General features: G+C 43.5%; 1 protein-coding gene and 1 long non-coding RNA gene across 7 annotated transcripts; one reads left to right on the forward strand and one right to left on the reverse strand.

Moving 5' to 3' along the window:
• The first annotated feature begins 208 nt into the window (after positions 1-208).
• IGFN1 (immunoglobulin like and fibronectin type III domain containing 1) lies at positions 209-47,011 on the forward strand. Of its 4 annotated transcripts, none has more exons than XM_088674439.1 (25): positions 215-558; positions 12,400-12,469; positions 13,064-13,186; positions 14,190-14,329; positions 15,651-15,750; positions 16,642-16,689; positions 16,846-16,891; positions 18,101-18,278; positions 19,048-19,164; positions 20,465-20,636; positions 22,800-23,072; positions 23,871-27,530; positions 27,570-28,493; positions 28,991-29,115; positions 29,403-29,544; positions 30,504-30,800; positions 32,286-32,585; positions 32,811-32,984; positions 34,679-34,807; positions 35,616-35,918; positions 37,677-37,765; positions 39,678-39,873; positions 40,954-41,253; positions 42,432-42,758; positions 43,867-47,011. In XM_088674439.1, exons 2-25 carry the CDS (start codon positions 12,451-12,453, stop codon positions 43,878-43,880), a joined length of 8,196 nt encoding a protein of 2,731 aa, XP_088530565.1. In that variant the 5' UTR covers positions 215-558; positions 12,400-12,450; the 3' UTR covers positions 43,881-47,011. The 4 variants fall into 4 exon arrangements, with proteins under 4 accessions (XP_088530566.1, XP_088530565.1, XP_034980145.3 ...); XM_088674441.1 differs by having other exon boundaries at positions 217-558; positions 23,871-27,239; XM_035124254.3 differs by having other exon boundaries at positions 23,871-28,493.
• LOC148685109 (uncharacterized) lies at positions 45,753-56,669 on the reverse strand. 3 transcript variants are annotated; one of them, XR_015951125.1, is made up of 3 exons: positions 56,398-56,669; positions 49,138-49,950; positions 45,753-47,242 (listed from the first exon to the last, which is right to left on the reverse strand). It is a non-coding gene; the product is annotated as an uncharacterized LOC148685109 (long non-coding RNA). The 3 variants fall into 3 exon arrangements; XR_015951124.1 differs by lacking the exon at positions 56,398-56,669 and adding an exon at positions 51,297-51,873; XR_015951123.1 differs by lacking the exon at positions 56,398-56,669 and having other exon boundaries at positions 49,138-51,873.
• Positions 56,670-60,681: the final 4,012 nt, after the last annotated feature.

A 60,681-nucleotide genomic window follows, 5' to 3' on the forward strand; every position in this document is an offset into this window, starting at 1 on the left:
TGGTTCAGATAAAATTGTGAGTGCTCACCACTTCTGAAAATGTGGACGTTTCGCCGCTGTATACAAACACTGTTGTGCCCCTCATGGAAATATTTAAAGGTTTTACCAGGGGGGGGGGAGCTTTGAAGGTTTCAGTTTGAAGAGGAAATCAGATCCGCCGAAAATTAACACTTCAGAATTGATTTATGAAATGCCAAAGAATTAGAGTTAATCTCAAATTTGTGCAGCGCCGTCTCTGGCATGTACTGGAATAGTATAGTGGCTACATCGCAGATGCCATAAGTTTCCAATAAAAAAAATCATTTGGATTTATTACAGGCTAACAGCTCTCTGACAAGCTTTCACCTTATGAAAGGGAGAGGGCAAGAGAGAGATTAAGAGAGCGAGAGTGGGAAAGCGAGACAGACTGAGGGAGAGGAGCAGAGGGCTCTCGATGACCTAATTCTAAGTTAGCTGTTCAGTTGCACGAGTATTGACTACAACATAGACCCTTGCGGGAAGCAGCAAAGAGGGAGCCGTGACAAGGGCGGAGAAGGCAGGGAATATCTGCACGGACAGGTGAGTCCCAAATTCCTGAAATTCAGGAGCATCTCGTATTAGATTGTACTTGCATGACACTCTTTAGCCGATACTCTTCATTTGACAGCTGGGGAAGCAGCCAGTGTGATACTTCTCGAAAGACTAGAAAGGAGAACATGAGTTCCAAAATAGCCTCTTTAAAGCTACTGAAACCACCACATGGTTATGAAGTGTTATGGGGTAACAGAGGTGTGCACAGAGGGATGAGGGAGCTCCCTTCTGGCTGGTTTCTTGGTATAATTTTTAATGTATTAGAAGCATTTGAGGCAGCTCTGTGGGTTCACCTAGGGTTCCCTCCTCCCCCCCTCAGGACTGCTGATTAAAGAGGAGTTTCTCTGAGAAAGTACAAACCAAGACATGGACTCTAATCGGCTGTATTCTTCTGATATGCAATTGTCCTTATCAAATATTGGCTCTTCATAGCTGAGGCTATAAAACTGGCCGGTGCAGCTACTTGAATTAAATTGAAAATAACATTTGGTCAGACATCGTAGCATGCCCAGCACTAACCCAAAATGCAAGATAAACTATAGGAGCTATTCTCTATTTATATGGAATTCTGAAAGATGGGTGGAATTCAATGCTCGGCCTACTCAGAGTAGACCCATTGAAATTAATGAACATGAGTAACTTAGGTCTATTAATTCCAACAGGCATACTCTGAGTAACGTTCTACCCATTATTTCAAGTGTAGAAGGCTAACAAGTTAAGGACAAGAAGCTGTAAATTGCAGATTTCTCTCCTCAAAAAAAAAAAAATGAACCATATTGCGAACATGGTGATAATCTTGCATGCAATTATACGCACTTAAATTCCGCTGAACTGAAGCAAATAAAAACCGAGTAGGCTTACAACTTGCTCAATAGTATTGATAAGACCACAACTACCCTCAGATTCCAGTGAATATGAAAAATCTTAATCTTCAAACCTGAATATTTTCTGCTATATTAACATAGATATTTTTAACAATGTGATTAATTGATTAACCCCTTGGGTGCCAAATGGCACCACACGCAAAACGTTTGGAACACCCGCTGTTAATTTTAGCTGGAGCGAGAAACCGTCTGATGAGACGCATCAACCATATAAGGCAATACGGAGTGGCGCCGCAGAGCATACTTTCTGTGCCTGTTAATATTCATGCATAGAAAAGCATTTTGACACATTCTAGCAAAGGAAAATGGGGTGATGCATCTAGCAAGGCTTCTGACTTCCTGCCTAGGTAGCAGGGCCAAGCAGCACTTCTGCCTCTGATGTTTTCTCCAGAACTGGGGTGCCAGGAGAGTAGAAGCTATAAGAGCAGGACGCTCAGGGAAGAAGTGTGAGTGTCAGATTTAAAAGCAAGCAATGCCTCATCTAAAACAGACGTCAAGTTGACAAACAGCACTGGACAGTCATTTAAATCAGTTTTAAGTGAGGGAATAGCAAAGATTCTGTACGTCAGGGGGAAGGAAGGGGCTAATTTATAGCTTGGAGGCTGCATGTCAATGCATTCTACATTTGAGGTTAGATTTTAATCCTTACCTCCCGCTGACTGGCACACAGGCAGACTCATATACCACTTAAGTGTGCAAAGACATCAGAATGACAGCCATTGCTTGCTGGAGGAAAGGTCTCGCCGTGTAAGAGGCATGCTACAATTTTAGAACTCTTCAAATATGCAGCTCATGTCTGACATAGAAGCTGCAAGTTGGCCACCTGTTTTTTAGAAGCGCTTCTGATCACCTGCGAACAGTCAGTGTCCAATGCATTCAAACTGTTATTTTAAAGACCCAACGGGGACCATCTAAATATGAAGGCCTAATTTAAAGCTATTACATTTGACAGACGTCCGTCTGTGAACTCATTCTCTTTGCGCAAACAATGTACAGAATGAATGCCGGTTTGTTATTCACAGCCCAATTTGGCCAATGGTGTTGGGGTCAGACCTATGGGGACATTTCATCTCAAAAGCTTATGCTTTAGAGAGTTATACATTAATTGGTAGCTTCCTTTACCTTCAATCTGGAAGTGGCTGGGGGTGGGGAGGGCTACCAAGTATTCTCACTTCAGTCAAAATGTGGCCACAAATTAGGTCCGGGCTTTCTGTTGCTGCCAGGAGTTGATTAACATGTACATTTCGGCAGTGGTAAAACCTGTGCATCAGGGCTGCACCATACGGTTGTCTTAAGGGAATGATTCCCATAAGAAAACTGAAAACATGCCATGTCAGAAGAAATGCTAGCTGTCCTCATATAAACATTTCCCCATATAAAAATTAAAGGGAGCATGGGAACATAAGAAGCTGTCTAACACTGAGTCAAACTGTTGGTCTGTTTGGCTCAGTGCTGTTTACACTGAGTGGCTGTGGTTCTCCTGGGTTTCAGGCAGGGGCCCCTGCCAGGCTTTCCTGGGGACACCCAGGACTGAACCTGGGACCTTCTTCATGCAAAGCAGAAGCTCTACCACCGAGCTACGGTCCTTCTCGCCGACTCCAGAACTAAAAGTATGAACAAGCGCTGTAGTATTGTGTTAATTCATTGCTTATACAGTGGTACCTCGGTTTACAAACACAATTGGTTCCGGAAGCCTGTACTTAACCTGAAGCGTACTTAACCTGAAGCGAACTTTCCCATTGAAAGTAATGGAAAGTGGATTAATCCATTCCAGACGGTCCGTGGAGTACTTAAACTGAAGTGTACTTAACCTGAAGCGAACTTTCCCATTGAAAGTAATGGAAAATGGATTAATCTGTTCCAGACGGGTCCACAGAGTATTCAACCTGAAGCGTGCTTAACCCGAGGTATGAGTGTAATTGGTTCCGGAAGTCCGTACTTAACCTGAAGCGTACTTAACCTGAAGCGAACTTTCCCATTAAAAGTAATGGAAAGTGGATTAATCCATTCCAGACGGGTCCGCGGAGTACTTAAACTGAAAGTACTCAAACAGAGGCATACTTAAACCGAGGTATGACTGTATTAATAAATGAAAAACCTTTGACCCATTATTCCTATGTAGATGTAAGGAATTAGATGTAATTGCTCAATTAAAAACTAGTTTAATTAATTGACTATGGCTATAGTCCTATGCATGCATGCTTGGGAATAGGTCATGCTGAATAAAATGGGGCTCGCTTTCAAGTACTGTAAGCATGCATTGGAGTGTGTTACAGGATGTCTGTAACCATATGATGGCCAAAGTGTGACTCAAAGGGCAGTATGTAACAATCCTTCTTGGATAATCACTACTCATGCTACTTTTAAAAGACAAATGTGCACTTTTCAGTGACGCCTCTTAAAGTACATGAACTGGTACGTTCTGCTGGTAGGCTATCACATAAATCTGTTTCATAAGAAGATACGCAACCTACAGATCTATTTTTGGTGTTTTCTGTCTCAGAGGTGTGGAATTATAATTAATCTATAGGCCTTCAGTTATTGTTGTGTTGCAACTCTGACCACTGGTCATCCTTACAAGAATTGATGGGAGCTGGAATCCAGCAACTTTTGGAGGTCCACAAGTTCTGCACCCCTGGTCTATCTGAAATCCACACAGTGCCATGCACAGATAACCATGAATCTTAAGGAACAATCCATGAGACAACACTTCTGTGTTTTAAAAGGAACTTGAGTAATAGTCATCAAACTGTACAGCCAAAGACCTTCACTGAAATTGAAGCATTTATATTCCTCAATCCCTTAGGGTTGATTCTCAGAAAAACTCACAGTGCAGAAACTGTTGCGACAAAGGTGGTTACATCCGAGCCAATGGCACATGCATGCAGAATTTTGAGTTCACCTACCAAGGGTGAATATATAGTCAATATATATATATATAGAATTCAGAGGGTCTTGCTGGCCCCCAGACATAACTGCATCTGTTCACAGCACTAATGATTGCAAGTCATAGTGAGCTGCCACTCCCACCCCCCAAAGAGAAACAGAGGGTAGTCATGGGAATCAATTTTAAATGACAATATACTCTCAGGGAAATGCCCATCTGCCCCTAAAAATGTCTAATATGAATCCTGTGCTCATTCAAATGATGTGTGTATTGCTGCAGTAAAAATGTAATGTATAGATTTTGTCGGAAGACTTTGCAAAGCTGGTTATGGTTTCGAAACTCTTTTAAGTCCCATTGATGGCCTCGCGAATGTTTTTAACGATCCTTTTTCCATTCTGAATAGTTTATGCTGAAATGTTCCAAGCTGTCATTTCCCATTAGAGCTCTATCGGGCATGGAGTTCGACATTTTTGACATTTTTGCCAAAGCACATGCCTATGAGCCAGTTGACTGAAAAAAGTTTAGACGTTTACCCTGACTTTTCTATTCTTTATATTCTTCAGACTAAGAGGGGACAAAGACCCTTTGAGATGTAGCATCATCAGTATAATATAATATAATATAATATAATATAATATAATATAATATAATATAATATAATAATATAATATAATATAATATAATATAATATAATAAAGTTTCTAAACAACCATCTCAAGACAATTTACATGTAAGATAATTAAAAAACATTAAATATACAAAAGCAGCAAACACCTTTTTTTAAAAAAGACTAAAACCCTAATGCAGTAGACACTTAATGTAAATACATATTTATCCAGCTAGGAAAGCCTATTGAAACAAAAATTACTCCAGATGTTTCCATAAGTTGCAGATAGTTGTTGCCTGTTGCATCTTGGCAGGAATGCTATTCCACAGAACAGGGGCAGCCACACTAAAAGCCCTGCTCTGTGTTACAGTGGAGAGGGCTTCTGAGGTCTTTGGAACATGTAGGAGAAACTCTTCTACAAACTGCAGCAATTTAGTGAGTGCACTGTACAGTGGTGCCTCGCTTAACGAATGCCCTGCTTAACGAAATTTCTGCTTAACGAAATTCATCTAGACGAATGCATTTTACGAAAAATTCATCTAGTGAATCGCAGTTTCCCATAGGAATGCATTGAAATTCAATTAATGCGTTCCTATGGGCAAAAAATATAAAAAAAATATATCTGTGCATTCCTATGGGATTCGCTAGACGAATTTTTCGCTATAAGAAAAGACCCGTGGAACGAATTAATTTCGTCTAGCGAGGCACCACTGTATAAGATATAGCAGTAGCCTGAGTGAATGTGTTGCTTCAGGCCAGCGGTACTTGAACAACCTGGGAAGATTCCTACCCATTTCTTGCCACACAGATGTTTTGAGCACACAATGAAAGACTGTGTTTATTACTCTCAAAGTCTGTGAGTCAGAGAAAATGGAGGTTGCAGAGAACCTTACCACTCACCAAGAGCGCAGTTAAATTTAATCCTGAGATGATGGAGGACGATAGGACAGCTCTTTGCGGCAGTTGTTTCCCCCGATCCTTTTACACTGACTCCGGCAGAGTGTGTTTGGTCACATGAAAGAAACGCGCTGAAATCCATGACCACTGCTAAATGTGTACAGCACCATCCAGATATTCCATTGCTTTTCGGGTTTCAGTGGCGCACGAGATAATGGCACTTGGTTGGGAGGAGCAAGACAGACAAGCAGTGAAATGGAAGAAGGTCAGTCTCTCAGAGGGTTTGGCTTCCTCACAGATGGTTTTAATTTATCAGACCATCTGTAGGAGATGCTGGTTCCATTTTGTGTCTCAAGGCTGAAATGGGATGGTCCTGTTTTCTGGTGCCTAATGTGAATCACTGTAAAAAGAAAAGAAAAATTTAAGCGTCCCCGACTGGTTGCAACTTTCATGACAGTAACACTACCAATGCCGTGGGCAACAATATCCCCCTCCCAACTTTGTGAAAATGGGCAGGATTAAGCCTTGCTGCCCAATTGTTAGACTGGGAAGGTTTGCTTTTTTTCTTTTAAAAGGTTTTATTGCAACTTTTATTATTGTATTTTCTGTTTGGCTCAATTTTACGTACACCACTCAGAAATGCTAAGGATCAAATGGCACATAAATGCCTTTTTATATATAAAAACCCAATCAAATAATTCTAGGAGTGATGTACCCCATCATTGTCAGTGGCTCTTCTGTGGAGGCAAAAATTCAGGAAAAGTAAGCAAGAATAATAATAAAAAACCCCAGCAGTGACACTATGTGAATGGGAAATTCAAAAAGACATGATAAGGGAATTGCCACATCATGCATGACATATTATGGCAGCATGAACTAAGTGCAGCAATGCTGCTTGCTGGGGATAATAATAATTGTTTCCCAGGAACTTCTGTCAAGAGTTTCACTACTGTTTAACACTGTTTAGTGTCACATGTGTGACTTAAATCTGGGAAACCGTGACAGAATTAACCCATCCTCCTCTAGCGCCAATACTCTAATACAAATCGGAGCCCTCCGCCCTCTCGTCCATAGCTGCTTAAAGTGAAAATGAAATCACTGGGAGAACTGTGCTCAGATTTCCTGCATCAGGCATAACTTGGCTCTTGCTTAGGAGTACACAAGTTCTGCTGCTTGTGTAAACCAGTCGTGGTTTCAATAGGATATTTGTATGTCACTGAGAGGCAGTATAATGTTCTGCTTGTGAAGAAAGATCCAAACAACATTGGTGTTAGGCTGCCTATGTTCCTACGGCCAAGGAAATTGCCAGAAGAGTATATTTCATTGCCCCCCCTTAAAGGGTTATCTGATTTATTAAATTTATATTTATTTGTTGAATACAGTATATACAAAATGGCCACAGCATTAGAATCTGGAACACAATACTCAAGAATTTATGGTAGAGCATTAGAAAGGAGTCTACCTTTTCAAATGGACCAGCTGAGCTCCATTAATTCAGGTGGACTGACTATTGATTTAAACAGTCTGGTCCTGAAAGATCAGAAAACTGAGAGATTTCCCCTTTGACAACTGTTCCAATAGTCTTCTTGCTAATTCCTGTTCTCCATACCCCCTACCTCTTTTTATAAACAAGGGGATGTAACCAGACTCTGGTCTTCTACAAATGTTTATTCCATAATAAATTTGTTAGTATTTAAGGCACCATAAGAATAGTCATTGTTTTTGGACATAGAGGAAGGCTTACTGGCTGATGCGAAGAAAAAGAACATTATATCTGGATTCTATCACCATGCACACACACCCCAAACACACATTTTGTTGTTTAACATATTAAAGTTATTTGGTAGTAGAAATGGGAAGGTATGGTGAGCTAATAGTCCCAGACAATTATTCCATCTCTGCATTCTCAAATATGTATACAAATCAGGCAAATATAAGAACGAAAAGTATGAGGCTGAGATGCTATGATGTGATGGTAGACAGTAATTAGCCGTCCTTATATCAGGTCTTGTGTCTATTAGGCTTTTCCTTGAGTCAGGAACCAAAGATTTCTTGTTTGATTACCCTGCTCTCTTTGTTTTTATGTGATTTTAGACTGAGTCTTGCCACTGCACATTTCTCCTAATATACCTATTTTTGCATACAATTTTGCATACAATTTTGCCTGATATAGCATTTTTGCAAAGCAAATTCCCATAATAGAAAGCATATTTGCATGGTTTTTTTTTTTTACTAATTTTTACTATTTTTATTCACACTTTCCCCTAATATACCCCCCCCACACACACATTATTTGGTTGAAGAACTGCATCACAAAATTTGGAGAAGTGCAAATTTAAAAGGATAGCCTCATTTTGGCTTGCATATTGTTTCGGGAAGTGCGAGTTAGGTCGGCTCACACTTAAGAGAAAAGCAAACCAAACTGAATGTGGTTATTTGGTCCTTCGCTAGACCATTCAGCATCGATTTGTGGATTCAAGTCACCACAGATAATCAGTAAACCAAAGGAAGCAGAAAAAGCTGGACCCAGGATTCTTCTCATAACAATGAAAACTCAGATCTGTGTCGCATGTGAACATGGTTTACTGATGCTCATCACTTCATAGTTCTTAGTGACAATTGTGAGGCACAATGTTTTCTAATACTATTATGACTATGGATCTGTGTGAGGATCAGCTCAAATCTGCATGCAGAGCTCACATTCATGCAAGCAGATCATGGAAATGACAAGTTTTAAGGGATGCCAAATAGTAAATCCTCTCTGGGCGAAGGATAAAAAGCAAGTCCGAGGGTGATGCCTGCTGTTTCTTTTCTCGTTGTGAGACTTTTGTAGATGAGAGTTTGTTTAGACTCTGGGTGAGAACCTAGAGGCTGATAGGGAGGTCTTGTCAGAAGGAAAATGAATTGATATTGATTTATATATATTCGTAGCTTTGTATTAATGTAACATTTTATATGTGACTATTTTACAACACATTATAAAATACAAAGTGTCCAAACACTGTTATTAAGAACAAATCATACATGAGCTAGATATATTCACTTTTTACTATAGTAATAAAGATTTGCTCTTTCAAACCGCACCTCATATTTGGCCAAGCTATCCAGGCTGTCGCAAAATTATAGATATCCGTGTTTATATGGTGATATTAGCAGTGAAGGAGGTATTGGAAGCCCAGAGCTGTATTTCCAATGTGACAAATAGGAACTGGGTGTGTGAAAGAAAGAGAACCTTTAACAAGCAAAAGGGGATTTGTGATTTGAATTAAAGTATCTTCTTGCTCCTAAGTGGTGGGCTTGGGCAGGGGAGGGTACAACAAAGTCCTCTTGTGGACCAGGATTTGTTTAAGTAGCAGGAAACAGAGAATAGGAAGAAATCGATGGTTCTCCAAATGGAGGGATGTAGAAAGCAGAATCTGCCAAAGTTTGGTACTAGGAACTGTGCTTTTTTAACTTGAAAAGTAATGCTCTAGAGTTAGGAGTGAGCAGTGAGGTGACAAATTTTGCTGATTATACTAATGAAAAGAGATTGCAAAGAGCTCTAAAAGGACCTATCCAAATTGAATGAATGGGTGGTAAAACGCCAATTGCAATTTAGTGTAAACAAGTGCAAAGTGATGAATAGTGGGGAGGGGGTGGAATCTTAATTTCATCTATACAAAAATATTCTCTCCTCCTCATCCATTAGCAGAGGTGTCCGCTGTATGAAAAGCCCTTCCACAAAATAGAATTCAACCCAAATGGATCACTTAAAAGCAGTGGATAAAGTTTAATAATAATAATAATAATAATAATAATAATAATAATAATAATTCACAACTACACACAGACCTGAAAAGCAAAATGATGGTGAGTTTCACAATGCAGGGGTGGTGGAGTTTTTACCTACTAATTGTTACTAATTCACAAATTATTTCCATTCTCTAATGAGTAATTCCCATTTCCTTAAAAACTATTACTGGTAGTTATTTCCTGTTGGCACACTCACACCAAATGATTTAGCTTTGTAATTTCATTCGCAATTTTTTTGCAACAACCTCGAGCGTTTATGTATTTGGTGAATTTTCCATATTGTTACCAAGACCGCGAAGGTCGTGAAAGGCAGCCCACTCCTCTACTGTTGGCTCCCACAACCTCTGAGATGGGAGGGTCCATTTAACTCTCTGGGCTAATGCCTTGTGACAGACTTGTTGAAATAGTCATCATCGTGTCCAGGATTCTATCTTTCAGTAAGTCGTTCTACCAGCTAATAGAGAGATAAGGACAGATAAGGACAAGGAATAGGACATAGCAGGAATATCATCTGCTCTGTTTGGCTAATTGGTTCGTGTTTTCTTGGCAGGTGTTGGCACTGACCAGTTTAGATGGGACTATAGAAGTATACAGGCCGCTATCTTTGTTTATCATATTATTCAACAGGCATAGGCATGTGTCTAAAATGCATGTGTAACCCTGTGAACATATTCCTGGGTGTTAGACCAAATGGAAATCATAGAAAGTAGTTAATGGGAAGATAGTGGCCCTCTAGTGCCGTTGGGCTCCAATGGTCAGGGATTTTGGTCTGCAGGAGACACAGGTTCCCCATCCTTGATTTAGGACCCATTTGCACCATACATTTAAATCAGTATCATAACTTCCCCAAAGAATCCTGGGAACTCTAGTTTGTTAAGCGTGCTTAGAATTGTTAGGAGAGCTCTGTTCCCCTCACAGAGCAATAATTCCCAGAGTGGTTTAACAAATAATCCCTCTTCCCAGGGAACTCAGGGAACCCTAGCTCTGCAGGGGGGATGTGGTCTCCTAACAACTCTCAAAATACCCTTATAACAAGCTTTACTTTCCAAGATTCTTTGGGGAAGCCATGAGTGTTTGTAGCACAAACAGGGCCTTGGTTCTTCTGCCTAAAAATAAAACTGGGCTTCCTTTCAAGTTGCTGATTTTATGACTCCAGCCAGTTGGGGTACATGAAGCATTTCCAGCAATGTGTCTTTCTAATAATCAATTAGGGTAACGTGAAAAAGGACAAAGCACACTTGTTCTTTGAGTTACTTGCATTTGATTTCTTCCCCCTTAACTCCATTATCATTGAATTCAGTGGGAATTAAATCTGGACTGGATCTAGACACATCAAAGAAGCATTTCAGTTAAATGTGTTGTGAACTTTGTATGAGAAATCGGGTTGGCAAAAAACGGAACTCCACAGCGCCATCTGGTGTCACAGTGTTATAATGCATAAACAATGCATATTAAGAGCTTTTTCTTTGCCAATGTAGCTGAGTCCCAAGTTTACAATTGACATGACATTAGAGAGTCAAGGTTTTTTTCTGTTTTTTTTTTCAAGATCTATCATCTGCTCCCTGAAACCCATTCACAGAGAGGTATATGGTGTGACCAAAACAGTTATTTCAAACTAGCAAGATGCCCATTCAGTGACAGATGGCATGTAAAGAACCCTGTGGAGGTATAGTGGATTTTGGTTTAGAGAGTCTGAGAGTACACCTTATGGCTTCAATGTCCACCTGGCATGAAGAGGAATGCAATCAGATACACTGTTAGGAGAGAGGCTATACCTAGCAATTAAGAAGCGGTCATACTCCTACCTGAATGGCCCCACCATAAGTGGCATTTTGGGCACACTTTTCCATAGTCAGCAAGATGCTTTCTTTCTTAGGGTATGCAAGTTATTGCTTAGAAGTCCCCCAATTTCTGATTGAGCGCATTACTTTCTAAAAGCTTTGTGGAAAAGTGGCATGATGACTTTGGAATGTCTCAGCAGATTGGTGAAATATAAATATTTTGATGGTTTCCTCTGAAATGTCAGCATCTGTCTCTTTTTTCAGATAGAATTTTGTAAATCTATTTCTGTGATCCTTAATTTGTAAGGCAGACTATGTGAACAACATCGGAAGGGTACGCAAACATCTGCCATGCACCCTCATTTTGAGATGGTATTGGCACAACAAACAACTTTCCATCATTTTCTGATTCTGAACGATCTCTCTAGCACCACCTAGTGCTTTTATTTCCAAGCAGCGACAGGCATTTCTTCAGTTAAAAATCTGCCTGGAACAGCAGGCAGTCCAAGACAGCCAAAGCCAAACATTCAAAGAGAATATGCCTTTGTTCCTGGTTTATTTTATTGTGCTTCATCCAAAGGAGTAAAATGATCCTCATTTGTCCATTTGGGAGCTATATGAGTTTCTCTGAGACCAGCCTACTAGTCTCAAATAGCACAGTACTGATTTCTCCTGTGGTTCCTACGGCCCCAGCAATTATTCTCCATCTAAGGAGAAACAAAATTGGATCTAAAAATTATCACAGAGGAGAATTTTTGTGTGTGTGAAATTCTCATGCGTGGGGTGCAGAGGTTTTGAGGCACTAGACCCATGTTAATCACATGTGGCCTTTTATTATACAAATGCTCTGCATTCTGCAGCCTTCCTGGGTGCACACACTTCGAGAACAACATCATATATATAATAAAATTGTTGTTATTGTTATTGCTAGTGTGTCCCCCCAGGCACGTATACTAATAGGTGACTGCCATTTATCTGCAGGAGGAATTCATCAGGTTGTCTTGCTGAGCTCCAGTTGCTGCCAGAACAGGAATGGCAGGTCGGAAGGGAGGTGAGAGAGACAAGCAACATGGAAGGCCAGAGCCTCAAATACTCCGTCTTTCCAGAATGGGAGTAATGTTTGTAATTTACTATACCCAAGATTACTTCTTGGGGATCTCTTCTTGGCCTTGGAATGGAAAATACAAAGTGTGTTTCCAGAATGGAACTTAATTTGCCAATGGGTCACGGGCAGCATTTCCCCCCCTTCTTAACGGATTTCTCCTCAAAAGAATAAATCCAGATTAAAGGGTGGGGAGAGGATAGGTTGGCATGTTGAAGCCAACAATATTGTGTAAGCAGTGCAACAACAATCAACAGCAACATCTTGCATGGAAGAGGAGCAGCAGTCTCATAATAAACAGACATCTGGAAAGATCTTGGCTAGATCTTTATTTCTCTCAGGTGCTCAGTAAATGTTTTCTCAAAAAGGGGTCAGAACAAAAAAAAAATCCACATTTTTGGGTGGGGGGACATTTTCAGTCTAATTATCTTTCAAGCTTTCTGCCTTGTGGTAATTCGCATAATAGGATTTGAGCTATTAGATAAGTTTCAGTTAATAAATGTCCTCTTGCCCCACCTCTGGTCAATATTTATTACCTTGCAGTTAAATCTCTGAAGAGATCGGCCGTCCCTGGAGTGACTATCACACAGTTTGTGGAGGACATTCCGAAAGGGTGCAGCATACCTGACTTTGAGCGGAAGCCAATTACCTTAACATTACAGGAAGGTGAGGCATCGCCTAAGAACTGATGATTTCAATTCTTGAATAGCTGAACAAATAGCACCATTTTTAATCATTTTATATTAGAAATCTATTTATTTATGGCTCAGTCTGAAAACTCAGCAAACATTTATTTTTCTTGCTCAAGAAGAGCAAGTCAGGTGCAACCAGTGCTATTTTTCTAGAAAAAGAAAAACACCTCCCTTGTTCTCTTATAATGGCAATGGCACCCACCTGAGAGATGCCAGAACTGAGTTCCGGTGAGCTCTGACTGAAAAAAAGCCCTGGGTGTGTGACCCAGTTGTTTATGAAATAACAATTGTACATCTGTAGGGAATTAATTTATTTTTAGAATTTGTAGATTGTTTTAGAATTTTTAGAATTTTTATATTTTTTATATTTTTCTTGTTGCATACTGACACGATGCCCTCAGGTTATGAAGTGGTTTATAATTTTGTGAAATAAAACAAAAGGATAATAAATAAATGAAGGGCTAAATAACCTGTTATCCATCACGGCCATTAACGGTGGGTTAATATTTCCCCCCAATCTTTGGGAAATAGCACATGCACACACCCTGGTAAACATGCATATGCAAAATTTCTGTTGCCCCTAATATGCTTTTTCCTTACTGTGTGACTCTTTTAACAGCCAATTTGTGGAACTGTGGAATTTCCTTCAAGAGTTAGTGAAGAACGCAGGAGATGCTCACCCCATGCTTTCTGCTATGCTTCTTTTTTTTCCCTTCCCCTTCCCCTTTTCCCATTTTCTTTTTATTGATTTTTATGTGAACAAATGCAAATGAAAGTGCAATGCAAGCAAACTAAACAGTTAATAACCAACTATTTTTGGTGTTTCTAAGGCATCTGCTGGAACGCTTTATTTCTTATTAGGAGGGAACTAGAAAACACATGGCAAATATTTCAAAGGGGAATTCCTTTACATCATCCCTTTTTATTGTGGATTTCTGCTTCCTAGTAAAACATTTCCTTTCTTTTTCCCCTCCAAGGTAAAAATGCCATTTTCAGAGCTCTGGTCAAGGGTGAACCAAAACCAGAGGTGTTCTGGAAACGCAATAATGAGGCAGTGGATGATCCTCAGAAATACCAGATATCATTCAGTCCAGCCACAAATGAGTTTATCCTGCAGGTGAGGATTAACTACTATCTATGGCTATGTCCGCGACTGGACCTAACGGCCAGGGGTCCCTTTACCTTTTTATGGCTATGTACACACTATACATTTAGACTGCATCAACAGAATTATAGTGTCCAGGTCAAGGGAAGCACTGGCGGAGCTTCATGCTCCGGCACTGGGGGCAGGGGCGGGGCTGGCGCCCGTTCCGGGGGGCGTGGCATGCATTCCGGGGGTGGGGGTGCCTCCCGGAGGGGCGTGGCGCATGTTCCGGGGGCGTGGCGAGCAGCCGCCATGGTGCCCTCGGGATTGCGCTGCCCAGGGTGGAGCGCCTTTATCACCCCTCCCTTCCTACGCCCCTGAAGGGAAGTAATAGTCCCACTCTATTCTGCCTTGGTGAGAATACTGTGTCCCCCTGGACAGAGAATACTGTGGTGCCCACCTGGAATACTGTTTCCAATTCTGGGCACCACAATTTAAGAAGGATGTTGACAAGCTGGAACGTGTGCAGAGAAGGGTGACCAAGAACCACAAGAGTCTGGAAACCAAGCCTTATGAGGAATGGTTGAGGAAGTTGGAAACGTTTAGGCTGGATAAGAGGGGACTGAGAGGAGATATGATAGCCATCTTCAAATAACTTAAGGGCTGTCACATGAAAAAGGGAGCAAGCTTCTTTTCTCCTGTTCTGGAGGGTAGGACTCAAACCAATGGCTTCTAGTTTCAATAAAGGAGATTCCAACTAAACATCAGGAAGAACTTTCTGACAGTAAGAGCTGTTTGACAGTGGAATGGACTCCCTTGGGAGGTGGTGGGCTCTCCTTCCTTGGAGGTTTTAAGCAGAGGTTGGATGGCCATATCTCATGGATGCTTTAGCTGAGAGTCCTGCATTGCAGGGGGTTGGACTAGATGACCCTTTGGGCCCATTCCAACTCTATGATTCTATGATTTAAATGTGCTTCCCTCAAAGAATTCTGGGAACTGCAGTTTGTTAAGCATGCTGGGAATGTTAGCTCTGTGGTGGGTAAACTGTAATTCCCAGGATTCTTTGGGGGAAGTTGTGTGCTTTAATGTATGGTATATACACAGCTTCCTGTGAATATACTGTTTAATCTTTAATGCAAAAAAATGTCAAGGACTGGTGAATCTTCTCCCTAAAAAATGGAGCATCACAAAAGAAGAAGAGCCTGCTGGATCAGACCAATAGCCCACCTCATTCAGTGTCCTGTTATCACAGTGGCCAACCAGACACCTGTGGGAAACGGGCAAGCAGGACCTGAGCGCAAACAACAATAATCAATTTTCTGCACTGATTTCCATTTGTCTTTCCTCTTTAAAGGTAAACAAAATCACGGTGGATGATGCTGACTTGTACCGTTGCACAGCTGTGAATGACTATGGGGAAGCCACCTGCACTGCTGGCCTCAAGATCATACAGGGTAGGTTAGTCAAGGTAGCATGCTGCTGTCAGCCTAAACAATAATGCTTTGCCACTGAGGACCAACTCATTACTTAAGCTGCAATCCTAAACACATTTACCAGGGGAGAAAGCACCGCTGAGTACAATGAGACTTACTTCTGAGTATGTATGCATAGGATGGCGTTATTAATGCAAATAATAAGTACGGGAGGGACAATAACTTAGTGGCAGAGCACATAACTTTGCGTGGAGAAGTCCCCAGGTTCAGCCTCTGGCATCTCTAGTTTAAAGGATCAGGAAGCAAATGATGTGAGTGACCTGAGACCTTGGAGATCAGCTGCCATTCAGGAAAAAAAATATCCAGTGTGATATGTATAACGCAACTAAAGATACTCTTATTCATGAAAGATACCCATTAAAATCTATAGGCCAACAAAGGGCTTTCTCTATGACTGTAATTGCCATTGGACATTTGAATGTCATGTTGTAATAGAATATTTAAATGAGAAAAATAGATAATGCATTTCCCAGTTTGACTAATACAAATACAGAGTGGGGTGGAGTCGCCTTCTTTGGAGGTCTTTAAGCAGAGGCTTGACAGCCATCTGTCAGGAATGCTTTGATGGCGTTTCCTGCTTGGCAAGGGGTTGGACTGGATGGCCCTTGTGGTCTCTTCCAACTCTATGATTCTAAGTGAACCATGCTTGTCTCACTGAAGTCAATATAAGTATGAACTGTACACTTAAGCCCTAAGAATTCTGTGAGGCTTGAGTGTGCTTAACTTCTAAATTGTAACAACTGTCAACGCTTAGAGGATGCATTCCTGCAAGTACATTGCTAATTAAGGAATTCTCCTTCCCTCTTGATTTCTCTCCCTCCTCACCTTCCTTCTCTTGCCGTAACTGATCAGTCGGCTTCAGGAAGAAAGCGAAACAGACTTCTTCTGCACCACAGACAGGTAAGCTGCATTGGTCTGGAGACTCACAAGCCAAGACTTTGCCACTTGATAATACATCGGCCACATCAGCACTCTTATTAAGCTCCGGGTTAAGGAAGCCCCATTTTCATTGCATGCCAATTCTTTTTTCTTTTCTTTTTTAAAAAAATCTTACAGACCTGAAGAAGGAGATCCAGGACTTCAGAAAAACATTAAAGAAACTGTGAGTGTTTCCAAGAACAGGTTGTTTTATAAAGCAGGGGGGAGGGGGTCCCTGTCTTCCAAAAAACATGATATGGCTGACAAAGTCCCAAGTCCTACTTGCAGAGGGCGAACAGAAAATGTTCATGAACATCAGTATATAATAAGCAGAAATCTTGCTTCTGACAATAATAGGGAACAGTCCGCAATAGAAATTGTTGTCAGTAGTGTATGATTCCTTATACAGTTGCTTTGCAGTTTTTTTGTACAGTATCTCTTTCTCCTGAAGTTATAACCTTTTTGCTTAAGTAAATTCGGGGTGGGGGTGGGGAAACGACATCAATGTGGTCTTCTGGTTTTACCATTTGTTTAAGATTGTAAAACTAATATTAAGAGGAGAGCCAGTGCGGTGTGGACTAGGACCCAGGAGACCAGAGTTTGAATCTCCACTCAGCCATGGAGCTCATGGGGTGACCTTGGGCCAGTGGCAGTCTCTCATCCAGGGCCGTCTTAAGCATGTCGGGCACCCTGGCGCCGTGGTGCGGAGATGGCTCCGGCACCCTCGCCCCATTTATTGCCGTGGCTAGTGGGCGGGCGCAGCGCGCGGTGCCCCCCTGGCAGCCCGGTGCCCTGGCGCCCCGCACCACCCAGCCTTCCCCTAGAGCCGGCCCTGCTCTCATCTTAACCCACCTCACAGGGGTGTGTGAGGATAAAATGAGGAAGGGTTAAACTGTGTATACCACGGTGAGCTCCATGGAAGAAAAGGGAACTATAAATGTAATAAGTGAATAATAAATACTCTGTGTACAGATAGGCTTAAAACATCTTCTTGATAAATTACTGTTTCATGATTCCAAATGGTGGAAGACCCAACATCTCCCCAGGTAAGATGTTCCAGTGCAGAGTTATTTTAGCTTGCAGAAATAATGTACTGTATACATAATGCTACCCACTGAGTGCAATTCTGCCATTAGCTGCAAACACCCCCGTTTGAAATGCACCTTATTTCCCATAAACAGAGGAGGCTGTATATGGTGTCATTAAAGAAAACCAGTGGAGTCCCACTAGTATGTTCCTAGTGGATTTGCCTCAGATTCTGAAGAGGGTTTTGGAATGAAAAGCAACCTCCTCACCTCCCAAAACACCCCACCACATAAACATATTGAGAAAGATGTCTCGGGCAAATTCACATATAATCAGGGTTTCTCTTCCTGGTACTTAACTCTCCCAGAGCACCTTCAAGTGCTCCGAAGAAGGAAATCGATATGGAACAGATCTGGCAGTTATTGCTGAATGCAGATAAGAAAGATTATGAAAGGATCTGCCTGAAGTATGGCATTGTTGACTTCCGTGGGATGCTGAGGAAGCTTCAGGAGATGAAGAAGGAGAGAGAAGACAAGCAGGCACAGGTAAGGCGATCTCTTTAATGCCAGAATCTAGGGAGGCAAATCCTCATCCTGTTGCATTTCATAGAAAGAAGAAGAAGCTGTCTTATACTGAGTCAGGCCATTGGTCCACCAGGATCAGTATTTTCTACTCTGGCTGCCAGCAGCTCCTCAAGATTGAAGGGGTCCTATCTCACAGTCCTATCTAAAGAGGCCTGAGGACTGTTGTTGGGAAATTCTGCCTGCAAAGTAGATGCTTTACTGCTTTTGTAAATTGTGTCACAAATTCAGAATTGAGTTTTTCTGAAGGTCCCATACAGATTAAATGACCCAGTCGCAGATCTCCAGGTGGAATTTAAAACTTTATTGCCAAGGCTCTGAGTACAGTGGGACCTCAGTTTAAGTACACAATTGGTTCCGGAAGTCTGTACTTAAACTGAAGTGTACTTAACCTGAAGCGAACTTTCCCATTGAAAGTAATGGAAAGTGGATTAATCTGTTCCAGACGGGTCCGCGGAGTACTTAAACTGAAAGTTCTCAAACCGAAGCGTACTTAAACCAAGGTATGACTGTATTATAGTGAACTTGCCACAAGGCTTGGACTTGTTTTCCACAGCACATTCTCCTTAAAAAGGAGAGCACCCAGATTTATCTAAAAAGCATTGAAACAGTGACCTTGCTTGCTGCTGTTGTTTGTCCTCAGAACAGGTGGTATCCCATTTAAGCAGTGTTAGTAGCCCTTGAAATCCCCTATTATATCCCTGTGCTTTCATCTCCTCTTTGCTCTTTTCAGTATCTACTCAACCTCAGAAACCTGAGGCATGTCAGAGTCAATGCGGTGCAAGGAAATGCTTCATTTGACCTAGAGATGGAACTGAAAAATCCGGAAAGCAGAATTTACCTATACAAGGTAAGTCATGGAGGTGTACCATATCAGACATCTGGGCTGAACTGGAGCTAAGTAGCTCAGGAGAGAAACCGAGAAATGTATAGCAGCACTGCTTGACTCCATGGTATACTATACAGCATATATATAGTCCTATACTATAAACAAATATCAGAAGGGAATGTGTGAAAGCATGGCATCTACATCTTCCTCTTTAGGAGGAGTAACAATGACACAATAATATTCCAAAAGGATACTGTAGAGTTGGAAAAGGTTCAGAAAGGGGTAGTCAAAAGGATCAGGGGATGGAACAACCCTCCTATGGTGAGAGGTACTGTTTGGGCCTTTTATTTTAGAGGAAAGGTAAGAGGTGACATGACAGAAGTTACGCATGGTATGTTGAAACTGAATAGCAAAAAGGTTTTCTCCCCCTCTCATAATACTAGTCCTCATTGGACATCCAGTGAACTTGAATGTTGGACGATTCAGGACAGAGTAGCTGAGGCAACCCAGTCAGATGGATGGGGAACAAATAAATAGTTAAACAGTGAGATTCTCACCCACAGGAGGCAGTGATGGCCCCCAACTGGGGTGGTTTTAAAAGAGGATTAGATAAATTTATGGAGGATCTATCAATGACTTTGCTCCATAGTCAGAGGCAATAATACCAGTTGCTGGAAACAGCAGAAGAAAGTGTTGTTCTGCTCGGGTGGGTCCTGCTTGCTGCTTTCCCACAGGCAACCGGTTGGCCACTTTGAGGACAAGATGCTGCACTAGATGGGCCATGGGCCTAATCCAACAGGCAAAATAAGGCCTGGGGGCCGGATCCAGCCCAATCGCCTTCTCAATCCGGCCCACAAATGGTCCGGGAATCAGCATGTTTTTACATGAGTAGAAGATGTGCTTTTATTTAAAATGCATCTCTGGGTTATTTGTGGGGCATAGGAATTCATTTTTGTTTTTTCAAAATATAGTCCGGCCCCCAATAAGGTCTGAGGGACAGTGGACCGGTCCCCTGCTGAAAAAGTTTGCTGACCCCTGCTCTTATAAATACCTATTCCTGATGCTGTCAGCCCAAATTCTCAAAACTCAATATTTACATATTCATGTTCATTTTAAACCCCTCGTTAGCTTGTTTTTTTGGGGGGGGGGCACCACCAATGATTCCTAGTTATAAAGGCTTCGTGGAATCTTTGTCACCTGTCAATTTGTTGCAAGGATCCATTTGCAAGGATAGTTTTGCTTGGACTTTGGTTTATATCGTTTGCAGGATGATTCTGATTGTTCTTCCTGTGAATTTATTCTCTTTCCTTCCTCCCTTCAGGATGGCCAGATGATCAATTTTGGATTCGACAGTGACAACACAAAGCACTGCCTGCGACAGGTTGGCAAAAAGTACAATTTTTTCATCAACGATCTGCAGCCAGAAGATGCTGGCGTGTACCAGATCAAAGTAGAAGATGTAGATGTTTTCTCAACTGAGCTGGAAGCAGAATGTAAGGCTTCGTGACCATGGGGTTGTGCACAGAACCTAGGGGGTTGGTGCATTTGTTTCATAACATATGGAAAAAATCGAAATGAATGGGGGCCACTCATTTCATTTGATATTACGGCACTAGTAAAGAAACAAATGCCAGAGTTCTGGATGAATTCCAAATGTCATATATTCATTCATTGCTCATTTATGACTTGTTTGGAACCATTCATCTCCTACTAACAGCAGGTATAGATAAGATGAAGATTACTGGTTGAGCTGCGGTAGTTTTTCCTAACTTCCCCATTTCCAAAGGGTTCATCCAGACTTGCTTTCTCCTGGAAAAACACAACGTCTTTACTGCTAAATCGGAGCAAATGCTGATAATGTTTTCTCCGATTTATCGCTAAAGAATGGGCAAGGGCAAAACCGCTCAGACCCATCCTTAGAAAGTGCGGGACAAGCAGAAAACCACTCAGATCCATTCTTTCCTGGCATGGGAGAAGTAGAAGTGTGGATAAGTCCTTAGCTAATGATTTGTACAGTGGTACCTTGGTTCCTGAACAGCTTAGTTGTTGAACAAATCGGCTCCCAAACACCGCAAACCTAGAAGTAAGTGTTCTGGTTTGCAAACGTTTTTCAGAAGCTGAATGTCTGACGCGGCTTCTGATTAAGTGCAGGAAGCTCCTGCAGCCAATTGGAAGCTGCGCCTTAGTTTTTAAACGGTTTTGTGAGTTGAACGGATTCCCGGAACGGGTTAAGTTCAAGAACCAATGTACCACTGCAGTTTGACAGAGAGAGATTTAGTTGATACATAGTCTGATCATGAAACAGGGACCCTTTTCCCCATGTGTCTGAAATTTAGCAGGTCTGATTCTAAGGTCTGATTCTTTAGAAAGGGAATGAAATGCTTGATATTTTCATACCAACTGGAAAACACAGAGTATCAAGGAGAAGAAGTGCCACTGGATGTCCCGTAGAAGGCAGGGGGAAGCCAAGAACAAATGAGAATAATGACAATGAATTAAATGATAATGATAATGAATGTGATTATTAATTAATGAATCACTAAATGAGTGAGGTTTTAATAACAAAAATGAAATAACTACCGGGGGGGGGGATTCTTGCACACCCCTAGTCTCAGCTGTAATTAAATCTGAAAGTTACAGCTCAATCCTATGCATGGTCTCTCAGAAGCAAGTCCTGTGTTTACCCTCAGGGTTGCACGATGCATAGGATTTCCACCTGACTAGTGTTAAAAATTAACAACAAAAAATTAACAATGAAAACAAATGTTCAAACTAAGGCCTCGGGGCTTCTTCACGTGTTATTCTTTTAAAGGCTATAACTGTAACCTCATGCATCAGATGTGTCTTTTTGATGCACATAGTACATAAACATAAAGTACATATTTTATGTACATAGTACATAAAGGTAAACAGCGGGAAGGTAAACGGCGTTTCCATGTGCTGCTCTGGTTCTCCAGAAGCAGCTTTGTCATGCTGGCCACATGACCTGGAAGCTATACGCTGGCTCCCTCGGCCAATAATGCGAGATGAGCGCGCAACCCCAGAGTCGGTCACGACTGGACCTAATGGTCAGGGGTCCCTTTACCTTTACCTTTTACATAAACACACATGCCAGGGATGTTGGATCAAATGCCTCATAAGATGTGAAGCAGCTCTCACTTTTGTGATTGAGCTTAGCACTAATAGAAAGATGCTGTGTAGGCTGAGAACTTGATTAGAAGGCAGAAGGGGCTGGTTTCCAATTGCATAATTGTGTCTCTTTTACCAAACATGAGACCTCATTTTACCAAAAACACATGATCACCAACTGCAGTCTAGATATGGAGCCCCAGCTGACATTAGAGCATCTCACAAGCTTTAATGTAAACCCTGAGGGTTAAGAATTGCTGCAAAAATAAAGGCAGATAAATTTCTCCGAGGTTTTCACATGCAGTCCATATCAGGCTATCGGGGTGCTTAGTTGTCAAATCGGGGCTGGAAGTTCTGTTCAGGTTTTAGCATTTGTTTGGGTAATTTTGGAAGGCAGATACCAAGCCCTCACTCGCTGCTGAATGGAACTGGGTTTCCCCACGTTCCATCCACCTCACTGCTCTTCCAAAGCTGCCCTGAGATCAGAATCCGTTGCATGTCTGTTTAACATCAATTTGGTATTGCAGCCATCCCAGTAAGTTTTCGCTATCCTCTTGGTGAGGTGAGATGCCACGAGCAAGGAAATGCTGTCTTTCAGTGCACTCTCTATGAACCCTGCTCCAACGCTGCGTGGATGCACAGAGACCGTATTCTAGAGTCCAATGACAAGTATGAAATTTCGGTCTCGGAAGATGGCCTAACTCACCGCCTAATCATCAAAAACACCCACGCCTCTGACAAGGGGACTTACACCATTGATATTGGAAACCGCTCTTCAAGTGCCTGGCTTGAGGTTGAATGTGAGTGGTGGTCTAATCTTGATTTCTCACACTATAATCTATTGTGAAGAGGGGCACCCCATTGACTCATAGCAGCACTTCAGGGTTCTACATCCAAGGACTGATTGCTAAGCACCCAACTATGGCGTGCAGGCTGATTTAAATGGGATAGATATTGGAAGAAACCTTAGGGCCTATTGTCATTATTTCTTACACCAGTAACTTTAAATAGCAATCCTTTAATTTTGCTTGTGCTTTCCTGTCTAGCATGTTTAACATATATTAGAAATGTCATTGTTTTAAAGGAAAAGAGTTCTATATAAAACTTTGTTAAATTGTAAAAACGCCAACAGTTCATCTATACCAGCACACTGTCTACAACACTAGCAGAAAGAGATATAAAGGACCCATTTTAGTTGCCATAGCAACTAAAATGCCATATTAATTGATAGTCCCTAAGCTTTAATCACTTGTCCATATTATTGTAAAAGATATGAGTCAATCTAGTGGGCATGACTTTGATTTGTGGCCTATAATGTTTTTGTTGTTTTTGTTAATGCCAATAACTATTTGGAAATAAGAGGCAATTTCCTTCACTTAAAACAAACTAACTAGCAAAATTCATGTATAATATTGATCATGATGCAGAATAAAATGCCATACACACCATGGGTGGCATCACATCTATTTCCTTAATATGGTTCTGATTAAAACAGAATTATTTTGCACTACACTAGATTCCCCCTTGTTTTCCTATTTTATTTCTTATACATGGCTGTGAACTAATTAATGCTGACTAGCGATATGTTTACAATGCAGCTAAAGGAAAGAGAAAGCAGACTGAAGGAGACAGTGATGATATAACTGGATGGCGGAAGAAACAGCTAGATGAAGACCGCACAAAGAAACTTCGCCAAGGACAAGGGCATGATGAGCAGGATGGCCAGTATAAGAATGGCCAAGCTGGCGAAGGAGAATCTTATAGTTCCTTAGGAAAAGATGGGTCTTTGGGAAGAGGAGGAGCCAACAGAGATGGGAAGATGGGACAGTTTTCTGGGGTGGGGATAGACATGGGAGAAGGGCATGAGTTTTCTGGATTTGCTGGTGGTAGTAGTGAACATATGGGACATACTGGAAATGGTGTTAGTGGAGGAATGGCTGGCACAGGAACTGGATCTGGAGGTACAGGTGGACTACAAACTTCAGATGGTTCCACACTTGATGGAGCAGGTGGGCCAGGAACTGGGTTCGGTGGTGCTGGTGGAGTAGGTGGACTCTACGGCAAGGATGGGATGCTAGGTGGAGCTGGTGCTGGGGGAGCTGGGTTCGGTGGTGCTGGTGGAGTAGGTGGTCTCTACGGCAAGGATGGGATGCTAGGTGGAGCTGGTGGTGCTGGTGGAGTAGGTGGACTCTACGGCAAGGATGGGATGCTAGGTGGAGCTGGTGCTGGGGGAGCTGGTGGTGCTGGTGGAGTAGGTGGACTCTACGGCAAGGATGGGATGCTAGGTGGAGCTGGTGCTGGGGGAGCTGGGTTCGGTGGTGCTGGTGGAGTAGGTGGTCTCTACGGCAAGGATGGGATGCTAGGTGGAGCTGGTGGTGCTGGTGGAGTAGGTGGACTCTACGGCAAGGATGGGATGCTAGGTGGAGCTGGTGCTGGGGGAGCTGGCGGTGATGGTGGAGTAGGTGGACTCTACGGCAAGGATGGGATGCTAGGTGGAGCTGGTGCTGGGGGAGCTGGAAGTGCTGGTATAGGTGGACTTTATGGTAAGGATGGTACATTAGGTGGAGCTGGTGCTGGCGGTGCTGGTGGAGCTGGCAGTGCTGCTGTAGGTGGACTTTATGGTATGGATGGTATGTTAGGTGGTGCTGGTGCTGGTGCTGGTGGATCTGGCAGTGCTGGTGGACTTTATGGTAAGGATGGTATGTTAGGTGGAGCTGGTGCTGGTGGAGCTGGTGGTGCTGGTGGACTTTATGGTAAGGATGTTATGTTAGGTGGAGCTGGTGCTGGTGGACCTGGTGGTGCTGGTGGACTTCATGGTAAGGATGCTATGTTAGGTGGTGCTGGTGCTGGTGGACCTGGCAGTGCTGGTGGACTTTATGGTAAGGATGGTATGTTAGGTGGAGCTGGTGCTGGTGGAGCTGGTGGTGCTGGTGGACTTTATGGTAAGGATGGTATGTTAGGTGGAGCTGGTGCTGGTGGACCTGGTGGTGCTGGTGGACTTTATGGTAAGGATGCTATGTTAGGTGGTGCTGGTGCTGGTGGACTTTATGGTAAGGATGGTATGTTAGGTGGAGCTGGTGCTGGTGGATCTGGCAGTGTTGGTGGACTTTATGGTAAGGATGGTATGTTAGGTGCTGCTGGTGCTGGTGGACCTGGTGGTGCTGGTGGAGTAGGGGGACTTTATGGCATGGATGGGGTGGTAGGTAGAGCTGGTGCTAGTGGACCAGGTGGTACTGGTGGAGTAGGTGGTCCTGATGGAGTAGGTGGACTTTATGGCAAGGATGGGATGCGAGGTGGAGCTGGTGCTGGTGGACCAGGTGGTACTGGTGGCGTAGGTGGTCCTGGTGGAGTAGGTGGACTTTATGGCACGGATGGGATGCGAGGTGGAGCTGGTGCTGGTGGACCAGGTGGTACTGGTGGCGTAGGTGGTCCTGGTGGAGTAGGTGGACTTTATGGCAAAGGTGGGATGCCAGGTGGAGCTTGTGCTGGTGGACCAGGTGGTACTGGTGGCGTAGGTGGTCCTGGTGGAGTAGGTGGACTTTATGGCAAAGATGGTTTGCTAGGTGGAGCTGGTGGACTTGAGGGTGTTGGTGGATTTGGGGGACTTTATGGCCAGGATGGAATGTTAGGTGGAGCTAGTGCTGGTGTACCTGGTGGTACTAGTGGAGTAGGTGGACTTGGTGGCAAAGACGGTCTGCCAGTTGGAGCTGGTCAACTTGGTGATGCTGGCAGTGTAGGAGGACCTTATGGTAAGGATGGCATGCTAGGTCGAACTGGGCCTGACAGACCTGGTGGCCCTGGTGGAGTTGGTGGACTTTATCGCCAGAATGGTATGCTAAGTGGAGTTGGAGCTGTAGTTGGTGGTGTTGGGGGAGTAGGGGGACTACTTTATGGCCAGGATGGTATGTTAGGTGGGGCTGGTGCTGGTGGACTTGGTGATGCTGGTGGAGTAGGGGGACTTTATGGCAAGGATGGGGTGCCAGGTGGACCTGGTGCTGGCAGACCTGGTGGAGTTGGTGGACTTTATGGTCAGGATGGTATGTTAGCTGGAGCTGGTGCTGGCGGAGTAGGTGGTGCTGGTGGAGTAGGAGGACTTTATGGTAAAGATGGTATGTTAGGTGGAGCTGGTGCTGGCGGTGCTGGCGGAGTAGGTGCTGCTGGTGGAGCAAGTGGACTTTATGGCAAGGATGGAATGCTAGGTGGAACTGGTTCTGGCGGATCTGGTGGAGTTGGTGGACTTTATGGTCAGGATGGTATGTTAGCTGGAGCTGGTGCTGGCGGACCTGGTGGTGCTGGCGGAGTAGGAGGAATTTATGGTAAGGATGGTATGTTAGGTGGAGCTGGTGCTGGTGGAGCTGGCGGTGCTGGTGGAGTAGGTGCTGCTGGTGGAGCAGGTGGACTTTATGGCAAGGATGGAATGCTAGGTGGAACTGGTTCTGGCGGACCTGGTGGAGTTGGTGGACTTTATGGTCAGGATGGTATGTTAGCTGGAGCTGGTGCTGGCGGACCTGGTGGTGCTGGTGGAGTAGGAGGACTTTATGGTAAGGATGGTATGTTAGGTGGAGCTGGTGCTGGTGGAGCTGGCGGTGCTGGTGGAGTAGGAGGACTTTATGGCAAGGATGGGATGCTAGGTGGAGCTGGCGGTGCTGGTGGAGTAGGTGCTGCTGGTGGAGCTGGTGGACTTTATGGCAAGGATGGAATGCTAGGTGGAACTGGTTCTGGCGGACCTGGTGGAGTTGGTGGACTTTATGGTCAGGATGGTATGTTAGCTGGAGCTGGTGCTGGCGGACCTGGTGGTGCTGGCAGAGTAGGTGGTGCTGGTGGAGTAGGAGGACTTTATGGTAAGGATGGTATGTTAGGTGGAGCTGGTGCTGGTGGAGCTGGCGGTGCTGGTGGAGTAGGAGGACTTTATGGCAAGGATGGGATGCTAGGTGGAGCTGGCGGTGCTGGTGGAGTAGGTGCTGCTGGTGGAGCTGGTGGACTTTATGGCAAGGATGGGATGCTAGGTGGAACTGGTTCTGGCGGAGTTGGTGGACTTTATGGTCAGGATGGTATGTTAGCTGGAGCAGGTGCTGGCGGACCTGGTGGTGCTGGCAGAGTAGATGGTGCTGGTGGAGTAGGAGGACTTTATGGTAAGGATGGTATGTTAGGTGGAGCTGGTGCTGGTGGAGCTGGCGGTGCTGGTGGAGTAGGAGGACTTTATGGCAAGGATGGGATGCTAGGTGGAGCTGGCGGTGCTGGTAGAGTAGGTGCTGCTGGTGGAACTGGTGGACTTTATGGCAAGGATGGGATGCTAGGTGGAGCTGGTGGACTTTATGGCAAGGATGGGATGCTAGGTGGAACTGGTTCTGGCGGACCTGGTGGAGTTGGTGGCCTTTATGGTCAGGATGGTATGTTAGCTGGAGCTGGTGCTGGTGGACCTGGTGGTGCTGGTGGAGTAGGTGGACAATATGGTAAGGATGGTATGTTAGGTGGAGCTGGTGCTGGCGGTGCTGGTGGAGCTTGCAGTGCTAGTGGAGTAGGTGGACTTTATGGTCAGGATGGAATGCTAGGTGGAGCTGGTGCTGGCGGACCTGGTGGTGCTGGCAGAGTAGGTGGTGCTGGTGGAGTAGGAGGACATTATGACAAGGATGGGATACTAGGTGGAGCTGGTGCTGGGGGAGCTGGCGGTCACCATGGCAAGGACGGTGTGCTTCCTGGGGTTGGTGGTGTTGGGTTAAGAGGTATAGGGAGCACTGGTGACCTTTATGGTCAGGCAGGTACTTTACATGGAACTGAGGCTGGTGGTGCTGACACTGCATTAGGAGGCATGGGCAGCATGATGGATCGAACTGGAAGAGCTGGCACCAAGTATGGTATATCAGGTGAAGGTTATGGTGAAGGAGGGATAGGTAAGGATGGCAGGGTTAGTGGAACTGGTGCTGGTGGTCTTGGTGGTGAAGGATGGTTGGATGGTAGTGATGGTAGACTAGGTGGATTTGGTGTTGGTCCAGGAGTTAGAGGTGTTGATGGATCACTGTATGAGAACACGTCAGGCATTCCTGGTGAAGAGTTCCTAGGCTATGGACAGTCTTCTGGCCTTTCTGATGCTGGAACCCATGCTGGAGACAGAAGAAGACAGCTGTCTGACTTAGATCCTAGTCAACTTACTTCATCAGATATTTCAAGAACCAGGGACAGGAAAGGGAGAGGAGGAAGTCTTCTTGAAGAGGATGTGAGAGGTATTTACATATTTATGAACACAGTAAGCCCCACAACTTACGCTCAATTTTTTTTTTACGCGACCACAACCTTATGCAGGTGATCAAAAATATATATGTAAATTGGAAAAATGTGGGGGAAATTCAAATACGCTTTTTAAAAAAAAGTCAGAAAAGAGCAGGAGAGCAGGAAACAACAGTTGGCAATTCCATCAGCCTTTGTACTCACCCTGGGAGAGTGTTTGAGCGTCTTTAGAGAGTTGGAGTCAGAGAACCAGATAATGAGATAGGGCCTAGCAAGTACACAGAGAGCAAGCAAAGGTTGTCTGAGAGGGAGGGGAGGGTCATCTGAGAATTCCTGGCTTTATGTGTTTTTGCATTTGCATTCGGTTCCCGGTAACCGAACCCTCATGTAAGTTGTGGGCTTACTGTAATTTATTGTGTCCCTGTTTCATTTATTTGTGTTTATAACATCTCTCATGTTTTTAAAGTCTCTTCTATCTCTTTTGTTTGCACAGAATCGCATCCCCGTTTCAACCAAGGTTTATTTGACCTCCATGCACCGAAAGGAAAACCAGCTGTGTTAAGCTGCAGCCTCAACAATGACCAGCTTGAGGGAATTTGGTTTAAAGATGGGTTCAAGGTAACTTGAAAGCAGTAAACATCTCAATAATGTCTTTTTAGTCTTATACTCATCTTTTTCACTTTAGTTTTTTATCTTGAAATAAAGCTTCCATAATGCAGACAACAAGCAGGAGGAACACAATGCCTAACTTTGTCTCTTCTTGTTGTCAACCAAAGATGGGATATGTCTAAAACCAGTTTAGAGAAAATAGCTGACTTTATGACTCTCTCTATCTGTTTGCTGCAATGTTCCATGTAATTTCTGAGAGAGAATATTTCTTTACCTTCTGTCTACTTCCCCGCAAGGTAACAGGCCAGGATGGAGTCTCCATTGAGAAGGAGGGCCCCGTCCACAAACTATTAATAGATGAAGTACAAGATAGTCATGCTGGAAAATACAAATTTGAAGCTGGAGGTGTCCGAACAGAGGCATCTATTTTTGTTGAAGGCAAGTCTAGTCAAGCCTAGTACAGAAAATGGTGCTAAAATTGCTACTGGTTGAATTATGCTCTTAGTATTATATGATTTTGTGGGACACATAGTGCTGGAAAGCATGATGAAGTCACTGAATTAATAATCCACATAAACCAGATCTCATTGTCTCAAAATCAGAGAGCAGGGATCACATGGGAGAGAATTTTCATCATGAGAACCTTGGTCATTTCAGAATGGCTCTGCTAAACTAATCTTCCTCCCCTGTTGCTTTGATTGTGAATTACACTTCCTCCTTACTTCCCTACAGTGGCTCTCTATCACATCTAGTTCTTGCCCTTAAAGTTTTCTCCCATGACTTTTCCATCATTTCTATGGCACCTCTTCCCATGCCATCTGCTGTACACATGTTTATTTTCCCTTCCTTCCCCCCCTCTATCCCTCTTTGACCTCTGTACCTTCTTCCACATTGTTGTACAGGGCTTGCAACAGCTCTGTGATCTTGACTCACTTAGATACCTTCTGAGAATTCACATTTTTAACATTTTTTTAAAAATAATCATACTAGGCTCATTGCTTGCTATTCCTTTTTTCTTTACTCCCTACATTACACTTGCAGTGCTTCCTACTACCTGTTACCTAGCTTCTGACCCTGTTCCCCATCCCTGGGATCTAATACAGTTTGTTTGTATGTCCTCTGAGTGAAGACTGATCACTTGTACTAAGCACACTATCAGCAGTAAAACAGCATCAAATACTTGGATTAGTGCAAAGGACATTCGTTGTCAGTGAGTTTTCAGTGAGGTGCACTTTGAAAGAGTTTAAGAATCCTGTGAATTCTGAGGCTCTGGCAACCATTGACAAAATATTAGGCATCACTATTTCCTGTGGGCTCATGGGTTATTTAAAAGAATAATAAGCGCAGAGCGTCCATATATTGGGGCCAGTTCATGTTCCTCTTATTTCTATGTGCAGACCCTCCAAATGTTGACTCTGCTCTTCTGGAAAAACTGAAGACGGAACCTATAATAGTAAAGGCAGGAAAGAATGCCATAGTCAAGATCCCATTTGAAGGCCGGAAGCCAGTCAGATCAACTTGGCTAAAGGATGAAGGGGAACTTCTGGATGATGCCAGGATCAGCACTGACTATTCAGACAACTTCACCCGGCTCTCCATATCCAGTGCTAATCGGAAGGACTGTGGTGATTATAAAGTGAAGCTGAAGAATGAGAGTGGAAGCATTGAAGCTACTCTCAAGCTGGTAGTTATAGGTGAGAGACTCCAAGTATTTTAGCAATAAGGCATAAGACAACTTTATGGGGGCCTTTAAGGCCTGCATGTGGTGTCACACATTTGGAAGCCAAAGTAGAGAGCATATTTATTGGTACATTATGCCTATAAGGAAGTAGTTGCAGCACAGAGCATGCACCAATTTTGATTAAGGTTGAAGACAGACAGGCAGACAGACAGACCAGCGGCATCACTAGTCTTCTGGCTGCCCGGGGCGGCAAACCAGAAGGCACCCTGCCAGGGGGCGGGGCGTCTGCCGCGCGCATGCACTGTGCGTCCTTGGATCCGGGCACTGGAGCACCACCGCCGGCAACCCGCTCCATAGCACGACATGTGCTTCTTCCTACTCAGGCGGAGTGGCGAGGGCCGTCTCTGCTGATGCCCCTCACCGCTCCGCCTCCGCCTGAGTAGGAAGAAGACAAAGCGCACTATGGATCAGCTTGCCGCGTGCTTTGTCTTCTTCCTACTCAGGCGGAGGTGGAGGGGCGAGGGGCGTCAGCGGCCGCCACTGACACTGCTCCCTGGCCCGCCCCTTGCCTCCGCCCCACCAGGAAGAAGCGAGGGGCAAGGCCAGAAACATCGGGGCCTCCGCAATGGCAGTTGCACCACTGCCACAGTAGCAAGGGGGTGCCGTGCTGCCCCCCGCAGAGCGGACCCCGGGGTGCCCTGCCCTCCCCGCCCCTATTGCGATGCCTCTGAGACAGACAGACAGGCAGACACACACACACACACACACACAGAGAGAGAGAGAGAGAGAGAGGTTGTTCATAGCACAGAAAGTGCTTTTTGGTAATAATGCCTGTCTCTAGCATATCAGAAAATAAAACATTTTTGCCCCTCCCTGCTTGCTCTCTTGCTTGCTGACTCCTCCTGTTGGAAATCACAGTGCCTACCGCAGGATCATTGAGATGGAAGCAGCCCAACATCCTCCCATTTGAGCACCTTGACTGCAAAGCACTCCATTTGCCATGTGAAACCAGAAGCAGTAGCAGCAGTAGTGTGTGGACAGGGACAAGAACGATATATTAACATTAGTATGCTACCGAAAATGGTATAAGAAAAAGTGCTGGCAGATCTTTTTTCCAGCATTGCATAAGAAGAGCCTTGCTGGATCAGATTGGTTATCCCACTTCCCACAGTGGCCAACCAGTGTCAGGTGCCTCTGGGAAGCTCACAAGAAGGACATGAGGGCAATAACCCTCTCCTACTTTTGTTCCCCAGGAACTGGTATTCAGAGGCATGCTACCTATCATCCTGGAAGTAAGATATAGCCATCATGAGAACTAGAAGTCATTGTGAGCTCTCTTTTGATATTGCATCTGTCTTCAACCTAAAACTTCTATCCACGATACGTGAATCCTTGCATTGATCTTGTCCACTTAACTCAAAAGATATGGCAACAATTCCAATACCAAGCAGACACAAAAGGCCTTTTTCCATAAGCTCTGTTTTGCTCCTCCATGCAGATAAGCCTCAACCACCAATGGGACCCATCGAAGTTGTGGAGTGCTCCACAAATAGTATAACTATCCAGTGGAAGCCCCCCAAAGACGATGGTGGCAAACCAATCCAGGGTTATATTATCGAGAGGCAGCAGGTTGGCAGAAAGACCTGGGTGACCTTGGGGAAAACCAGCGGAAGCAGCACTGTCTTCACCACCAACAAAGTAGAACATGGCAAAAGTTATTACTTCAAAGTGAGAGCAGTGAATGCCGAGGGTACCAGTGAGGCACTCGAGTCTGATGAAGTGATGGCTGCTACCAAAGGTAACAGGGACCCTTCTGCATGTTTGTTTGTCGTGTTTGTTTGTTGAATATTGCCATGCCAATATTCAACATCCCATCAGATCCCCAATGATCTGTAACTAAATGGCATGGACATCTGCTAGCGGTACTTGTTAGCTGAATTAGAAATTATGATTAGAAATGATTCTTGTCTTAACAGGCAGTATAAATGTTTAAATAATGAGCAACTGCATTTCCCCCCTCCAGCATTTCCTGGTCCTCCTGCTCCTCCCCAAATTGTCAGTACCCACAAGGGTGCCATCACACTCTCATGGGCAGCACCCCGTAAGACCGGCAACTCCCGCATCTTGGGCTACAGTGTTGAGAAGTGCAAGAAGGGCAGCAACAGCTGGACACCTGTCACTGATGTGCCTATTACAGGTAAGGAACAATAGAGCAAAGTGGCTAAAGGGCATAACAATAGCAACTGGGATATTGAGGTGTATTCTTAGGTTGCCAATTTAGCTCTGGTAAAGCATAATGACGACTTATAAAAGTGATGAATAAGTAAAAAGTATATGTGTTAAGTATATGTGTTATGGAAAATAAGGCACTGGTTTTCATGCTTTTAGGATGATGCTGTAGAAACTATTTTAAAATATATTTGCAGGGTAATAAGAAGCCCCTTTCTGCTGACAATTTATGGTGTCTCAAATAGCTGCTTGGTTTTATTCTAATTTTATGAACTGTTTTGCATTTTAAATGTTTTGTTCACTGCCTTGTGAACCTGCCTAAAATACATTACTAAATTAAGTAACCTTGCTCACCGGATAGTTTTGTTGATTAGAATTCCCTTCTGAACTTAACCACAAATGTTCTCATCAATCCCTATACCTATTATTTTCCATAGTAGGGGAAATAATTAGGTAAATTAGTTAGAATAATGTACTATGGGTTAAGGTCTCTTTATTATCCTTGCTCTCAGTAATGCAAACACGAAGCCAAGGTTGACTCCATATTGTGCCATCATCATGCTCACTACAGTGGTCCTTCGACTTTTGAATTTAATCCGTTCCGAATGCACATTCGTAGGCCGAAAAGTCTGTAAGTCGAAAAAGCAGTTTCCCAAAGGAATGCATTAGAAATGGAAAGATTTGTAAGTCGAGTAAACTGCATCTAAAATTTGTAAGTCAAGAAAACCCCATCTAAACCACAACGGTTTTCCTTTTGAATGTCGAAAAAACGTAAGCATGTGGCCATTTTTTTTATTCGTAACTTGAAATTTCGTAAGTCGAGTACTTCGTAAGTTGAGGGACCATTGTATATGGTTTCCTGAATGGATTTGGGATCATTATTTATTTGGGATCATTATGTCTCCATCTGAGGATCACAGGGCAGTTTACAATATAAAAACACAAGAATGCATACCATAGTAACAAACAAAAACAATCCTACCCCTCTCAACACACAGTTTAAAAAGACCCCATAGATGACTGTTGTTGCCAGCTTCATTGTCCCCAAAGTGCAGGGCAGCTCAGTCAGTACATAATGCGACTTTATTTCAGGATTGTGGGTTCGAGCCCCACATAGGGGAAAAGATCCCTGCATCCCAGGCAGTTGGACTAGATGACCCTCATGGTCCCTTCCAATTCTATGATCTCTCTTCTTTATCTTAAGTGGGACTTAGAGCAGACAGCCCTTTGGAAAGAAGTCTCTTTCTAATAGAGGACTACATTCTGTAAAGAAGGAGGAGGAGGAGGAGGAGGAGGAGGAGGAGGAGGAGGAGGAGGAAGAAGAAGAAGAAGAAGAAGAAGAAGAAGAAGAAGAAGAAGAAGAAGAAGAAGAAGAAGAAGAAGAAGAAGAAGAATAATGCATGATAATGCCCATTGGGATATAGTCAACTTTGTTTTTCTCACACGCTGAAATTAATGGCTTGAAGTTAATCATGGCCATTAATTTCAATGGGACCACTTTGAGTAGGAATAACATTGAGGTCCATTTTTCTCCTGTAACTACAGGAGACTACAGAACTCAAAGCAGGATACATCTAAGATAACCATTGTAATCCCTCCCCAAAGAAAACCCCATATTTTTAAGAGGATAATTATTTCTCATTGTGTTATTAAATTCCGCAGACAGGAAGTACACTGTGACTGACCTGAAGGAGGGTCTGCTGTATGAATTCCGTGTGGCTGCCATTAATGCTGCTGGGGCGGGTGACACTAGTGCGCCGTCGGAAGCTGCTTTTGCTCGGGATCCCATGAGTAAGTGATTCAGTCTATCTATCTATCCTTCTGGGCATGACATAGGAAAACAGGAGACGGAGAAGTTGCACAAAATGTTTCAATGTGTTCATCCACTCAAGAAATCATTTGCCGAGTGACACCATTAATGTTTAAATTGGGATATGGGTTTCAGGCAGCGGCACTCTATTACCCCTCTCAGTAATGGAAAATGTGCCCCTTTGCTTGAGAAAAGCCCAAATGACAGCAGTAATCACTAGCTCCACAATCGCTAGGAAACGACCATGAGTAAATACGCGGAGGGTGGACACAGCAGGCCAAATAATGGCATTTCTACTTTTTATCCTATAAAAACTGTATGGGTTCCAATCAAGCATGGCCAGCAGGGTGAGGTAGCCGGCTGGCAGTGATGTCACTGTTCCTCCTATGATGGGGAAAAATTCAGGACAGCAACAATTCAGCCATCCTAGCATTTCTGCTGGTGCAGCTGCCCCAATCTTGCCACCACCCTGCCTTCTCTCAAGATAAGCAGCAGGGAGAACAAGCCACTCTTGATGCCAGTATATAAATATATATTTGAGACACAAATTCTACTGTCTGTCACAGAGTGCATGGTATAGAATTTCCAGTGAACTGGGTGCAGTGTAGGGAATGATTGCCAGAGTTACCGGAAAAAGGGGTGGGGTTTTTCACGACAGTATGCTTCTGCACTAACACATTACAAAGAGTAAGGGAGCCAAGATAAACCAAGGGAGGCAGAATTGAACAAGGACTACCGTAAATAAACCGATTGGATTTTTGAAATGCCAGTCTATCAACCCCTTTCCAGAACCGCCAGGTGCAGTGAGAGATCTTAAAGTGATCAGTACTGACTACTGCAGCATCTCTTTGTCGTGGATGAAGCCAAAAGCAGAGGAAGAAAGTCATGCCAAAGGCTACATTATAGAGATGCGGCACACTGACACTCTGAAGTGGACCCAGTGTAATTCTCTCCCAATCCCAATGACTACATACACAGTTAGAGGGCTAAAAGCCAGGGAGATGTACTTCCTACGAGTGAGAGCAGTCAATGATGGTGGTTTTGGCGAGCCCGTTGAACTGGACACTTGTGTCCAAGCTGTACCTCCTACAGGTGAGTCATAATGTGCAGCTTTCGCTTTGGTAATTGATGCTTTACAGAGATTAAAATCTGTGGGACTTCCCCAAGGACTAGAAGACTAGGAACAGGGGAAAGCAGTAGAGAATGAACCATAGGGAATAGATGGCAGATCGAGGAAGAGTTGCATGGTGAAATACTAGAGGGATCGCCAGGGAAGCAGTAAAAAGTGATGAATGGAATTCAGAAACAAACAAAAATAAAAGGGTGAGGGGAGAGAAAAACATAATTGAATTGTGCTATTCACTGTTGTGATTACTGGTTGTCTTGTATTTGTAATCTCTCAGGGAGTGTGAATTTGAGGAAATGACCCTAGCAGCAACTTGAGAGGGTATACAGTGGTACCTCGGTTTTTGAATGTCTCAGAAGTCGAACATTTCGGCTTTTGAATGCCAAAAAAACAGAAGTAACTGCTTTGGGTTTTGAACCCTTTCGTCATCGTTTTTTTAAAAATCATCATTTTTAATTTGTACACCGTCTTTCTATCTTACAATACTCAGGGTGGTTTACAAGCTGAAGAACCAAAAAATGTACATCTTATAACAATCTAATGCAATTACAAAAATGCGATAATAAAACAAAACTTTAAAATAAGCAACCTACATCAAAAAGTAACATTCAACAATTATTAGAATAGTATAAAATAATAATATCAACATATAAAAGTTAAACAAAAATCCACTCAACAGTTACAATAAATAATTTCTAAACTATAATCAATAACACAACGGCAAACCACAGTACATAAAATAATACAATACAAATTGAGAAGCAGAGACTAGAGGGTAGAGCAAGGCAGGTGGAAGGAGGCCTTGTCTGATAGAGTCTCTCCCCTCACCTTTTCAGAAACCAAACATGCCACACGGCTTCCGTATTGAGTTTTCTGGATGGGAATGCTTCCGGAAATGCATGCTTCAGTTTTTGAACGTTTCGGAAGTCGAACGGTCTTCCGGAAGGGATTATGTTTGAAAACGGAGGTACCACTGTACTATAAACAGAAACCAAATGCTGTAATAGGGGTGGGGACATGCTGAGGAACTGCTGAGATTATCAGAATGAACAAGCCCAAAGAAAAAAGAAAGCCAAGTACCAGAATATGTTATTGCATCCAACCTGGTGTGGTAAGGACTGGGGAGTGACAGTTCATCTATGGGACATAGGAAGCTACTTTATACTGTCTCAGACCATGGGTCTATCTAGCTCAGTATTGTCTCCACTGACTGACAGTGACTCCCCAGCGTTTTGGACGGGTGTCTTTCCCAGCACTATCTGGAGATGCTGGGGACTGAACCTGGGGCCTTCTGTATGCAAAGCAGAAGCTCTGCTCCTGAACTACAGGCCTTCTTGCATTTCATGAAAAGAGAAACTGAAGGAGACTACCTGAGAAAGCTTGGATTGAGCTTCATGCCTAAGGAGGCCATTGCAGATGGCTGAATCAAATGGTGGCAAAAAGACACAACCCTCCAATAAATGGCAGGAGCAAACGTGCCATCTATTTAGTTGCAGTTTTCCCACAATAAATCATACCTTAAAAGTAAATCAAGAATCAGTTGTTAAATCACTTGTAGAAGCTGATCCCGCTGGCATAAAAACAAAATTCTCAGGTTGAGTAGGGCTTCTCGGAAGTACTTGCAGTGGATGGTGTTACTAGGCATTCAATGTTTTTGCAAAGTGCCAAACATTATTACATAATCCAAGGTGAAGTCTTTAACTTATGTATTTTTTCCGTTTTAGTTCATCCCAAACTCTTAGTAAAGGACACCACCAAAAGCTTTATGATTGTAAAAGCAGGGGATGCAATCCGTGTGCGCATTCCCTTTGAAGTAAGTATAGCCTTTCTGAGAAGTGCAGCATCCACAAATTCCATTCCCAAGCTGTTTTTGTTTGTTAAAAAGCTAAGAGCACAAGATGCACTCTAGATTTTGCTGAACAAACATGGACCATTATGTGTGTGTGTGTGTGTGTGTGTGTGTGTGTGACTTTACATTCATCTTTTCATAAATATATATCTTACAGATTCATTCAAGGGGGGTAGTGTTCAAGTTGTAAGAAACAAGAGATACAGTTTAATATTGACCACTCCCCGCCTCAAATTCGGGAGTGCCCTTTGCGTGGTCGCACACAGCCCCTTGATCCTACTCGATCCCCGGCAATTCAGCTTGGCTTCGACTTCCCAGGCTGGATACCTGGAGGTTCCCACCTAACCTCAGACAATTAGCCAATCCCACGTTGCCAGGGGAGTTGACCACACAATAGAGGGTGGAACTTACCTGGGAGTCTATCTTCCCTAAATGGGGGGGAGGGACATGAAGCGGTGACCCATGCAGTGGTGATTCCAGGGTTCCCCGTTAAAGGGGTTGTGTGGAAGGGAGTCACTGGCCATACGCTGTTAGGTTGTCAGTGCTCTCCCCTTTGTTGCGGTGAAATTGCGGGGGGGGGGGCTCTCTGCTTAAACATACGTTTTCCAGAGCCAGCCCAATCCCCACACAGTTTGGACAACGCTGATGTTCTCCAGATCCCTGGATGGGGACGGGGAGGGATAAACGCCCAGTGCCTAAGCCAACGTCTCCCTACATTTGAAAGTTTAATAAAGTTGTGGCCAATTTTAATTCCATAGGATGTTGTCATGAGTCATTATTGCTCCCGGGGGTTGCCTAGGGTTAGGGGTCTCCGCCTGGCCACGCAATGCATCTTTCTTTTTGATTTTGTGTGCCAGAAATATGTAATATAGCACTGAATAATATATATGTCTATGTGTTGTCCACTGCTTTGAAACCCTTACTACTGGATGGACAGTAGCTTCTTTATGAAATGATGAGTTTGTGCAGCCCTCAGATCTTTGTATGGCAAATAAAGTAGTCTCTGGAAATACAGAAGTTGTCCATCGCTGTCCTATGTATAAAGTCTTTTGTTACTCAGTGTTGTTTTTTCAACCAGAGTGCAGTTCCAGTAACTTTCACTTGCCCCATGCGCTTCTTCCCTTTTTGTACTTCTGAGAAGCCCAAAATGAACATTTCAAGTCAAAATAGAAGCTGTTTCTCATCAAAGTCATGTTTGCATGAGTTTGTTCATAACTCTTGTGGGAGCTAGTGTGGTGTAGTGGTTAAGAGCGGTATTCTTGTAGTCTAGTGAACCGGGTTCGCATCTCCGCTCCTCCACATGCAGCTGCTGGGTGACCTTGGGCTAGTCGCACTTCTTTGATGTCTCTCAGCCCCACTCACAGAGTGTTTGTTGTGGGGGAGGAAGGGAATGGAGAATGTTAGCCGCTTTGAGACTCCTTAGGGTAGTGATAAAGCAGGATATCAAATCCAAACTACTACTACTATTCTTCTTCTTCTTCTTCTTCTTCTTCTTCTTCTTCTTCTTCTTCTTCTTCTTCTTCTTCATAAATCTGTTTCATCCCATTTTCACATTGATTTGTTTTTTAATCTACATGAAAATTCACATCTTAAATACATTTTTAAATTTGTATATTTGAATGCATTCTCACACAATACACATTTCTAGATGTATTTTATTTCAATATGTCCATTTCAAATGGATTTTGATACGTTTTTGAGCCAAAAAGTGCATTGCAAAATTCAGATTAGAACAAAATCTGAAAAATAACTATGTTCTGACTTGCACATTAGTCCAGGAGGTTTGTGTCTGGCCAGTTTATACCAGAATTTGCAGAAACTGAATTTTTCCACAGCCCAGTTACAAAAGGTTTGCTATCTCTTTTCTATTCACCAGGCTTCCCCACCTCTTGAAGTGGTTTGGCTAAAGGATGGTCTTACTGTGCCTGCAAAATCAACAACAGCTACCAGAGAAGGCCTGAGCCAACTCATCATCCCAGGAGCTGACTTTTCTGACAGTGGCCATTATAGCATCACCCTCCAAACTGAGCGTGGAAATAAAGAGACTTTCAGCTTCCTAGTCCAAGTTCTAGGTAAAGACCATGCAAGGAGTTTCCAGCTGTGCAAACTGCATTTGAATTCCCCCCCCTTTTTTTGGAAAATTCGTTCAATACCATACTCTCTATAATCCTTCAGCCAGATAGGTGTCTATTGTCCATGAGGGGAGATACAGCCCATGGGGGCATTTAAAGGTCACAAGCCAGCATATTTAGCAATGCCGAAAAAGGACCACGGATCACATGTCATAGGAGTCCTTTATGGGCCACTGTCAGCAATGGAATAAGAGACCAGCTGCAAGCATCACAATCTGTCAGCCCCTCCATTTACAGTTTACAAAAATGGCTGTACCAACTGTCAATGGGCATTTCTGTTTGGGAGACAAAGAGGGTGAAAGCTGGCTTCCTTCCACAAGCAAGCTCCAAGCTAGTGTTGCCTGGCTTTTATTCCTTTTAAATGAAATGCCAAGCCCTCCTTACCTCTGCGGCTCAGGGTGGGCAGCATATTAAGACTAACAATAGCATTGTGAAAACTTTGAGGTAATTATATGCCTCACTTTTAACAAGGCTGACCATTAACTAACAAAAACAAAACAAAAAAGATGACAGTAGCTGGTTGTAGCCAATAGTTTAGGTCATCTGAAAGTAGTTTGTCAGCTACACTACATAGGCAAACTCAAGTCTGGCCTGGAAAAAAACAAAGGATAGATTTGGACAGACTTCAGGCTTGTGGGATCTCCTTTGCTTTTTGGTTTTTTTACTAGAATCCAAACTAGAGCCTGGTGTAAAAGACATGCAATACTTCAAGGAAAGAATTTTAAGCTCGGGAATTTGTTTTGAGCACCAGAACTGAATGGACTTTGCAGTCCATTTATACAAAAATGAGCTCTTGGTTACCCACCTCAGTCCACTTTATCAATTTTAGCAGTATAATTGCAGCAGATATGAAGCCTTAAAATGAGGTTTGCAATACACATTTTTCTTCACTTAACTGTATCGGCTATCAGCATGAGTGACTAAATTCTATGGACATGATTTCCTCTTTTCAATACTCTTGTACCTTATTATACCGCACCACGGCTCTGCCTTCTGATTTTATTTATTTTCACTTTGCAGATGTCCCAGAATCTCCTGGTCCTATACAGCTAATTGAGAAGGTCCCTGACACGGTGACTCTGATTTGGGAGCCCTCACCAACAGAGAAGAGAGAGGGCACCCTGAATTATATGGTCATGAGACGTGACTCCAGCAAAGGATCTTGGCAATTGGTGTCTGACCTGATTTACACCAACAAGTGCACTGTCTCAAATTTTGTCCCAGGCTGGGAATACTACTTCAGAGTTCAGGCAAAGAATTGCATGGGAATCAGCGAGCCCTCTGAAACAGTGCAACCCTGGATCATTCACAGGGAAAAGGGTAAACAGGCTTTGAAAGTAAACCAGTACTTGTTGGTTCACTCTCTGTGCATTCACTGTATCATATAAATAAATAAAATGATGCTTTGAAGCATTTGAAGCTTTTTATAGAAAAAGAGATGCCAGAACTCACCTTGTTCTCTTATAATGGCAATGACACTCACCTGAGAGATGCCAGAACTTGGTTCCAGTGAGTTCCCAATGAAAAAAGCCCTGCTTTGAAGGCAGAAGCTCCCCACTTCAATCTCTGACATTTTAGGGCTGGCAAAGACTCTTGCCTGAAACTCTAGAACCCATTAGCCAGCATTTTTCACTCCAGATGTTTTAGACTCTCTCTTAGTCCCAACAGCCCCATCCAGCATGCCCACAGGCCAGGAAGAATGGAAGTTGTAGACCACAATATCTGGAGGTCACCAAGTTGGCTATTCCTGCCTTAGAGAGCTACTGCAAGGTAATGGAGACAATATGGAACTAGATGGAACAATGACCTGTCTCAGTATTAGGCAGCTTTCTAAGTTGATATACACTAAAGCCAAATGGAAAGGTGCAGACCTGAACTGTAAAGGTAAAGGTAAAGGGACCCCTGACCATTAGGTCCAGTCGTGACCGACTCTGGGCTTGTGGCGCTCATCTCGCGTTATTGGCCAAGGGAGCTTCCAGGTCATGTGGTCAGCATGACCAAGCCGCTTCTGGCGAACCAGAGCAGCACACGGAAACACCGTTTGCCTTCCCGCTGTAGCGGTACCTATTTATCTACTTGCACTTTGATGTGCTTTTGAACTGCTAGGTTAGCAGGAGCAGGGACCAAGCAATGGGAGCTCACCCCGTCATGAGGATTCAAACCGCCGACCTTCTGATCAGCAAGCCCTAGGCTCTGTGGTTTAACCCACAGCGCCACCCGCATCCCATTGAGACCTGAACTGTAGGCATGGTCAAATAATGGCATCTCCATGTTTTGAAGTCATTTGGGAGAGTTTCTGGTCATTGTGTTCTGCGTACCATGCAGAAAGTGTCAACAAACTTGTTGACTTTTTATTGGTAGAACCTCAGAACTTTGCCAAAGAAACTACTGTATCCTCACCGTTTTTAGCCAACATTGCCAGTTGCATATGAGACATGAATGTTAAGTATACTGTGTGATGGTCATTCCCTTAACTCAACATTTTGTGCATCTTACAGGTAAATTTGCAGTCAGAAGCCCACCATACAAGGGGATCAACCAAACTCAGCCTCCAAGATTCCTTGTCCCATTGAAACCTCATGTGGTAACTCTAGGATCTGACTGTCACATGAGTTGTGCTGTGACTGGATATCCAGTCCCTCAAGTGATGTGGTATAAAGATGGCAAGAATATCTCTCAGGATCCTACCTTCTTCAGCAAAAATGACTTTGGGGTCTGCTCTCTTGTGATCCTAGGAGTCACAGCATCAGATGGAGGCCAGTACAAGGTGGTGGCCATCAATGAACTAGGCCAAGCAGTCAGCAAAGCTGTAGTCACCATAAAAGGTAAAGACTAAAGAGTGGGTGGGGTGTGGCATGGTTAGCCCATATCCCAGTCACTCAGTATACTTCCATGAAGCAAATAAGCATTTAATATCTGGCCTTAGGGGATTTTGCCACCCTATATATTGGTACTGTATATTATTGGTCCAAACTAGAGCCCTTCCCTGATTTCAGCTATTAATTCTATGGTGGCAATACTTTTAAAGGTGTGGACAAGGTGTTTAAAAGCACCATGGCAAATCCTGACCCAACAACAGGAAACTATCCAGCTTCAGCAATTAGTTTTCTTCAATTGCTGTTCTGTCTCTCCTTGGTTTATTGCCTCACAGTGAAACTTCCCATGAGACAAAAGGTCCTTTGATGATAGCCTGTGACCTTCCCTCATCATGAGTCTTTCTGAGAATTGTGCCACAGTCTTGCAGAAATCAGATTTCACCCAATAATAGCAGAAATCAGATTTCACCCAATAATAGCAGAAGGTGGGGAGTGGATGACAGCTGAGACTAGAACATAAGTAGGAAATTGGAAAAAATTTTCAAGCCAAGACATGAAGTTCACAATGGGCACCATTCCAATGAAGCCATTGTGTGAGCAGAACAACTTCCACCTAGGCAACAGCACTTCCCTTCCCTCTCCTTCCCCCATATGCCCCCATTACCCCCTAAATTTAAGGTGAGGTTGCATTCAGGAACAGGAAGTGACTTCATTGGATTCAATGCAGTGTTTTCTTTCTTCATTCTGTGCCTTCATAGTTCCTTTTTGACTTCCCCCAATAATGCAGACTGTTCTTTTGGTTGCTTACAGCTGCAAAAATACAAGATAAAGTTCCTGCACCTGCAAGTCAATAATGCCTGGAATAGTCTTTGTATACTTGTGCCCCTCCCCAACCCCATACATACCAAACATATTTGCTTGTGTCCTAATTCCTAGGATGATCAGTGTACATGTCTTATGCTAAGGCAATTTATAGGCTACATCCTATTTAAAAATAAATAAATCAGTGGACTTTCACTAATCTATGCAAATCCTTTCTGTGCACTTTCCACTTTTAATCATATAAAATCTAGAAATGTCAAGTGATATGTCTCTTTCTCTTTTTTCCCTGTGGAAGAACCTGCTTTTTAGAATGGTCTGCATGGAACCAGCTTTGCCACAGTCTGTGGCGTGACAACGTTTTTCTGTAAGACAGACACCGTTACTGAAAAATACGTAGTTACTGTTCTGTTAAGCAGCCTGAAGATTCTATCTGGTGAAGCAAGTGAGGTCAAAACAGCAACTGTTCTTTTCTTTACAGTTTTCCATAACAGGAAAGCCCTTTGAAAACTTGTGTGCAGTTCTGTCCAATGGTCCTTCAAAGAGCAGAATCCCAGTATACTTATTTGAGACTTTAATGGAAAATAGGATAACTTTAATGGAAGTAAACTTGTTGCGAGCCACCACAGTCATCATCCTCACAACGAATTTATTGGTCTTTAAGGTACACAGGACTTTCTGTTTTGTTTCTGCTGCATCTGGCTAACATGGCTACCCCTCTGAAAGTCATGACAAGGAAAGATAGTCCTGCAATAATAATGGATTTTATATTCATATCCACTGGGCTGTAGCTGAGATTGTTTATTTGTAGGATAAAGATATTGTGAGAGAAAATACTTGGAACCAGCCCCATGGCAAATGGATTTCAAATAGCTTGGCTGTACCCACAGTGGCTGTATTAGAACATGAGCTTTATGAATGTATTGGGAGTAGAAGAGTTTATAACTAGTTGGGATCCTTCTGTCAAGAACACCAAATTTTATGTATGAGATGTCTTCAAGCATCATTTGGGTTTTAACCAACTCTAATTTTAGAAAGCTTAGCAAAGAATTGCAGTGGGACAATGCCACCTATTCAGTATTTATAGGACTGAAGATGGATGCTTAAACAGAAAAGTTTGTTTTAAGATAAGTTTTTTTTCCCCTGGGCCTATAGCAATTGCCTTATCAACAAGAATCAAAGCAAGACTGTATTTTTGTGTTTGCTCAACACTGAGTTTCAGCCTCATACTTTTCCAAATGTCTCAATGAAATGAGGCCCTCTGCCAAAGATATCTGCCCTCTGTGTTTTTCACTTACGCTATGAAAAATAGCTTGCTATGTGTTGTTGTTTTTTAAAGTATTCGGTTAACAGTTTCCTAATTGAGAACAGCAAAAGATGTTCAGTAAGGCAATATAAGGAAATTCCAGAAAATGTCAAATGTCAAACGCAAGTTCAGTAGCAGATGGACTCTTTAGCAAAAAATATTGTAGTGACAGATTTAACTGACATGTCACAAGCCATCTCTAGGGAATAATATCCAAATCTTTGTCTGCACTCAGAATTAACCAAGGACATATCTGTTGCTGAATTTCTACCAGTCTCCAAGACAGAGCTTCCATGATTTTAGTGGATTTTCTATGAGATGTCAGAATCCACCAAAGACTAGTGAAAGCACACTGAATGATTGACGTTCGAAAAGCAGATATGAGGTGATGAATATGACAGGTATCATACTGGATCCTTAATGCTAATTGTATTGCTAAGTGATAATATTGGATCGCCTGGGTGAGGGCAGGGAGAAGGAGCTATTGTGGCCTTAGACTATTGCCATCTTGTGTGCAAGAGTCTGTGTGCAAGGTTTTCATTTGTTTCAGCATTTTCCCTACCAAGGAACTGCACTTTATGGGCCAAAGGCAAGTGAAAACTTAATATTGAACCTGAATAAACATGACTTAAATAAACGAACAGCATCATCATGAACCTTTGGAGCTGAATCAAACTGCTGGTTCATCTTTTCTAGCCCTGTTCTGAATACTTGGACTGGTAGCAGCCCTCATGGATGGAGGGATCTTTCCCAACACAACTACCTAAAACCTTTTAACTGGAGATCTCAAGGAGTGAACTTGGGGCCTTCTAAGTCACTGAGCTATGGTCCTTCTTAGGCTGCACACATATTTCATAGAAGCCAGGTTTTTTTTGGGGGGGGGGGCAGTGTGGGCTATATGTGGGTCAATATGGTATTGCACAAAGCCTGGGTGTCTCAGTGCTGCTTCTCTGCCCACTATACCCATTCAGGGTATTAGTGTATTAGTTTATCAACTCATCATTGTTGCATCTGAGCACTTCAGTTTCACTAACAGAACAAAAACATGCAGACTCCCAAGTGTTTTTTTACAAAAGGTAGGACTGATTATAAATCTTCCTGCTTCAAAACATAACCCAAGCTGTGCTATTATTTAGATTCCTTACACTGCAAGGGTCTCAAGGTGTCACATCAGTACAACAAATGTATGTAAAATACATACAGTAAATTCAAGCTGACTGAAAGGCAGTCATGTATCTGAAAAGTTAAAACATCCAACCTTTGGCATCCCTAGCAGAGATGTAACCAGGAAGGAAAAGAACCCAAATTTCCCCACTAGGGGGACTCATTCTGATGCAGTAATAAAGTACTAGCTACCGTATATGCAGCACCCAGAAACTGGCGTTTCTAAATTGTTGTTTCTCTCACTGAAAAAATGAGTAAGACATGACAGTGATTTGCTTCTCCTTTTCATTTTTTTTTTAAAGTGGGAACTTTAGATGGCCATAATAAAGTTTTTGTAAGACTGGAATCAACCTGAAATGTCAAAACTGACTTCAATAAACTTGGTGTGTGGGGGGGGAAGTATATGGTTGAGATCATAAGAAAATGTCTTTTCTCGTGGAGGCTTTCTTGTCCTTAAATTATTAACAAATGGATGTGAATAAGAAAAATGCAAGGACACTGGTGGGGGAGTTAGCAAAAACAGGAAGGGATGAACTCAGGCTACATCTGCACATCTAATACATTAAAACCTGTGGTTTTTCATGTTTAGTGTTTCTACAGCATAACACAGGCACACACGTGTAGACGTCCAACCATTTTGTTTAATAAAAATACCACAATCAAGCTTCTGGAGCAGCTGCAGGTGTTTTGTTTTGTTTTTGTGATAGTATCAGAATCTATCTGATAGCATGCTATCAGAAATTAATACCCTTAACAAGCAAATTTGCATATCATATCATGTCTGTCTCTGTGGGTTTGGTGTAGCAGAAGTACGTGCAAATTGGTCACATTGCTGGCAGCAGTATCCATACAGTTCCACAGGGAGCAGTCATTTTTGCTAAAAGTGTGATGGCTATGTACTAGGACTACTGTCTTTCTCAGAGATGAAAAATTAAAATTCCTTAGCCATTGATTATACGCTGGCTAACTTGTTGCCTGTTGTTTGCATGTCAATTCATTTAATTTAATGACAAGTTACCCATTTTAACTTGACCAGCAATGAGCCACAGCAATAAAAATCAACCAAATGTGTTTGTGCTTATTACTTACCCTGCTCTGACAGACCTTGGTCCTTCTCGTCTTTCAAGGAGGAATGGAAAAGCTCCCTTTTCATCACTCATCCAAACTGGCCAGTGCAGTAGTGGTAAATTCTAAAGTGCAGGAGCTGCTCCCATAGCGAGAGGGGGGGGAGGAAGTATATAGCATAATACCCAATTTAAAAGGTTCAGCAAAACTATATCCCTATGCAAAGCTTCCTAAGAGAGAGTAAGCTCCATTAAACTCAGTGGTGCTTATTTCTGACTGCATAGGCTCAATTTGCAAAATACACTGAATATATCCAGCCAATTAAACTGCAACTTTTAACATTTAGTTAGAAAGGCAAGTAGTCTTGCAAAAAAATAGCCTTGTTGGAGTGAAGTAGGAACACTGGCTAAGAAATACATGTATTTTCTGCATTCCCCCTTATGCATGGAGTTGGGTTTCATCACAGATTCCCAATAATTGAACCTTTAGGAGACAAAGACAGGTTTGCCACCATGGAATATGCAAAATGGTCCTTTACTCCAGCTTCAGACTATATAAACTGGATCAAATGTAACATTTGGTATGTTTTACAAAATTTCCAGTAAATGATCTTAATATTCCCATTTGCAAATCTGTAAACTTATGGTTTAAAGAGAGAACATACCTGCTCCAGATCTATATGTCAGCTCATTTCCCTTTATACTGGAGAGCCTCCACACAAACATATGACCATTTCAGCTTCTTAAAAGCCATGAAAGGTAGCAGCTGCTTTGGTCTGGGGTTGCCTGCATATTCAAGTTAATATTTCCAAAAGTCTTAATTCAGGATATACTACTGGATCTCCCGCAAGCGAGTCATGCAGTCAGCTTGCTTTCTGTTCTATTTTTACTTTCTCATTTGTATAACATGAAACCAGTGCACTAATTTCTCATCCTCTGTGATGTTGAAGGGCAAGTGAGGACTGCGAGGAAATGATGTGCTAAACCCAGTGTTTGGACTGCGGCAGCTATTCCCAACCTGGTGCTCTCCAGATGGTGTGGACTACTACAACACCCATCATCCTTGATCATTAGCCATGCTGCCCCATGCGGGTGGGAACCATAGTACAAAACACCTAAAAGGCACCAGGTTGTGAAAGGCTGGTGTTGGGGTTAGTGCTTTTATTTGAGAAAAGAGGATTTCCTAGCTGGTTATCCAGCACAGCCACCTTGGGCTGCTTAATTTCCTCATTCTTCCTAATTAATTCTCCACCCAAGATACATCTATGAGTCCTCTTGTTTCTTCCATCCATGCAACACTGCAAGACAAAAGCCTGCTTCAGGAGCAACTCCCTTCTGACACCACTTTCCTTCCCATCTTTGATCTCATCAGCCAAAATGCTCTGCTTGATGGATACAGAACACTGCCTTTTCATCTGGCCATTCCCATGCACTTTGCAAACAGCTAATTAAAGTTCTAATGCCAATCCTATAAAATCGGCAAGAGGTTGTGTCATAAGGCAGTCACGTGAGTTCTGTTTCACCCTGAATCAGGACATGCTCAGCCAGGCAATAGGAAGCCAGCCACAAGGGGAGAAGCAGCAGAACCCTTCCCTACAAACACTTTGGTTTGGGCGGAGGAGAAAACAATCGTTGCAGCAGTTCTCGGAACAATTCTCGTGCTTAGCTTCCACCCTAAACGGTTGGGTCTCTGAGGCTAGTTACAGAGAGCAGATGAACACATTCTGGGAGTTTCCCCAGTTCCTTTTGAAAAGGAGCACATCCCCAAAACGAGACCAAAATGTTATTCCTATGGGAGAGGGGGAAATATTGCTCTTGGCATTCATGCCAACATTCCAGCTCAGAAGCTGGGCGTTGGCTCTCATTATTGCAAACCCAGCCTTGTTTCTCTGCCCCTCCCCACACCTTCCAGTCTGTCACTACTTTGAGTTGGGAGACTAGTGTGGAAAACAGCCTGAGAATAAAGCACCTTCTTCTTCATAATCTTCTCCAAAAAATAAAATAAAAAATACTATGTAACTTCTCTATTTCCTACCTGCCACATTCAAATATTCTTCATGCTCCCAGACAGAACACTCCCCCTTCTATCTACCAGGAGTAGATTGGAAACCTCTCCCAGTTCTCACCTTTTGCTTACAACTTCTTGGATTGTTGAAAGGAGCCGGTAGCCTTATCTCTCCACATGCTCTTCTGCTCACATACTGACCTGCCATAGGGCTGGGGTCAAAACTCTTCCCCTACAAGTGTGCCCAGTCCCAGGTGGCCAAGCCTGATTGGAGGATCCAGCTCCCCTGTTTCCACCAATGTGAGACTCAAGATGCTGCTTTAGAATACTAAGGAGTCAAAGCTATACATGAAGGTCCACCCTGCTTGCTTGTTTATTGCTCAAATATTTTCAACACTCAGTGATATTATATGCCATAACAATATATGGTGTGATATATTATCAAGTTAGCATAATGTTAAAGTCTGATAGTCTTCCTGCAAGATACGAGTGATGATTATATAAAAGCACGGGGTGGGGCATCTCATGCATTCCTTGCTGCATTGCGAGTTGCCTCATTTTGTTGCTTCCTACTGGGAACATTTGCAGATGCCGCTCTAAACCAAGGAGCGCAGGCTTCTTATAATGTCTTCCTGGTATCTTCTTAAAATATTTGCTGACATCAGAAAACACACTTCAAAACCTCTGGATTTGACTTATGCCATGCTTAATCACGGGTCATCTCAAAGCGCCCCCAAAGTCATTCTTCTCATGGTGCTCCTGGTCATTAGTTCCCGAGAAAGGGTTCTGAATTGCAAATAAGATGGTACATTCCAGACATGGTGTAATATCTTGCAGCACCAGCTTAAAAAGAAACATCTCTGTCAGTAACAAGAGTACAAGGATTGGTGCCTAAATCAAGAGCAAAAGTCAGTCCAGCTCCTAGTCCTTTCTTTAGCCCCGTATGTGTGGCTCTTGGTTTCCTACTTTTAAATGACACTTTTTTTTTGGGGGGGGGAGCCTAACTTGCCCAACTTCAAGTCATTTCACAGTTCCAGTTTGGAATAAGCATTGCGTATACAATTTGGGCAAAATGATTGTGCTTTCCCCTACTTGGGTAGATCATGTAAACAACCATCACAACCATCATGTAAACAACCATCACAACCACCAGAACACTGATATTGCTCTGTGTAATAATTAATATTGGTTTGTTGTCTTCCACAAGCTAGGAGAAAGGGGTTTACATTTTCTGAATTTACATTTTTTTAGGAGTTAAATGCATCCTACAACTGAGTCCTCAAAGTTGTGCAGGTTTTGGGCAATAAAGGTAGGGCCCAAATGTTGTCAGCTCCAAGGTATCATCTGACTTCGTTGCACAGTGGTATGAAGTCAGTGTGCAACAAACGTGTGAGCTGGTGTGAAACCAACTTGAACCAAAGCAGCATGGCCTCATCTGGACTGTGCATTTAAAGCAGTATCATACCACTTTAATTAGCCATGATTTCCACCAAACAAATCCTGGAAACCATAGTTTACTAATGGGGTTGAGAGTTCTAAGGAGGCCCCCTATTCCCCTTACAGAGCCACAATTCCCAGAGTTCCCTGGGAAGAGGGACTGACTGTAAACCACTCTGACAACTGAAGCTCTGTGAGAGGGATAGGGGTCTCCTAACAACTCTCAGGACCCTTCACAAACTATAGACTGTTAAATGGGGTATGATGCTGCTTTAAATGTATGGTGCAGATGGGGCTCATATTGGCCTTCCACCAAAATCCCATTTCCTTGCTCTCTCTGCTCCTACCAAGCTCATGACAAATTGGGTGGATGTCACAGCCACTCCTAAGTCTGACGAAAGTTTCTCTCTCGTGTTGCTTAGTGTGGCATTGAGTGGCTTTCGCTGTCATTGACTGCCTGCACGGCAGAGAGAACAAAGCCATTAGCAAAGCCTAATTTACAGGCAGCTGAGCTCAGAACATGGACGGGGCAGAATATAACATGCCAGCGCAGATGTGGCAATTCCCGGGGAGCTGCTTTCACATGACTAGTCTAATAATACCTGAAAGCCACAGAGATTTCCCAGGAGGTCTGTATTGCTCAATTGCAGCAAGCAGAGGACAAGTTGCCTTTAATTTGAGAACAGAATGCTGTGGGCAAGGAAATGAGAAGATTCCCCATAAATGTAACATAAAACAATCAAATAACAGACCTGAACGCCTTGGTTCCAGTGGAATAAAGGAAGTGACTGAGCAAGGCCTTAGATTCCCTGGGGAATGTATCAAGTAGTCTCACTGCAAGAATTCCAGCGTAGGGTATCTTTCATGGCAATGACTGCTGCTCACATTGTTGCAAGATTATGCAAGGTACAACCAGACATGCAGGTACTTGCTTGGCAGCAGAGAAACTGGGTTATAACCAAACGAGAAAACAGTAACATAGGGTTGTAGCCTACTAACTTTTCCTTAGAGTAGACACATTGAAATTAACAGGCATGATTAACTTAGGTCTATTCATTTCAATTGGTCTCCTCTGAATAAAGCTTAAATCAATACAGTTCATAATATTGCGGTTCATAGCTATTATCAAGGGGAAAATGTGGCTCTAGAACAGGGTCCCCAAACTAAGGCCTGGGGGCCGGATGCGGCCCAACCGCCTTCTCAATCCAGCCCGCATACAGTCCGGGAACCAGCATGTTTTTTACATGAGTAGAATGTGTCCTTTTATTTAAAATGCATCTCTGGGTTATTTGTGGGGCATAGGAATTCGTTCATTCCCCCCCCCCCCCCAAAAAAATACAGTCCGGCCCCCAACAAGGTTTGCTGACCCCTGCTCTAGAATATCAATATTATAACTTTCAGGCACCCCTAGATGTGGATCAAACACTTCCAGAATCAATGACAAGAGATTATTATGAATGTCATTAGTTAAATAAGCCTCTAAGCTAGAATGTTTTATTATAAACATTTAAGAGGAGGGTTCCCAAACATCACCTGGTATTATCCTGTACTAGCGAAATCAGCTTTTCTTTATGATTGGCATAAAGCTGACCAAACAGCAGAAGAAGAACAAGAATATATTGGTAACGTATTGTTTGGCCTGCTACAGAGCGAGATTTAAACATTTGTTTGTCAAATAAATATCTATTATTGTTATCACTGGGAAATTTCACAAATTACTCCGGTTTCTAATGACTTTAAAAATAAGGATGATAGCTTACTGTGCAATATTATACAAGGGGTTGTTGAAAGTCTCAGGTAAGCTTACAGGAAAATGTTTTTTGTTGATTAACTTCTGGAATAATATCCTGATACTATGAGCCTTGTTTTTTTCTGTGTTGTTGTTGTTGCTGCTGCTGCTGCTGCTGCTGTTGTTGTTGTTGTGCCTTTTCTCATTTATATTTTAAGTATTAACTGTATTAAATGAATATAGATTCTTGTTATTTCTTTTCTGTTCATGTTACATTACCTTTATTCTGTATAGCAGATGTATCTGTCTATTCATCTATCCATCCATTTTCCCCCAGATTATTCCCAGATTCAGCATATTTGGGTAGCTGAAGAAGAAAATCTGTGCAGTTCTCCCTGTTCCTCAGAAAGAACCTGATGGATCATCCACTGGATAAATTCTCCAAAGAATTCAAAATTTCATCAAAATGTATTGAAACTTGTGCAAAATCCCATTAATTCCAATAGGGGTCAAGCATAAGAGATATTTCCTGTAAATTGGTCCTTTAGGTCAAAATTATTGTCTCCTAATGTGCCTTCCTTAGGGACGCGGGTGGCGCTGTGGGTTAAACCACAGAGCCTAGGGCTTGCTGATCAGAAGGTCGGCGGTTCAAATCCCCGTGACGAGGTGAGCTCCCGTTGCTCGGTCCCAGCTCCTGCCAACCTAGCAGTTTGAAAGCACATCAATGTACAAGTAGATAAATAGGTACTGCTACAGCGGGAAGGTAAACGGTGTTTCCGTGCACTGCTCTGGTTCACCAGAAGTGGCTCAGTCATGCAGGCCACATGACCTGGAAGCTGTACACCGGCTCCCTCGGCCAATAGAGCGAGATGAGCGCCGCAACCCCAGAGTCGGTCACAACTGGACCTAATGGTCAGGGGTCCCTTTACCTTTAATGTGCCTTCCTTAAATGGACATTCTCTCCCTACATAACACTTGTTTCATGGCACAGTGCCATATGCCCACCATCTCTTTCTTGGGGACATTGGACTACCCCATTCAGCATATTGGCAACCACATTCTGCACTAGCTGCAGTTTCAAGGGAAGCCTCACACAGAGCACACTGCAGCCATCCAGATGGGAGGTCACTAGACTACTGAGGACTACTGAGGCCAGGCAATTCTGACCCAAGAATGGTAGTAGCTAGTGAAGCAGTCTAAGCTGAGCATAAGCACACCTAGCCACGGAGGCCATTTCTGGCTGCAATTTCTGGCTGCAATTTCTGGCTGCAATTTCTGATTCGAATCTAGGAGTACTCCCAGATGTCAACCTTTTCATTCAGGGATAGTGGAACCCCTCCCAGAGAAGGTTGTCTGAGAACTGGCCACCCATGACACCTTCTTTTTATGAGGATTCAGTTTAAATTTATTGGCCACCATCACTGCTTCCAGGCACTGGTCCAACACGTTCATAGCATTCCCTCATTCAGATGCAAAGGAGAGATGGAGCTGTTTGTCATCAGCATAGTAATGACACCATGCTCCATGTCCCCAAATTACAGCTCCCAACAGTTTCATATAGATGTTGGGTAGCATGGAAGACAGAATAAACTCCTAAGGGACCTTATAACTCAAAAAGCCATGCGACTGAACAGCAGTTTGCAAGTGCTACCCTTCTGTGGCCATTTCTGAAAGCCACTAAGAGATTAAGAAGAACCAGTTGAGTTGCATTATTACCCCTGTCTCCCTCCTAATAAAGGTTATTGGTCAGGGTGACCAAAGCTGTTTTAGTGCCCAAAACTAGCCATAAACCAAACTGGAATGGGGCTAGATGCACCTGCAGCAGCATGGCCACCACCCTCTCAATCACATTATCCATGATGAGATTTATAGAAATTGGATGATAGTCTTCTAAAACCTTTGAGTCCAGGGAGGGCTGCCTCAGGAGGGCTTGTACCACAGCCTATTTCAAGGTGATGGGCATAACTCACTCATTTAGGGAGGTGTTAACGACTCCCTGGACTCATGATGCTTAGAATATCTAAGCCAGGCTTCCTCAACCTCAGCCCTCCAGATGTTTTGAGACTACAATTCCCATCATCCCTGACCACTGGTCCTGTTAATTGGGATCCTGGGAGTTGTAGGCCAAAAACATCTGGAGGGGCAAGGTTGAGGAAGCCTTAGGCACTTGCTGAAGCTGCTAGTGCTATGGAAACTCGGTTCTTGTGCATTCTATCCCTTACTGATCCATAATGAGAAAGGACGTTACAATTTCCATCATGTGCTAAACGTTTGTGCTGAATTGGACACCCTGAGGACAAATATGCTGTGACAGATGAAGAGCAAAAACAAAGAGCTTTACAAATACTTGTTTATCTTTCAAGACACTTTAAATGCTGGCTGACAACGGGAAGAATGAAGATGATTAAGGATCGGGGCTATATATTTCTGGGCATGCTTTATGCAAGGGGATCGGGGAATCTTAACATATATCATTCACTGAATGTAGGAAGGTTGTGGATGTGATCCTGGTGACGGTGCATGAAAGCTGCCCAGCGTGGCTGGGGCAACCCAGTCAGATGGGTGGCATATAAACAATAAAATTATTATTATTTAAAGTGTACATAAGCATATACAAGTGCATGACTACAAAAATGAACAGTGAATGGCACTGTGGTGTGGTTTGTAATCCTTTCAAGGAGGGGCCTGAATGACAAAGGGATGCATGTTCTTAGGATGGAAAGAAGTGAGCCGGTTTCTTCTCAGAGAGGCAGGGCAAGCTAGCAATAAAAACAGTGGACTTTTTGGTTTTGTTCTTATGTACTTTGCAATGTTATTGTGGTTGGCAGAAAGCAAGTCCTAGTTGAAATGGTTTTTAAAGTTTCTGTTCATGGTCTGAGAAAAACAAAGGCAGATCAGTGGTGTGCTCCACAGGCTGCAGCAGGCGGACCACACACAAGACTTGGGCATTTGTGGATTAGCCTGGAGAAAACAAATAGGGAATGGGTCAGAGTGAGAATATACTAAGAGTTTTGCTGGGTCAGACCAGTGGCTCATCTAGTTCTCAACCAGAGGCCTATGGGAAGCCCACAAGCAGGATGGGAACACAGGAGCAACCTTCTGCCTTGTCTCTCCAGCAACTTGCAATCAGAGGGATACTACTTCTGATAATAATTGGAGAACACAGCCCTAATGGTTAGTGGGTAGTCGTTATTATTACCATATTCTCCAGGAATTGATCAAATCCACTTTTAAAGCAGTCCAAGTTGGTGACTATCACTACATCTTGCAGAAGAAAATTCAATGGTTTAACTACATACTGTGTAAAGAAGTACCCTTTTTTGTCCCGGAATGTCCAACATTCAGCATCACTGGCTGGCTCCTAATATTTTTTTTTGGCGGGGGGGGGGGGAAGAGAGAAATGTCTCTCTATCCACTTTCTCAATACTGTGAATAATCTTAATCACCTCTGCCATGTCCTGCTCCCTTAATCAACTTTTAAAAACCCCAAATAAATCTTTTCTCATAGGGGAGTTGCTCCAGCCCCATGATCATTTTTGTTTCTCTATTCCGATCCTTTTACATCTCTACAAAGTTGTTTTTGAAGTGTGGAAACCAAAAATTCACACAATATTCCAACTATAGCCACACCATAGATTTGTATAACACCACTACAATGTTGGCAGTTTTATTTTCAACCCCTGTCCTAATGATCCCTTAATACAAGCTGCCAAGTATTCTGCTGAAAAATGCAGGATCAGCAGCGGCATGGCACCGGAAGTCGCTTCTACGCATGTCTGGACATGCGTAGAAGCGACTTCCAATGCCAGCACTGCCCGATTTCCGGTGCCCATACATGGGCAGAGCGCCACCTGAAATGGAGCCTCCCTGGCAGGTAGGAAATCCGGGGGATTTCCAGGATTTTTTTCTATTCGAGATAACAGCGGGAAACGGATTAAAATCCGGGGGTTTCCCGCAAAAAACGGGAGACTTGGCAGCTATGCCTTAATATGGAAGCTGATTTTTTTTCACAGCTGCTGCACACTTGAACTAACCAACATGACTCATAAGATCCCTTTCCTTGTATATACACTATGCAGTGGTACCTCAGGTTACAAACACTTCGAGTTACAAACTCCACTAACCTGAAAGTCGTACCTCGGGTTACAATCTTTGCCCCAGGATGAGAACAGAAATCGCTCGGCAGCGGCGTGGCGGCAGCGGGAGGCACCATTAGCGAAAGCGTGCCTCAGGTTAAGAATGGACCTCCGGAACAAATTAAGTTCATAACCCGAGTTCATAATCCACTGTTTTAGCCATGCATAGAAGGCACAGTTAATGGTGATAGTTGATGAAGGAGGCTAACGAAATGCACCCTGCCTACACATTGAGATACGCCTTAGATCAAGGTGCTTCCCATTTCACCAGATCCCAGGCACAAGGTAGAGGAGGGCAGCAATAAATACCTGCAGCCACAAGGTCCAGCCCTCCCTAGACAGAAGTTTGATATGCTAGGCAGCCCAGCCCAAGGACTAGCAGCCTTTTCTTAGACAAACAGGCAGAGCTAAGCAGTGTTCCTGGAAAAACTGATGTTTCCAAAAGGCAGTTCTGACTGCGCTTTGTTTGAACAGTTGATCCCTGGAAAATTGTTCAGATTGCTCCTTTGGGGTGTCAAAGTGCCCTTTGCATTAGTTCTCACCCAAACGTTTTTATTATATATGTATATATATCACATTTATATCCCTCCTTTTCTCCAAGGAGCTCAAGGTGGGGTACATGACTCCTTCCCATTTTATCAACTGTGTGATCTAGGTAAAGCTGAGATACAGTGACTTGCCCAAAGTGACCTTAATGGACTTAGCAGGGATTCAAACTCTGGTCTCCCAGGTCCTAGTCCAACAGTCTAACCATGGTGTGTTTGCTAGCTGGAACTTTTATACTTCTAGGGATAGCATCATGGTTGGTTCGGCCACAAAGTTAGTTGGACTATCCTTTGTTCCTGTTTTGGGGGGCAGGATGGGAGAGGATGAGGAGAGGAGGGGTTGTGTGGACCAATTCCTTTATTTCATTGAGAGTTGAAGTTGTTGTTGTTGTTGTTGTTGTTTAGTCATTTACTCGTGTCCGACTCTTTGTGACCCCATGGACCAGAGCACGCCTGTATTCCACTACCTCCCGCAGTTTGGTCAAAATCATGTTGGTAGCTTCAAGAACACTATCCAACCATCTCGTCCTCTGTTGTCCCCTTCTCCTTGTGCCCTCAATCTTTCCCAACATCAGGGTCTTTTCCAAGGATTCTTCTCTTCTCATGAGGCACTGTGGAACACTCATTTATGCAGTTGTAAGAAAACAGGTCTTTTAGCACCTAAACTTTGGAACTCCCTACCAATGGACATCAGGCAGGCCACTTCACTGTTGTTGTTGTTGTTGTTGTTGCTGTTGCTGTTGTTGTTGTTGCTGCTGCTGTTGTTGTAGTAGTTGTTGTTTGGTGCCTGCTAAAAACATCCAAACACATAGATGCTGATGTGTTTTAATCTTTTTTCCTTTAATTTTAATTATCTTCAAATAATTCTAATAGTTTTTAACTGGTTTATTGATCAGTTAAATATTCTTTTGCATACCGCTAAGAGGTTTGCTGACAATCAAGTGGTATATAAATTATGTTGAATAGAATAAATAAATAAATTTGGCCTTCCTAAGCACAATAGCTGGCTGATTATATACCTTGGATGACTAATGGTACAATCCTAAACGTCTTTACTTGGAAGTAAGTCTCATTGCGATTTAAATGCTTGTGTGTTTAGGACTGCAGTGTAAACAGGGGATGGACTCAGAAGAGGGGGAGGTGCCCACAAATCTCCATATGAAGCATCCTCCTCCTCTCCTCCACTAGATCTACCTGTCCAAATTGACTCACAATAATGCAGCCCATAATAACACTGGGGAAAAATCAATACTCTCCTGAGATCTCACTAGCTCCTGAACAAATTTATGGCGGCATAACCTTCCGTAGGCCAGAACTGATTTGCATGAAGTGTTGTTGTCAGTTGTCAGTAGCACACACGCAAACACTGATACCGATAATTAGCGAAGGGAGAGGGATGTCATTACAAAATTAGGCTAGAAGGCCTAACATTGCCAGAGATAGGAGTGTCACATTACTATGCAGAGCACATAGGAGTACATTGCTCTGCATAGTAATGTGACACACCCACCTCTTGCATTCCTAGGCCTCTGGCCTCACTTTGTAACAACATTCTCCCTTCTCTCTGTATGTGGTGTGATCTGCCAAAGGACTTTGTGCATGTGACAAAGAGAGCTCTGGTCCATGAAAAGGTTCTGCCCCCCCCCACAAGAGTCACTGTGTGGAGTGTTCCCATGGAGGGTGCCAGCTAGCCAGTCATGCCCACTTCCATGATATTCCATTGCATTCCTCTCTCCTGTTTTTAGCTCCCTCTCCCCTCCAACAGCCAGCCTGTACTCCATGCTGGCTCAGCATAATCATGACTCATTGGATAGTTTTTGGGCTCCTTTAGACATACCCTTCAACGCAACATGGGAGAAAACCAGGATGCCATCTTCTGGGGCTGCACTCCCATATGGGTCATGTGACCTGTACAAGATCCTAGCCTTGAACAAAGCACCCTTTGGGGGCAAGATTGCGTCCCAAAATCATGCGAAAGCAAGACGTCCAAAATGGCAGCCATGCCTTCATGGGGAAAAAACAGGATGCTCCAGTTTTTCTGAGACAGTTGCAGGGTATGCTTTAGAGTATTTCTTCTTCATTATCTTCTTCTTCTCAGGGGCGTAGCCAGGATCAAAATTAGGGGGGGCAAGGGGCGGGAGGGGAGGGGAGGGGCCACAGCCTCCCAGGTCTTCCGAGGAGGTCTTCCAAGGAGCTTCCCAGGTCTTCCGAGGAGGCGGCCCCAGGCTCCCGCTCCCGGCGCGAAGCTCCAGATTCGCGCAGGGAACACGGGCCTGTGGCTGCGTCCTCCGCGCCTCCCAGGTCTTCGGAGGAGGCGGCCCCAGGCTCGTGTTGGGAGCGGGAGCCTGGGGCCGCCTCCTCTGAAGACCTGGGAGGCGCGGAGGACGCAGCCACAGGCTCGCGTTCCCTGCGCGACTCTGGAGCTTTGCGCCGGGAGCGGGAGCCTGGGGCTGCCACACTGCTGTGCCCCTCAGCCTTTGCTTCTAGGGGGGGCAATTGCCCCCTCCTGCCCCCTGCCTACGCCCATGCTTCTTCTACACACAGAGAATATGTTCACTATTAGTTTAAATTATTTACTCTCCAGCATAGAATCTCACCTCCAACTTTTTTATCTGCAGGAAACATTTACTCCTTCCCTCCCAGGTAATCACTGCAGATCAAATGTAGTATGGCATGTGGCCCTCTATATCTTGATGGACCCCAATTCCCATAATCCCTGATGGGAATTATGGCCATGCTGGTTGGGGCTGATAGGAGTCCAACACATCTGGAGGGCCTCGGATTCTCCACCCCTGCTGCATAGGTTATTCAGACTTAATCTTTCTATTATTACGTTATATTTTTCCTTTAACCAGGCGACAATTGTGCCTTGTGTGGGTGTGCTTGCATCAGGCAGAAGTCCCTCTGGGGAAAATGGAGCACTTGCTTGCTCATCGTTAACCACATTGCCATTTCAGGAGCCTATATTTGTTTTTAAAAAATTGCTTGATGTGCCCTCACTGTTTATGCAAAAGCAGTTGAATCATTCGTATAAGGCCACCCTTTACCAAACTATAGTGCATTCCTAAGCATATTGCTCTCTTTCTTTGACTTTGACTCTTAACTTTTTCCCCTAACCCATCTCTTCTTAATTTTCCTCCTCCTATTTCCCTTTGCTTGGTCCCAGCTCCTGCCAGCCTAGCAGTTCGAAAGCACGTCAAAATGCAAGTAGATAAATAGGAACCGCTACAGCGGGAAGGTAAACGGCATTTCTATGTGCTGCTCTGGTTTGCCAGAAGTGGCTTTGTCATGCTGGCCATATGACCTGGAAGCTATACGCCGGCTCCCTCGGCCAATAATGCAAGATGAGCGCGCAACCCCAGAGTCGGTCATGACTGGACCTAATGTTCAGGGGTCCCTTTACCTTTACCTTATTTCCCTTTGTAAAAGAACTGAGATGGTATTCTGTTACCCTGCCTTGGATCTTTTTCAAAGGAGAAAAAGAGGATTTGGAGACTGGCTGGCTTCCTGCTTGCTTGCTACTTTAGAGACCCATTTGATTCGAACTCCCCTTTTTTAAAAATTCTCTGATTTACTACATTTAACTTCTTAACTAGCAATACCCCTGCGTTTATTTTGAGATGTATCTCCACCTAGTGGAACACTCCTTTGCCCTGTATGTCTCCCACTGAATAGCCAATCCATTTCCCTCAATTAGGTAAGATTGTGGTAGATTAGGATGTGACTG

Source organism: Zootoca vivipara, chromosome 7, assembly GCF_965207765.1.
Source record: "Zootoca vivipara chromosome 7, rZooViv2.hap1.1, whole genome shotgun sequence".
Taxonomy (NCBI): Eukaryota; Metazoa; Chordata; class Lepidosauria; order Squamata; family Lacertidae; genus Zootoca; species Zootoca vivipara.

Coding starts and splice junctions, on each gene's coding strand:
- IGFN1 (XM_035124254.3), top strand. Junction 14,330..15,650: donor CAAATGAGTTTATCCTGCAG/GTGAGGATTAAC, acceptor TCCTCTTTAAAG/GTAAACAAAATCACGGTGGA. Junction 35,919..37,676: donor CCAAGCTGTACCTCCTACAG/GTGAGTCATAAT, acceptor TTTCCGTTTTAG/TTCATCCCAAACTCTTAGTA.